We start from the raw sequence: 72,089 nt of genomic DNA on the forward strand, positions 1-72,089 counted from the left end.
AAAAAGCATCAGCGATTAGGCCGCAGTAAAGCATCAATTTTTCATGAATTTAGTCGATTTTTACATATGATCTGATTTTTTTCAATAACTGCTCTCAATAGGTAACCCTACAACGATAAAAGAGAGGCAAAAACTGTTCCGAATCATAACAAGCCATGATAACAAATTTATCAAACTTGTATACAAGTGCGAAAAAACAGAATCGGATAGGCAGCCCCACAGAAAAATGGTGATTCTCGCTTTGTTTTCGCTCCTTTCGTGTTGGTTACTGCACAGCTGTGTAGAACAAGTTAAAATGCATCATCAGAGCCAATGCTCCCCGCATTTGGAGCTTTCTAAAAGAAATTTATCATGGGGTATAGCCTCTCGAATCAGTTCTCTATCATGACAGCTTGCAAAAAAAGTTTCTCGCGGTATGCTACATATCGTATATGTATACAGAGATGTTAAGTGAGAGACTTGTTCTTTCTCTTTAGGATTCAATTCCTGGATAAATATATGTACAGTGAGTAAATATATGTACAGTGGATGAATATATGTACAGGAGATCGGAACAGTTCCTCTATAAACTGAAATTGTTAATTTAGAAAACATAAAACCATAAAGCCACCTATTCCTTTACGTTCGATTTGTTTGGCAATATTTTGTCAAATGTCTCGAATGTCTCATTGACCCTACCGTTGAAACTGTCATCTCCGACTTGGTAATGCCATGCCATAACCCAGTGCTGCTCAGCATTTTGGGCGTTTTTTCCTTGATTTGCTTCTCACACAATAAAAAGAAGCTTTGACCATACAATTTAGCACTTGGTCGAAAGCTTTGAAATCAAGCTCTATTTGGAATAAGGGCGAATGTTGCAAGAGAGAATTCTCTTCGTCGACTTCCCCTCTTTTGAATAAAAGTGACAAGCAGCGGATTTCTTCGTGGTTTATCACCTCAGAACGATAGAAGACAATGCGAACTTGCATTCTGAGGTGATAAACTGCAAAGAAATCCCCTGCTTGTCACTATTATTCAAAAGAGGGAAAGTCGACGTAGAGAATTCTCTTGCAACATTCGCCCTTTTACCAGATAGAGCTTGAAATGTATCTATCTGCTGAGGGTAATAAAACGGATGTTAGTGTTAAATTCACTCGATACAAAACGATCAAAGCAAAACAAAAGTGCGGCCCGCGGGCTTAGCTTTCCAGCTGAAAATGATTTGAATTTTATATTAATAATTGTTTATTGTCTTATGGAAAAAGCGAGCAATGGGTAATGTTTTATAATAACCGCGAGTAGACGTAGGATCTGTATAAACGTAACGTATTTACATTTAACTTCTAACTTTTATATCTATGGAGTTTGATTATAGGTATTTATATTGGAAACGACAACTTCCATGCTGTGTAGAATTATTAGCATTTTGTTTATTCAGAACCTCTGGAAATAAAACTAATATCTAAATACATAATTAGAATTGCTTTGTTTCTAACTATTAAGCCCTTATTTACTCAAGCAAATGTAGGGCATTTATATATATATATATATATATATATATATATATATATATATATATATATATATATATAATATTTTATTAATGATAGTATTTGAAGTTTAAAAATTCTATTTATAATATTTTCAGACTTGGGCAAAATGTGCTATTTTAGGGGAACTGCCCCGTTTTCCAAACAAAGAAATACACACCAATTTCGTTGCTTCTTTTTGCTAACATGCGTGCTTACTGCTGAATAAAATTCACATCAATGAGAAACAAGTCAATGAACTAAAATAGAGGAGGTACTGCTAATACACAGAGAAACAGACGTCTCACTTAGAACAAAATGCACTAAAAATCATCGTCACGTTAACATGGTCGCCCAATGCTAAAATCACTGTGTGTGGCCAAGCGGCAACCAGATGGCGGTAGTGCGCAAACGTCAAACACAAGCAAAATCGATGCAAGCGCCATCGGTGGCCGATTGACCACCTACAAAAAATTGAATCAACCGTTTAAAAGCTGAACGATAGATCATGTGTTGAGTGAGACGTCTGTTTCTCTGTGGCTAATACTTCAACGAAAAATTATTCAATGTTTTGATTCCAAACTCTACGTAACGTTTAATAAGTCTACGTCAAGTTTAATAATACAATTTCTCAGAAAATGCAAAACAAAGAATAAGATACAGTTTATTCAAATATTCTATTGGAAATTATTTGTTTGTGAACTTTTTTAAAACATTTACAAGTAATACAGCAAAATTTTATAAATGGATTAACACTATTACTGATTGTGCATTTTTAATTGCTAATGCCTTCTGCAAACAAATGAAAGTAATTATATTAATCAAATTTTTATTTTCATCAGTGTAGTTGGTTTTGTTTGCTGGGAAATCAGAACTGTTATAGTAACCATGTCCATGTCTTAATGTACGTGTCGTTTAGTACCAAGCACAACTTATATTATATGGTCAGTCATATGACATGACTCCCCAGGTAACCATTAAGCACTTTAATAAGCCTTATATAAACCATATAACAACATTTCAGTGCCTATAAGCTGTATATATGATTTTTAAGTGCTAATTAGCCGTATAAACTTCAAGCATGAAAAGAAGCCGTATATCGGTATATAACGCTTTGATATAAGCCCTGTGGATTCAAGCCGAATAAGGGAATTATTATTACCAATTTAGAGCTACTATCTATGACGTTTTGGTAGAATCAATAACAATCACACCTAGAATTTTATAACCTGTCTCTTTTACTCGCATTAAAAACATTTGTTTTTGTAATCAGTCGTGTATGCTTTTCAATATTATTACAATGATAAATAATAATCTGCAGCCAAGTCTGCATCATATTACATGAAAAATGCCAGAAAAATGTTTCATGAGCTGTGAATTTATTCTACAGCAATATTTATTAATCTTCACCTGAAAGATATTTTCTAAATGGGTTTCCTACACACTTAAAATAAATCACCGAATTCGGTAAAATTTTACCGAAATCTCAACAGCAGAACTGTTCGGTAAATAATTTAACTGATTTTCGGTGATTTTGACAGTTGGGCAATGGAAAAAAATACAAAAAATCTGTAAAATAAATTACCGAACAGTTCTGCTGTTGAGATTTCGGTAAAATTTACCAAATACGGTGAAATGAGTTAAGTGTGTTGATAATTAGGCAGATGAAAACCTGCTTTTTATCCCTTCCAATCATACATCCATGCAGATCCGTGTTGGATCAGATGGTAAAGTAAGCGACAAACCTAAACAAAAATCATCAAACACAGCTCCAAGCGTTCAAGCCCGGAGTTAAATTTAATTAGCAAAAATTTGAATCCCCAATAGGAATAAAAGAGAAAGAACGCATTAGAATGTAAACAAGTATTTTCCATTTCATTTTTTTCTTCGTTCCGTTTTAACTCGTCTAAAAAATTTGACATTTCGGCATAGGCGTGGAAAAATTGGTAGGGGCAAGCACTAAATCAGCCAAACAATTCGCCAAAAGCGGCTTTTGAGCAGCACTAAAGAATATTGTAAGTCTTATTAGCACTGTTGACAGGATTTTAGTGCGACTATAGAGCCGAAATAAAGTCGATTTTAACGGCTTAATGGTTACTTGGGTCGTACCCATCCCGGGATCATGTGGATTATGAAACCAATCACCTGGATGAGCAGACCAAATCTCTCTAATTGTATTCTTCTTCATCCACCACCGCCGCCCTCGCTGCCTCAGCCATCATCGGCCGCTAGCCGTGAACTCCGAGCTATGCGATGGGCGATTACATCCATCGCAACCGACACCACTGCATCCGACCATCATCAAGCACAGAATGAAAAAAAAAATGCGCCCACTTCTTTCATGCATATTCGCGGACCCACCGGCAGTTCTACCGCTGGTGATTGCATGCTGTCGCTGTGTAGGTAAACACAGCAAACGAACGAACGAAACGAAAAAATGCGCGATCAAAAAGCACGTCAAAACGCGCTGCTGTCACAAATTGTAATGACTCGCACACGGCAGACACTGCTTCTTTTATACACAAAGAAAATCTTCCGATAGAATCGAAGGCCCGTGACATACCGCATTCTGATGTCCGTGTTAGGAATACACGAGATTGGTTACATATTAAATTTTTACTGGATTTGACAATAATTGAAATTTTCAATAGCTTATCGTTAATAATCTTGAAATAGGCAAATTGCTGGAGAGTGTCCGAGTCTATTGATATATAAATCTTAAAAATCCATCGAAAGATAAAGGCGCTAGTAACGTTCAAAATCTTCCTTGCAGCGTAAAGCTCTCGATTTCCAAAAATCTAAATGACACCAAGTATAGTAAAGAAAGACGTAAGTCCTACGTCAAAAAATAACGTCCACTGGTTGTACGAAGCCCCATATAGAAGTGGTCATGTAAGGGACGATTCAAATATGACGTCCACTACTTTTTGAGATTTCTAGACCCCCCTCCCCCCTCTGTCACGCTTTTTTGTATACTTAGTATATGTATTTTCACAAAATCTTAAACCCCCCCCCCCTAAAACCTGTGACATCATTGTTGAACGACCCCTAATAATTATTATTTTTTAAATTCTTTATTAAAGAGGCTTGTGGCCCTAGTTTGGCTCACCTCTGTCATACTTATTTCCATTTATAGGCATTTAGGGCATAGGTACTGATAAGGCAAACAAATAACTTTCATTGATTCCAAATTCCAGTCATTTTAAGTTGAAAAGGAAAAATTTAAAATTGATTGGCTCGTCAGGAATTGAGATTTAATGTAAGGCAATAGTGAACGTAATTCTTTCTGTATGCATCCGACTGTTGTAAGAAACGTAGTTGTTACTATTTCTTCAGAAGCATTTTTTTCAAGGTGAATACAATACTTAACCCTTTCAGGTCCTTTATTTTCCCAAGTGGTATTACACAGTACATTTGATATATTCTACTTGTTTTCGTGATAAATGATGGAGAAATGACAGAACAAGTTGAATTTTTGTGTGTGTCATGTGCAAGGAATGTAAAATAACAACATTGCCAATGACAATAACACTATCCTCTCTTGTAAATGTTGGGACAAACTCAACTCGCAATAAGCGTTTGTCGCAAACTGCAACAGAATAGGACAATGATCACCTGCCGTGCATTTTGAGAAGAAGTCGTTTTTCGATGGTGTTTTTGGTTAAATAAGTATCAGTTATCAATGTTTAGACGTAAACTTAACCATCTGTTGACATGATTTGTGTTTTACTTCGGAAATATAAGTTTATCGCAGTTTGAAAAGTTCACAACAATTACCTCTCCATGTTTGTTGCAAATAAAATGGAACGCAATAATGTCTTTATCCTCTGCAGATGAGGACAAAGAGTTATCGCTATTCTCTTTTGTTGCTTGTTTTTTGCCTTTTTCAGCGACAATTCATTCCTTGGTCATGGGTTATCTAAACTGCAAAACTACCGTTTTTTGTTATTCAAAGCTCCAATATGTATTCAACCATACCCAATACATCTTTTAGGGAATCAATAAATATGATTAGATTGTTTAGGGATGCTCTAAGTCATCTGAGTTATCCTTTAATACAGAACGTCCGATCTACAACAGTGATACTAGCTTTTTTTCGTCATTCAAAGCTTCGATTTGTATTTAACCATATCCAACCATAACCATATCCTGGAATATCAACAGAAATCATAAGATAGCTTTTGTATATCCTGGGTCATCCAAACTGTCATTGAGTTTAGAACTTGAATTTTACAGCCATGAATTTAGTTTTTTCGTCACTCGAAGATAAAATATATAGTCAACCATTACTTCATTAGTTCTCCAAAAGATCTACTGATACGATAGGATAGCTCTGGGATGGGTCATCTGGATTGTTCTTAAGTTCAGAACAGGTGATCTATAGGTACGACACCAGCTTTTTCTTGTCAGCTTGATTTTCCGGTAGCTTTATACGGCCATGAAACATGGACGTTAAAGGAGGCTGATCGGAGAGCTTTCAGAGTGTTTGAGCGTAAGGTTCTGCAAACAATACTCGGCGGTAAACAGGAGAACGGTATCTGGCGGCGTCGCATGAATCACGAGTTCTACCACGACACGGCAGACTACGGTGGGCTAGACACGTTGTTCGTACGCCGGCAGAACGTTAAGCGAAGATAATATTTAGTAGAGAACCCGGAAAAGGCCGTAGGCATCGAGGAAGGCCGCGTACACGATGGCTTTTTGCTGTTGAAGTGGACTTGAGGGCGCTCAACGTTCAGGGTGACTGTAAGCGATTGGCCCAGGATCGAGTCCATTGGAGAAGCATACTTCATTCGGCGTAGGTTCATCGAAAAGCTGTAGCCCATCAAGTATCAAGTAAGTAAATATTCATATCCCTTCTCTTTGATATGCGATCTTACTGCGAGACATGTCCTGTCGTGGTGGTATCACATGTTGACTATTTTTGGTTAGTGCCACGTCACATATCATCTGTCATTGACGCACTGATTTTACGGATGTGATCAAACGCGTCTTGGAGCCTTAAATGGTAATGCATTCAGTAGGGCCACTTTCACCAGTGAAAATTATGTGAGATCTCTAATTTACTACAATACTTTTCTGATACGTTCCCTGATGATGATGAGTTATAAATCTAGCTAGGTAAGAATATACCAGTAGAAATTGCGATCAAGTTTATCGACATTAATAGGGAATCGACTGATAGATTCACTGAGTAGAAGTTTTATCAAGACTAGAAACGTAGCGTTTGTTTTATTTTGTTATGTTATTAAAAATATCAAAAAATTATAATGATGTTATGAAAATCAACTTACATTGGCCTCCTTCTCGATCATTTTTTACTTAATGGATAGGGAATTGGCGTGATGAAGCTTTACTTTGGCAAAATGAGTCTTTTAGCTGACTATGGCCCAAACCACGTTATACTATACCTGCTTGTAATAAGGTTTTAAGTATAATCACAGATAACAGATATTTATGCTAGAGCAAATTTTATCGAAAATCCTGTGTAAACTTTTGAATTGATATACGTTGGCCCACTACTGCCATCTACTCAACTGATTGCGGCAGTACATACAAACGCAGCGGATTAACAACCGTCGAACGCAGCCAATGTATTTGACAGCTGCATTCGGGCTGCGTTTTCAATAACAATGATCCTTGCGCCATCTCCAATCGATTGCAAAACGCGGTCCAAATTTAAAATACATTTGAATTAACGGTTGCGGATGTTTACACACGTATCGGATGCCAGCCTCAATATCTGTTATCTGTGGTATAATAGACAACTTAGGGACCATTTCTTCACCGTCGCTTAACTCTTAAGCGGTGCTTACTTACCAAATACCCTCAGAACAAATTCCTATGGACTTGTTTTGCAAAATCATGATGTTTAATACGTCGCAAGCCAGGTTTCAGTAATGATAAAAAAGTGGCCACTTCCCCCAGGGAACCAACATTCCAGGGCGTTCCGGATTGTGTCCAGATGGACCAAATTACCAGGTGGACTTGATTTGCAAAATCATGAAGTTTGATAGGTCGCAAGACAGGTTTCGGAAATGATAAAAAATTGACCACTTCCCCCAGGGATCCAGCATTCCAGAGCTTTTCGGAATGTGACCAGATGGTCCAAATACCCTCAAAACACATTCCTATGCACTTGTTTTGCAAAATCATGAAATTTGATACGCCGCAAGCCAGGTTTCAATATTGATCAAAATTTGGTCACCAGCATTCCAAGGCATCCCGGAATGTGACCAGATGGACCAAATACCCTCAGAACACATTTCTATGAACTTGTTTTGCAAAATCATGAAGTTTGACACGGCGAAAGACGTGTTTCCGGCTTGATCAGACAGTGGCCAATTCTCCGGACCGGGAGGTTATCCCAATATCTCCGGAACCATGTCCATTTTTAAAACGATGACTAATGTCCCTTGAACTATATGAATTTTGTGATCGACTGCAGAAAACAAAACCAAATTCCGATACAAGACTGCTGAGAACCATCATTTTGAAAATTTAGTTTTACTTGAAATTGTACGTAAGTGTTAAAATATAATGCGATATTTTAGTACAACATACGTTTCCATTGGAAGCTTACCCTGGGAAGCTTACCAGACTGATCAAAGCAACGGTGGATGGTGTGCAAAACTGTGTGAAGATTTCGGGCGAACACTCCAGTTCGTTCGAATCGCGCCGGGGACTAAGACAAGGTGATGGACTTTCGTGTCTGTTGTTTAACATTGCGCTAGAATGTGTCATGCGGAGAGCCGGGTGTAACAGCCGGAGTACGACTTTCAACAGATCCAGTCAATTTATTTGTTTCGCGGATGACATGGACATTGTCGGCCGAACATTTGCAAAGGTGGCAGAACTGTACACCCGCCTGAAACGTGAAGCAACAAAAGTTGGACTGGTGGTGAATGCATCAAAGACAAAGTACACGCTTGTGGGCGGAACAGAGCGCGACAGGGCCCAAGATGAATACACCACTAGGTGTTCCAATCTGCCAAATTCACGATTCAGCCATCTTGGACATTAGTATGGGAGAGCCAGCCGGTTTGTTTTCGTTTTGCACTGAAAATGAATTTTTCACCCCCGCCGTCTTCTCTTCCACAAACTTGGCAGATTGGAGCACCTACTACTGTATTCATCTTGACAGGGCCTGCCTGGGAAACAGTGTTACGATAGACGGGATACCTTCGAGGTGGTCGAGGAATTCCTCTACCTCGGATCCTACGAGACGAGCCAGCCTCGGGCTGAAAGTCTCGATAATAAAGACAGAAAAAAATACCTCGGATCCTTGCTAACGGCTGATAACAATGTCAGTCGTGAAATACGAAGGCGCATCATCTGTGGAAGTCGGGCCTACTACGGGCTCCAGAAGAAACTGCGGTCAAAAAAGATTCGCCACCGCACCAAATGTGTCATGTTCATTTCATTTATTTAGTTAACATCTAAACAGATAACACTGAATCAACAATTTGACGCCACAATGCACGGTTCGAGGCCGCATTTCTCCATCCTCGGATACGCCCCACGCTCGCCAAGTCGTTCTGCACCTGGTCTGCCCATCTCGCTCGTTGCGCTCCACGCCGTCTCGTACCTGCCGGATCGGAAGCGAACACCATCTTTGCAGGGTTGCTGTCCGGCATTCTTGCAACATGTCCTGCCCATCGTACCCTTCCGGCTTTAGCTACCTTCTGGATACTAGGTTCGCCGTAGAGTTGGGCGAGCTCATGGTTCATTCTTCGCCGCCACACACCGTCTTCTTGCACACCGCCAAAGATGGTCCTAAGCACCCGTCTCTTGAATACTCCGAGTGCTTGCAAGTCCTCCTCGAGCATTGTCCATGTTTCATGTCCGTAGAGGACAACCGGTCTTATTAACGTCTTGTACATGACACATTTGGTGCGGTGGCGAATCTTTTTCGACCGCAGTTTCTTCTGGAGCCCGTAGTAGGCCCGACTTCCACAGATGATGCGCCTTCGTATTTCACGACTAACGTTGTTGTCAGCCGTTAGCAAGGATCCGAGGTAGACGAATTCCTCGACCACCTCGAAGGTATCCCCGTCTATCGTAACACTGCTTCCCAGGCGGGCCCTGTCGCGCTCGGTTCCGCCCACAAGCATGTACTTTGTCTTTGACGCATTCACCACCAGTCCAACTTTTGTTGCTTCACGTTTCAGGCGGGTGTACAGTTCTGCCACCTTTGCAAATGTTCGGCCGACAATGTCCATGTCATCCGCGAAGCAAATAAATTGACTGGATCTGTTGAAAATCGTACCCCGGCTGTTACACCCGGCTCTCCGCATGACACCTTCTAGCGCAATGTTGAACAACAGGCACGAAAGTCCATCACCTTGTCTTAGTCCCCGGCGCGATTCGAACGAACTGGAGTGTTCGCCCGAAATCTTCACACAGTTTTGCACACCATCCACCGTTGCTTTGATCAGTCTGGTTAGCTTCCCAGAGAAGCTGTTCTCGTCCGTATTTTTTCCATAACTCTACGCAGTCTATACTGTCGTATGCCGCCTTGAAATCATCGAACAGATGGTGCGTTGGGACCTGGTATTCACGGCATTTTTGAAGGATTTGCCGTACAGTAAAGATCTGGTCCGTTGTCGAGCGGCCGTCAACGAAGCCGGCTTGATAACTTCCCACAAACTCGTTCACTAATGGTGACAGACGACGGAAGATGATCTGGGATATCACTTTGTAGGCGGCATTAAGGATGGTGATGGCTCGAAAGTTCTCACACTCCAGTTTGTCGCCTTTCTTGTAGATGGGGCATATAACCCCTTCCTTCCACTCCTCCGGTAGCTGTTCGGTTTCCCAGATTCTGACTATCAGTTTGTGCAGGCAAGTGGCCAGCTTTTCCGGGCCCATCTTGATGAGCTCAGCTCCGATACCATCCTTACCAGCGGCTTTGTTGGTCTTTAGCTGTTGAATGGCATCCTTAACTTCCCTCAAGGTGGGGGCTGGTTGGCTTCCATCGTCCGCTGAACTGACGTAGTCATCTCCTCCGCTGCCTTGACTTTCACTGCCTGTACTCTCAGCGCCATTCAGATGTTCCTCGTAGTGCTGCTTCCACCTTCCACCGAACACCATGTGTCATGTACAAGACGCTAATAGGACCGGTTGTCCTCTACGGACATGAAACATGGACAATGCTCGAGGAGGACTTGCAAGCACTCGGAGTATTCGAGAGACGGGTGCTTAGGGCCATCTTTGGCGGTGTGCAAGAAGACGGTGTGTGGCGGCGAAGAATGAACCGTGAGCTCGACCAGCTCTCCAGAAGGTAGCAAAAGCCGGAAGGGTACGATGGGCAGGAAGGGTAATGCCGGACAGCAACCCTGCAAAGATGGTGTTCGCTTCCGATCCGGCACGTACGAGACGACGTGGAGCGCAGCGAGCGAGATGGGCAGACCAGGTGCAGAACGACTTGGCGAACGTGGGGCGTATTCGAGGATGGAGAGATGCGGCCTCGAAGCATCAAATTGTTGATTCAGTGTTATCTGTTTAGATGTAGACTAATTAAAAAAAACGTTTCCATTAGAGTTTTCTACTCCATCATCAACATATAACGAAACTGACTCTTGTTAATGATGATTAACTTAATACCAAATCATCGAAGTGACTTGTCTACCTTGTGGGCGGGGATTCGAACGTCGATTTTACGAGTCTGATACTCTGAAAGCACTCCCACGTGGACCAAAGCCGTCGATACGTAGGAGAAGGCTTCTGCTACTTGTTCAGATGGTGTTGGTTCGCGTTGGACTACTGTCAGATTCGTCCAATTGACGTTTGAATCTTTGCTTTCAGGAGCGGATGTGTCGTTTTGAAAATTTGATACTAAACTAATATTTTTAAAAAAAGTTTTTGTTTGATGGGAATTGGGAATATGGACATCCAAAGAAAATAACTTTTCTCAATATTCATATCGATATACTTTATGAGGTTGGATCGGATCTGGGCGGATCGCTATTCAGCTACTCAGACACAATCGGCTTTCCATCTCTCTCTCGTATGCTTCGTGTAAGTGCCCTCTTTGGATCATCATACAGCAATGCATTCCGTTAATTTTTTTAGTTCAATCAAAGTTAATTGCCTATTTCAGGGGATTAAACCACCCGACTTGGACATAAAATTACAATGTTGTGAAAACTCATATGTGAATATGTACATTATGTGGAAGATATTGAATTGAAAAATGTGTTGGAGGTAACCACTTTCCCTTCGATGGACTCGAACCCACGACCCTCAGTACGCTAGGCCAACTGCTTAACCAACTAAGCTACGAAGGACCTCCGTAGGCCTTCGCAACCTAGCGGCTACTGAATGAGCTCGAGATTCCCATTCGAAGGGATCGAAGGGAAAGTGGTTACCTCCAATACATTGTTAAAATCAATATCTTCCACATAATTCACATATGAGTTTTCACAACATTGTAATTTTTTTTAATAAACATTATTAACGTGATTTTTCAACGGTTAAGAATTCAATACTAATATTGCGTTAATGAGAACGAGATTTCTACTTGTAAAACTTTTGAAATTCCGATGCCATTTTTTCGTTGCACAACTTCTTATTAATTGAAATTCCATTTTCGATCGCATAAATTTATTGTTTTTTTTTAAATTCCATATTTGTGTACGTTTATAATATTAGTGTGAAGCAAATGAATATTCGTTTGGCGACTTTTTTATGAGGTTAATACCATACCAAGGTAAATACTTAAAATAACAAATGCAAAATAAATTCCAGTGTTCCAGGGGTCTCTAAATACGTACGTATGTATGCATAGATTCATTCGAGCAGAGGGGTAGTAATTCAACCCCAAATGTGCGTTTTAAAATTGATTCAAGCTGGGCCGCATAGTACGGTATTGTTCCTCCGAGAAAAAAATGTATCACCCTTCAAAAAGCTTCTCGAAATAATCCGACGGTTTCAAATTAATTCCTGATGAATGGAATTAAAATTGCCTCAATTGAGTGCAAAGATTAAAATCACCGTTTCGCGTGATGTGTGTTTTTATGTTAACTGAAGGGCGTATTTTTTCACATAGTTTATACACATATAAATTGTTTCCAATTTAGAATTTGTGCCAAAGCTGTTTTAGTTGTTAGATTTTCTGACTTCGAAATTTAAAAATGATGACGATTTGTTTAAGAAAATTTAAAATCTATCAAACATTTCCGTATTGATTGACTGTGGTTCCCCTACGCATCGTATTAATTCAAGCGACAGTGTTTATTCAGGTGATGCTCTTTTTATGATATCGAATACATTAGGGGAGAGGCGAAATCATCGCACAAGCTGCGTTTCTCCTACCAGCGAACATCCTGAAATGTAATTGCTTACCAGTTAGTGAGCCACAGGAAATCCTGTTGGACACGCGTGAATATTAACTCTTCCTTGTACTATAACGTTTACCGAAAGGATTTTCACCTAATTCGAACAAATGATGATTGCGGCGCATTTTCGGTAAAGAAAATTTATTTACAATATTTCAACATATAAATGAGATTAAAGAAACGACTAGAACTGTTACACGCACATCGATTAATTTCTATGATAAATGGACCATTTACTATTATCCATTATCTTGCTGCCTCCTAAAACTCGGGGTGACGGCTTTCCTAAACTAACCCATTGGAGTATGACGACGGGCCAGCTGCGATGTTCCGTTGGTTGCTTCGTGGATCCTCCGGTCGCCAGATCCGTGCGAAATAGCGACCATTAGCGTGTCGATCACCTTTCCGATGCCACGAGAGGGAGTGAACCTGGCCGCTGCCACCTGCGGAAAGGGAAAGATAAAAATTATTATTTGCTTTGCTGCGAGCTTCCTGCCCCTTCGTATTGTGTTGTTATAATGCACGATGGGTAGATGGGTAGGCTACATATGGGTGTCATCGTCACTCGTCAGAGTCCCTTCCTATTAAGTGTTTCCTATCGAGAGCAAATTAATGCTCGAACACTCGTGTTTGCATCGAGTGTTTACAAATCCAATTTAAGTGATGTTCTAATACGGCCAGCATTAGCGAAAATTATTTACACAGACAGCAGCGGGAGAGCAACCGTCGCTTTCCCACAGTGTAGGCAGCATGCACGTGGAGGTGGTGTAAGCTAGAAGGATCCTTCCCAAGTATGTATTGTAGATCCAGTTGAAAACCGAACTGAGCTCTCGCGACAATCGCATTTTCTCCCATTTCCGGATGTCGCAACTGCATCGCGAATAGTGCGCATCTATGCCATAGCCGTGCGCCATCATGCGCACCACTCGTGATGCAGTTGCGACATTTAGAAATGGAAGAAAATGCGATTGTCGCGAGAGCTCAGTTCGGTTTTCAACTGGATCTACAATATCATCATCTAGGGTAGAAAGTATCATTGCGAGGCGTGCTTTTGTGATAATCCATGAGAATACTAATAAGATATTTTAAATTGGGTTTTTAAGGTAATCCAGAATCCAGAGCGTCCCGTTGGATAAACGTACAACTCGTGATAGAAAAAAACATATACCTATTTATAAAATTTTTGGGACTTGCGAGTTACTCCAAGCTGGAAGAGACAGGCAATGAAATATATAAAATGCGTATTTTTATTGAGAAGAGTTAATCTAATTTGAATTATTCTGAATAAGTAAGTTTATAAACTATAAACTTTATTTCCGTGTTTTTTTTATTTTAGTTAGAGGGAATGACGGCTTTGGCAGGTTTTGTTCTATTATTATCAGGGGTTTTTTTTATGACTGATTATGCTCAAATTTGGCCTAAACATTCTTTGCAAAGAATATTGTGGCCAAATTTCATAAAATTCGGTCGGCAAAACCCCCCTGCCAATAATAGAACAAAACCTGCCAAAGCCGTCTTTTCCCCTACATAAAAATTGAAAAGAGCTGCATTAGATGAATGGAAAATTACTCAATATTTTTATATAATTTATTTATGAAAACTGTGAACACTTTAAAAGTATATTTATTTAAAGATATGTATGTAGCCAGAGTTGCGCGCCGCCGCGGCGTGGCCACCGACGATTTTTAGGCGCCGCCGCCGCTGCAATTTTTTGATCGCGCCGCCGGTGAATTTTAGGGGAGCCGGAGAAATATTTTGGTTTTAGGGGTTCATATTCCTCCCTCGATTTCTTAGAAGAAAAATTCCGTTCAAACCCTTATACATATGTACGTTTGAAAAATTTCGGCTGCGCCGCTGAAATAACATGTATACCAAACCTCTTTTAAATAAAAATAGTTAAAGCGTTCAAAAAATGAGTTCTATGGAAAAGTTGACCTTAAATGAGAAGGCATCCATAAAGTACGTCACGCGCTTAGGAAGAGGGGGTATTAGAGAAGCGTGGCGATGCATATAAAAAATTAGAAAATTTATCCAAAAAGCATGACGTGGGGGGGAGGGGGTTGAAAATTGCCATTTTTTGCTTGACGTACTTTATGGATCTTCCCTAAGTCAAAGAATCGACTGATGAAATAAAAACGACACACAAGGAACGGTCAATTGAATTCCTGTTCCATTCCAAGCCACTCAAGATTTTTTTTCGGATTGGAGTACAGGTCTTCACGTCAATACGCATAACGAAAGATCTATTTGCTTCTTTCAGAAATGAACATGCGGGACATTACCGACTCACCGCTTAGTACTCATCATTAAGCACTTCCACAGTTGTGAACTTCGAGGTTTCTAACCCAAGTTACCATTTTTGCATTCGTGTATGAGGCTAACACGATAATACTTTCCTGCCAAGGAGTTGAGAAAACTTCCAACCACAGATTCCTAGACCAGACCGGAAATCGAACGCAGCCACTTTCAGCTTGGTCTTGCTTTGTAGCTACGCACCTTACCGCATGGCTAAGGAAGACCTTGCAGACCTTAAGGCCTAAGCTCCAGGGAATTCTTGGATGAACTGAAACGGAAACATTTTTGAACGCTCATCCAATTCAATAAAAAAAAAAACACAATCAGCAAAACGATTTAGCTAGCAGCTTTGAAAGATGTCAATACCTATACTCCCTCCCTTTATTAAGGAGACTTTAAGCCCGAGGCTGGCTCGTCTCCTCGAAAAAAGCTTAGAAAACGAAAAGATTGTGAGCCATTGTATTTGAACGACGGAAGTCACAATGTCGAGTAGAGTCATAACTCTTAGTTGTATGATCGAACTTAATACAGGAGTTCCCCCCTCTCCCACCACCAAATTTTCTCGCTACGCCACTGACCGATTCCCGGAATGTATCTTTTCTAAAGATATCTGATTTTATTACTGATGACAGATATTTTGATGTAATGTGCCATCAGATGGTGCGATACGGTGAACAGCATTGCATTTTTGGCAATGACAAAACTAACATTGAACCATTTCACACAGGTAGCAGAGCTAGAAATATCAGCAAACACCAGAAAAACAACCAGAAAATCCTCTTGGTACCATTTTTAAGAAACCCCTTTCTGAAAAATTTGTTCTCTAGTATATATTTTCCTCTTCTTCGAAACAAGCTGTGCAATGCAAATCTGTAATCCTGTAATCCTGTAATTAGCTGTAATCCTGTCTGAACAAATAAAATGTACTACTGAGTGGGAAAAACTGAAGTGCACTTGCCACACAGCCGCTAATTCTTTTTTCTTATGTTACTGTACTTTTACATGACGATTGAAAATTAAATCAATATTGATTGAAAATTCGACGTATATCTATTTATTTTTAAAGCAACAGTTGAAAAATAAACTGTACTGTTAAAACATGTGAAATAAAATTTAAAATTACGTGTTTTTCAATGCTCTAATTATGTGCATTAAAATACACTCAATTTTCAATCGAATTCAAGTTTCAATTAATTCATTACTACAGCAATTATGAAATCTACTTAATTTTCAATCAAATTCCTAATTCAATCAATTTATTATTACATCTTTTCTAATTTACATATCGTGTAAATTTAATTAATTTTTGCTCTGTTCTTTCGAATATTGTTTGGTGCTACGCCGACAATATTAGTTCGACAAAGACCAGCACGGCTTCTACCTGGAGCGGTATGTATCCACGAATTTGTTGCAGTTTACTTCCTCCTGCTTGCGAAGCAGACAGGTTGATGCTGCATACATGGAATTGAAGGCGCACAGTTGTCCTCGGAATTCTTGCCAAACTGGAGAGACTTGAAGCATCCTCAAGGAGCGTGGTTGGATAGATCCTACTTGCAAAACCGTTTAGACAGCGCAAACATAGCATGCTCGCAATCCTAGCTGATTCCCAATAACTCTGGAGTCCAGTAAAGCTGCAACCTTGGGCCTCTTCTATTTTCCATTTTCTATAATGACGCCGACGTTCTTGCTTTCTCGATGCCGTTACTCTTTCGCAGACGACATGAAAATAGTCAAAATAGTGGAATGTTTCTTTGACGGCTATTATTTACAAAACATCTTTGTCGAACAATCGATGTTGTACTTGCTTAGACTAAGTATTAAAAATGCAACATTATCTTGTTTAATCGCTTAAGGTGGTTATACAACAAAGCCACAAATCGGCCATCTTGGAAACCACGTGCTTTTTCTAGTGATTTTTCAAGAGCACGAATTGAAAGAACCACAACGCTCATGGGGATGAAACAGCAGTAGATCGTTTGCTTACTTATGCTAAACAATCGACTTCAATTTCAGCATTGTACGAAAATTATTACGCTAGATATGAACTTTTGATAACAGGAGTAGAAACCCGTGTGGTGAATATAAAATTCACCACATGGCTAAATTGTATAATCACCTTAAATCAGCAATTCACATTCGATTACGTCCTCAACGGGCAGAGTTAAGGGCCCTAGTGCTATCTTGAACAGTGCCTTCACATTTCGTGTTTACTTTAATGATATCGTGACCAGATTTAATCGTCAAAATAACTGATGAGTCCAGGAATCCGATGTGACTCAGGTCTCTCTATTGCTCCCTTGTGAGATCTTCATCAGAATCGAATGCTGTTGCGTGGTGTTCTTTTCAAGCCAGTTGAATTGGTCGCATAAAAGCTGTTCACGGGCAGTATGCTCTACGTTTTACTGGTTGGCGTCACCAATGGTTACCGTGCGAGGAACGCTGTCGTCTTTTAAGAATCGAAACACTTGATGTGAGAAGAATAATCGCCCAAGAATGCAGAAAAATCGCTCACAGGTGACAACGATTGGCCTGTATTGCTGACCCAAATTCAAATAGGGTAAACTGGGGTAATATGCACCCCCGGGGCAAAACGACCTTTTGAATTTTTTAGCTATGTGCCAGGAATATTTTCAAGGATAATTACTACTGATTTGGTAGTTCGAGATCCGAACTACATGCTCTGTAGTAAATACTATCGAAAAACTGCCGAAAATGTACTCAAAAATGCCAAAGTGTCGGTTTGCCCCGGGGGTGCATATTACCCAAGTTTCCTCTATAAACTCGAGAAAGACCGCTTCGTTACCGTAACTTCATTTCCCAAAAGTCGAGGAGCAGAAATTATGCCTTGAACGACCCCTCCGTATCATCTGCTAAAAATTAAATGTTTTCATATTTCGACTACAATATTTCTTCTGACATGTTTCGACAACGACTACTAGAAGTTTTCCGTAGTGCCGGACGATTGCCAATTAGATTCAGAATAGAATAAGTAGTATTCGTTGCCAGCAGCGAGAATAATCTGGGCGAATTGTGCACCCAGAGAAAACAGTGGATCACCGATGAGACCTGAAGGAAGATAGAGGAGCGAAGAGAAGCGATAGGACGAACAAAAACAAGAGGTGCCAAAGTCTTAGCCCGTGAACGATACTCGGCTCTGGAGAAGGAAGTGAAACACTCATGTCGACGGAACAAGCGAGCGTGGGCGGACTCTGTGGCCGACGAAGCAGAGAGCCGCAGCAACCTGAGACATCCGCCTCCTCTACGACGTCTTACGACGCTTAAGTGGGGCGAAAATGAATGCAACGATGCCTGTGAAAGACTCGGATGGTTAGTTATTGACTGACCCACCTGACCAGCTAAAACGCTGGTTCGGTGTCTTTAATGGTACAACGGAAAAGCATGAAGAAGGAGCCGCCGAATGGCTGGTTCTAGCGCTAAACCTGAAATGTTTCCATTTGTAGAGTCGTCGGGGAATCCAAAGATCCTGGAAGCTTCAATGGACCATTCTATATTCATACTTCACTTCCTGGGGCCTCATTGCGCATCACCTTTCGACAGCTCTTTCGTATGACTTGTTGCATGGTTTGCTCGTTTCGAGTCGAGGTGCGCAATGCCACCCCTGATTGAATACCATGATAAATAACCGTCGAATGATCGGTTTTGGCGGTTAAACTGAAATGTCCCCTTCTGCAATAAAATCGCAATGAAAGATCTGTCAAAAAGCTTGATTTAAATGTGGCCGGACCCCTTTTACAACTATCCGATTATGAATAAACTTGATTCTAACTTATTTTGAAGCGTTATAACATAAGCCACATCACGCCGCCAATGTTAAATATGTGTGCATGTCTCGTGTGCACACACATACGCACGGACGGACAGACATTTGCTCAACTCACCTAAATTCACCAAGAAAAGTCAGATGCGTTTATTGTTACAATACAAGTTTTTTTAGAATCTGGATTTTTTAAGATCTTTGGGAAATCGTCTGCCACCTGATCGATCCACTTTGCTTGCTGCGCACCTCGCCTTTTTGTGCCCGTCAGAGCAGTTTCACCGGTTTACTGTCCGACACTTTGGGTACGTGACCGGCCCACCGCAGTCGTCAAATTTTTGCGGTGTGAACGTTGGATGGTTCTCCCAACAGCTTATGCAACTCATGGTTAATTCGCCTCCTCCACGTACCGTCCGCCATCTGCACCCCACCATAGATGGTACGCAGCACTTTCCTTTCGAAATCTCCCAGTGCGGGTTGGTCCTTCACGAGTATCGTCCAGGTCTCGTGTCCATAGAGAACTACCGGTCTAATAAGCGTTTTGTAGATTGTCAGTTTGATACGGCGGCGAACTCTATTCGACCGGAGCGTTTTGCGGAGTCCAAAGTACGTACGATTTCCTGCCATGATGCGTCTCAGAATTTCTCAACTCTTATCGTTATTGGAGGTCACCAGTGCGCCCAAGTACATGAATTCTTCAACCACCTCGATTTCGTCACCACCGATAGAAACTGGTGGGTGGTGGGTGGCTCACATTGACCTCTCTTCAGCCTCTTCCTGTGATGTACTTCGTCTTCGACGTGTTGAAGACTAGTCCAATCCGTTTAGCTTCGCTTTTCATGTAGGCTTCCTCTATCCTCTCAAAGCTACGTGCCATGATATCAATGTCGTCGGCGAAACCAAATAGCTGGATGGACTTCGTGAAAATCGCACCACTTGTATCAATCCCTGCTCTTCGTATTACTCCCTCCAAAGGGATGTTGAATAAGACACGAAAGGCCATCATCTTGCCGTAACGCTCTGCGTGTTTCGAAGGGACTCGAGAATGGCCCTGAAACTTGCATTATTACAGCATGATATAATTTTTTTTCTATGAAATTTCATCGTGATTTGATTACATGCATTGGAAATGCTATGGATAGTAAAAATAGATGATTTTTTACAGTTTTGTAAAAAAATAAATACGAGAGTGTCCATTATAGGAATGTTTTGAGGGGTCCATAATATGGAAGAAGAACTTCCCGAAACGGAACATGAAAATCAAATGAAGTGTCGGCTATACGGAAGCATTTTCCTATTATGGACCCCCAGAGGGTCTGCTATAGGGAAAAATTCAGTCAAACTTTGAAATGTAAATCTCAACGAATAACGTCGTGTATTTGAGCGTTTAATGTATGCATCGTGAAAGGGAGATGCAGAACTTGATATTAGATATCACGTGAAATTATTATGTTGAAAACTTCTACTTCTTATGGCAGGAAGAGCAAAACTCCGCTATTGGGCATTTCACCCTATGACAAGGTGACATTAAAAGTGACATTGCAAAGAAGATTAATGTCCCTTCCCTCCTTGTTGATTTCACTTCCAGGGGTATTTGTCTCATATGGCGCTATGCCCTTTAAAAACATTCGAGTTACTATTGATTAACAAAAACTTGTTTTTGTTTTAAACTATTAATTCATGTCACATAACTTTTGTCCTATTTAAATTATTCCTCAACCTTAAGTTTCCGACCGGTGAATTATTCCATGAGTAATATTTCGAATACGATTCAATATTACTACCCTGGATCTGGTTTTTTATTCATAGATTTTAAAAATAAATTTAAATTTTTAACTTTACCGCTTATTAATTTAATTCATAGATTTATATATCTAAAGAAGCCATCAAGGTACATGTTTCAAGGTAGGTAATTCGTTTGGCAATAATTCAATAAACGCAACAATCAACACCAGTTATCATTTTGCACGTTTTTAAGAGCCATTTTGAATTTTCTTCTTTAGTGCCAAATGAACCAGCTATTTACCGCAAACAACTTCATTCGTTACCCGCAAATTAAAGAGATGCCGAACATGCGCACAAGAATTTCAAAAATTTGGCCCAACCTCCTCGGAGGAAAGAGACTTTGCCGGCTCACATTGCAAGCGCGCCTTTCATGTTGTTGGGGTGGAAGAATGTCTCGCCCACCCACCTTTGCAAGTCTATTCAGAGGGTGTTATCTGTGTTGGATACTCACTTCTCGATAGACAGTAGGGTACGGTGGAGATATCGATCGAGGCGTGGGAACCGCCGTATCGATCTGCAGGTGCTCTGGATTTAAATGCATCTCTCTGTTTGAATAAGTTCAAGGATATCAAACGGGAATGTGATTGATGACGGTAGAAATGCGAGTGGATAGGTGTTTCAGAATCATATATTTTCGACATTCTGTACAAGCATACGCACTCCAAGCACTGAGCGTCGATAATGTCCCAAGCACCAGCTGCAATGAAACAGCCCGAACTGGATACAAACATTTGCTATAATTTGAACCATATTGAGCCAACCAGAAAACACGCCGTCACTGTAATCGACGTGGCAGTATACCATTAAACCATTCATTCGCACATTTTGATGGAAGGGATAGATGAACTGAATCAGTCACGGTTTACGCTTAATTTAGCAGCTCTATTCAACAATCATTATTCTAGTGATCCATATGGACTAGAACAGAGGATTGCATGTTTTTAGAATGACGGATCCTTTTTGAATATGAAACACCATCGAATCTACTGTCTGTCGGTTGGAGTCCCCTCCTTTTCTATGAATAAGACAATTGAAGCACACGCAATATCAGTCCATGTAGGTAATAATGTATCTCTAGTTTTAAAACAATAGAAAAATACTAAAAAGATGAATATCCTTAAGATTTTTTCAATTTTTAATTAGGTTCATCAGTTTAGACGCAATGATTGATATTCAAAACGTAAATGTGAAATAAGTTCCATCATTCAAATTGCATGAAGGCTCCTGATGTAGAAAACCTCTCTGGATTAATACGAAAGCGATCAATTCATCTTCCACGCTATGAAAGTGTGTCTCACCAGCACCAACGGCTGCTTCTGCCACAAGGAGGGTCGGTACTTTCCGTGATGATTCGTTCGTCACGGTTCTCAATTCGGTTCACTTCATAGCGATTTCGTAAACAACGGAACCATAAAAGTGACAGATATTCCCTTATTCCAACAATTTTCGAACCCATCCCGTGCGTTTGTGGATCTTTACTCACCTCGTACGATAAACTTTTTCGGAGGTTCCTTCACGGGTGGCCGTTTCACTGTGCCCGGTTCATTGCCGTTTTTATCCTTTCGTAGCATTTCCCCCAGAAAGGATATGTAGCTGATGGCAAGCTTCAGCGTGTCCACTTTGCTGAGACGCTTCTCGTATGGAAGGGTTGGAATGTGCGTTCGTAGGCCCTCGAAGGCTTCGTTTATGCTTTGCATGCGACGGCGCTCGCGGAGGTTCGCTGCCTGTCGTTGTTGTGCCTGTTGGGAGGCGCACTTTGGGCGACGATACTTGGACGATCGTGTGGAATAAATTCTGTAGATGGCAAACAAATCAGAGAAAATGATAATTAAGTGATAACTTCAGACACAATGACATCAATGACGACGACGAAGATTGCTGACATAAATTCTGTTTAGAAAATTATTTTGAGCTTTTTAGTGGAATGTCTTCACTTGTCAAAAGACGAGTTTGTACCTTCCCATTTAATTCCACCACTTGATTGTACCTTGACATATACGTATTTCGACATCAACAGACGACCTTACTGTTGAGGTCGAAATACGTATCTATCAAGGTACAATCAAGTGGTGGAATTAAATGGGAAGGTACAAACTCGTCTTATGACAAGTGATAAATTCTGTTGTTTGTTGGTTCAGTACTGATGTCTCGATGTTGCGTTATATAAATTCGACTCATACGATGTGTCTGGAAGCAGTGCCTCTGACAGATTGTTTCGCGAAATCTTATCTCCGGATCATCATCCATTGTACCGTTCTCAATTCATTGGTCATTGAACATTTTGAGAAACTGTTCAAAAGTATCCTTTAAACTCATTGCATGAGTTTTTACCACTGGTAAATACATGGGGTCTCCAGTTGCGATTACCAATCCGGAGTTGGCGAGTTCGATTTCCTAACACCTTCTTTATCTTCACCAACCGTCAAGCTCACCAAGTTCCATGGAGGCCGAACAAAAAATCCGGTTAAGTCCTCAGCATTTCTTCTAAGGGGTCGTACACTAATTGAGTAAGCATTTTTTCTGTGTGTTTCGAACCGCCTTCCCCCATTTATTATTTATCATCAGACTAAGGCCGGAGTGGCCTGTGCTGCACATAAAAGACTTCTCCATTCAGCTCGGTTCATGGCTGCCATGATATCAATGTCGTCGGCGAAACCAAATAACTGGACGGACTTCGTGAAAATCGTACCACTCGTGTCAATCCCTGCCCTTCGTATTACTCCCTCCAAAGCGATGTTGAATAGCAGACACGAAAGGCCATCACCTTGCCGTAACCCTCTACGGGCTTCGAAGGGACTCGAGAATGCCCCTGAAACTCGAACTACGCACATCACCCGATCCATCGTCGCCTTGATCAACCGTATCAGTTTATCCGGAAATCCGTTTTCGTGCATTAGCTGCCATAGCTGGTCCCGATGGATTGTATCATATGCGGCTTTGAAGTCGATAAATAGATGATGTGTGGGCACGTTGTATTCGCGGCATTTCTGCAATACCTGACGTATGGCGAACACCTGGTCTGTGGTAGAGCGTTCACCCATAAATCCCGCCTGGTACTGCCCCACGAACTCTCTTGCAATTGGTGTTAGTCGACGGCATAAAATTTGGGAGAGTACCTTGTAGGCGGCGTTCAGCAATGTGATTGCGCGGTAGTTGCTACAATCCAGCTTATCGCCCTGTTTGTGGATGGGACACACGACACCTTCCATCCACTCCTGCGGCAGAACCTCATCCTCCCAAACCTTGGTAATCACCCAGTGCAGCGCTCTAGCCAGTGCTTCACCACCGTGTTTAAACAGCTCTCCTGGTAGTTGGTCAACTCCAGGGGCTTTGTTGTTTTTCAGCCGGCCGATCTCCTCCTGGATTTCCTGGAGATTCGGAGCCGGAAGTCGCATGTCCTGCGCGCGTGCTCCTAGGTTCATTACCATACCGCCACCGTTGTCTGCCATATCGCCATTCAGGTGCTCTTCGTAGTGCTGCCGCCACCTTTGGATCACCTCACACTCGTTCGTAAGAAGGTTCCCGTTTATGTCCTTACACATATCGGGCTGTGGCACGTGGCCCTTACGTGAACGGTTCAACTTCTCATAGAACTTTCGTGCGTTATTAGCGCGGTACAGTTCCTCCGTCTCTTCACGGTCTCGATCTTCCTGCTGGCGCTTTTTCCTCCGGAAAATCGAGTTTTGTCTGTTTCGCGCCCGTTTGTATCGTGCCTCGTTCGCCCTCGTGCGGTGTTGCAGCAATCTCGCCCATGCTGCATTCTTCTCCTCAACTAACTGCTCACATTCGCCGTCATACCAGTCGTTCCTCTGATCCGGTGCCACCGTGCCTAGTGCAGCGGTTGCGGTGCTTCCAATGGCGGATCGAATATCTCTCCAGCCATCTTCAAGAGATGCTGCGCCTAGCTGCTCTTCCGTTGGGAGTGCCACTTCCAGCTGCTGCGCATATTCTTGGGCTAGTCTACCGTCTTGTAGTCGCCCAATGTTAAGCCGCGGCGTCCGACTTCGACGCGTGTTGTACACCGTCGAGAGTTTTGAGCGCAGGCATACTGCAACGAGGTAGTGGTCGGATTCAATATTCGCACTGCGGTAAGTGCGGACGTTCGTGATGTCGGAGAAGAATTTACCGTCGATTATAACGTGGTCGATTTGGTTTTCCGTTACTTGATTAGGTGATTTCCATGTGGCCTTGTGGATATTCTTACGGGGGAAGAAAGTGCTTCGGACTACCATTCCGCGGGAGGCTGCAAAGTTTATGCATCGTTGGCCGTTGTCGTTCGATACGGTATGCAGACTATCCCGTCCGATGACCGGCTTATACATTTCCTCCCTTCCTACCTGAGCGTTCATGTCACCGATGACGATTTTGACGTCCCGCAGTGGGCATCCGTCGTATGTCTGCTCCAGATGCGCATAGAACGCTTCTTTCTCGTCGTCGGATCTCCCTTCGTGTGGGCAGTGCACGTTGATGATGCTATAGTTGAAGAAACGGCCTTTTATCCTCAGCTTACACATCCTTGCGTTGATTGGCTGCCACCCAATCACGCGTTGGCGCATCTTTCCCAGCACTATGAAGCCGGTTCCCAGCTCGTTGGTGGTGCCACAGCTTTGGTAGAAGGTAGCCGCTCGATGCCCGCTTTTCCACACTTTCTGTCCTGTCCAGCAGATTTCCTGCAGCGCTACGACATCGAAGTTGCGGGGATGTAATTCATCGTAGATTATCCTGTCGCAACCTGCGAAGCCTAGCGACTTGCAGTTCCATGTTCCAAGCTTCTAATCGTGATCCTTTATTCGTCGCCTAGGTCGTTGCCGATTGTATCGAGTCGTATTATCTTCTATGTCGTTCGTAATAGTTGTTTTTAAAGGCGGCTTATTGGGCCTGCGCAAACCTCCTGTCTCGTCGGAGGGCCGTCGTGTCAGGGCTGTTTAGCGTCCCACCTAACACCAGGACTTGGGCTTGTGCGCTTTGAGCGGCACACGGTCGCTTTGGCGGAGCCTACTTGCGGATACATGCAGCTTTTTATAGAGGTTTAACAGGGCCCACTGTCAAACCCCACCACATCCTAGGCAGGCGCCACAACTCGCAGATGGCCTGGGGAGGGATCGTCAAGCCCTTGGACATAGTCCCTGCTGCCTTCCCCCATGTAAGATTTTTTTCCATATAAATTATTTTTTGTCCATATGGAGCGTAAAAAAATGACAGACCCCCTTCCCCGCGTAAGTGCTTACGTAATAAGTGTACGACCCCTAAACGAGATATGTAATGCTTTGAGTACTCTATCGAAACGGTTATTCACAATCACCATGGCTTGGGTATCATCTTATTGCTTAATTTCTGGAAATAAACTTTTCGCCAGTTTAATAAATTTCTGAAATTCCTGACGGCGCTTAGGAATTTCTTAGGAAATTCCAATAGGAAATGCTTCGGGAATCCATTAGCCATTTTTTCGAAAATCCTCTTAGATTCAAAAATTTCTTCAAATTTCCAGGGATTCTTTTTGGAATACATCCAACACGTGCTATAAGACGTATTTGGTATTATTCCATTTAATTCCACCACGTTGTAAACTTCCCGAGTAACACACTCATATACAACCAAATTGAGTCATACAGGAGTTACTGCAACCAAGTCACTCAAAATTGTACTGCTAGGGTTTATAGAAAAGGAAAGGAGGGGCCCTCCTTAGCCGTGCGGTAAGTCGCGCGGCTACAAAGCAAAACCAGGGTGGCTGGGTTCGATTCCCGGTGCAATTTTCGGATTGGAAATTGTCTCGACTTCCTTGGGCATAAAAGTATCATCGTGTTAGCCTCATGATATACAAATGCAAAAATGGTAACCTTGCAGTTAATAAATGTGGAAGTGCTTAATGAACACTAAGCTGTCCCAGTGTGGGGATGTAATGCCAATAAGAAGAAGGGTTTATAGATACGTATTTCAATATCAACTGCAATTCTCGTACTTGATTCGACTTACTCGTACTTGATTCGACCTACTCGTACTTGACTCGACAAGATACGCCTTATAATTAAATATAATAGTACCGTCAACTGGGGGGAAGATGATCATTTTTAAGACAAAACATGCAATAACAATGTGTGTTTACATTTTAAATCGAAACAAATATTTTCAAAACATGTACTGCTTCACGTTGCAATAATCAACAACTTTAGTTTTCTGTAATGCGTTCGCATTTATTAAAATAAATTGAATTATCACACATTTTTTGAATAATCTAGTTTGGGGTGAAGTTGATCAAGACAGCTCTACTAAAACCATTATGACCTGGTAGTCAAAATACACTAGGTTATTTGTATGAATGTTGAATTTACTACGTAAATAAGTCTAAGAAGTCCATATTTGAAACGAAAATAGAGTCATTTATGACTATCTCTCTCTTGCTTCCACAAAATACATTTTCATGATTATAATCGAAAAACTCGGATTTCTACCTAGCGGTAACATTACTTGAACGGAGAATATTGTTGACTACCGTTTCATAAAAAAATTTGGCACTTTTGACTGACACATCAAATGATCATCTTCACCTCAATGATCATCTTCCCCCCAGTTGACGGTACCGTTTTGACTCAAATCCCGAACATGACTTATATTCCGAACACAAGCGTTTTAGCACCCTAAAACTAAGAATTTCATCAGTTTTTCGAACGGAGAACCAAAATTGCAAAAGAATTCAAGATCCTATGAAGAAAACTACGCGAATAAGGTTCTAATGACCGTTTAAACGCGACTGTTCGGAATATGAGTCATGTTCAGAATTTGAGTCGGTACTAAACTCGTATTATGACAAGTGAAGATATTCTACTAAGAGGGCTAAAAAAAATCCCAAATGCTTATCTGTCTGCATCTTTTAACTTCCGCGCTTCATGTACGTAAAATGCCACGGGTAGAAACAGAGTTTTATCATTTCTTTTTCGTCTGCATTCATTCATTTATTTAGTCTACATCTAAATAGCTAACACTGAATCAACAATTTGACGCCACAATACACGGTTCGAGGCCGCATATCTCCATCCTCGGAAATGCGCACGCTCGCTAAGTCGTTTTGCACCTGGTCTGCCCATCTCGCTCGCTGCGCTCCACGCCGTCTCGTATCTGCCGGATAGGAAGCGAACACCATCTTTGCAGGGTTGCTGTCCGGCATACTTGCAACATGTCCTGCCCATCGTACCCTTCCGGCTTTAGCCACCTTCTGGATACTGGGTTCGTCGTTAAGTTGGGCGAACTCGTGGTTCATTCTTCGCCGCCACACACCGTCTTCTTGCACACCGCCAAAGATGGTCCTAAGCATCCGTCTCTCGAATACTCCGAGTGCTTGCAAGTCTTCCTCGAGCATTGTCCATGTTTCATGTCCGTAGAGGACAACCGGTCTTAAAAGCGTCTTGTACATGACACATTTGATGCGGTGGCGAATCTTTTTTGACCGCAGTTTCTTCTGGAGCTCGTAGTAGGCCCGAATTCCACAGATGATGCGCCTTCGTATTTCACGACTAACATTGTTATCAGCCGTTAGCAAGGATCCGAGGTAGACGAATTCCTCGACCACCTCAAAGGTATTCCCGTCTATCGTAACACTGCTTCCCAGGCGGGCCCTGTCGCGCTCGGTCCCGCCCACAAGCATGTACTTTGTCTTTGACGCATTCACCACCACCTTTTGTTGCTTCCCGTTTCAGGCGGGTGTACAGTTCTGCCACCTTTGCAAATGTTCGACCGACAATGTTCATGTCATCCGTGAAACAAATAAATTGACTGGATCTGTTGAAAATCGTACCCCGGCTGTTACACCAGGCTCTTCGCATGACACCTTCTAGCGCAATGTTGAACAACAGACACGAAAATCCATCACCTTGTCTTAGTCCCCGGCGCGATTCGAACGAACTGGAGTGTTCGCCCGAAATCTTCACACAGTTTTGCACACCATCCACCGTTGCTTTGATCAGTCTGGTAAGCTTTCCAGCGAAGCTGTTCTCGTCTCGTTTCCATAGCTCTACGCGGTCTATACTGTCGTATGCCGCCTTGAAATCAACGAACAGATGATGCGTTGGGACCTGGTATTCACGGCATTTTTGAAGGATTTGCCATACAGTAAAGATCGGGTCCGTTGTCGAGCGGCCGTCAACGAAGCCGGCTTGATAACTTCCCACGAACTCATTCACTAATGGTGACAGACGACGGAAGATGATCTGAGATATCACTTTGTAGGCGGCATTAAGGATAGTGATCGCTCGAAAGTTCTCACACTCTAGCTTGTCGCCTTTCTTATAGATGGGGCATATCACCCCTTTCCTCCACTCCTCCTCCTAGCTGTTCAGTTTCCCAGATTCTGACTATCCGTTTGTGCAGGCAAGTGGCTAGCTTTTCCGGGCCCATCTTGATGAGCTCAGCTCCGATACCATCCTTACCAGCTGCTTTATTGGTCTTTAGCTGTTGGATGTCATCCTTAACTTACCTCAAAGAGGGGGCTGGTTGGCTTCCATCGTCCATTGAACTGACGTAGTCATCTCCTCCTCCTCCTCCTGCTTCCACCTTTCGATCACCACCCGTTCGTTCGTCAAGATGCTCCCATCCTTATCCTGGCACATTTCGGCTCGCGGCACGAAGCCATTGCGGGATGCGTTGAGCTTCTGGTAGAACTTGCGTGTTTCTTGAGAACGGCACAGCTGTTCCATCTCTTCGCACTCCGCTTCTTCCAGGCGGCGTTTCTTCTCCTGAAAAAGGCGGGTCTGCTGTCTCCGCTTCCGTCTATAACGTTCCACGTTCTGCCGGGTACCTTGCTGCAGCGCGACCGCCCGCGCTGCGCCCTTCTCCTCCAGGATCTGTCTGCACTCTTCGTCGAACCAATCGTTCCGTCGACTTCGACCCATATACCCGACGTTGTTCTCCGCTGCGTCGTTAATGGCTGCTTTGACTGTATTCCAGCAGTCCTCAAGAGGGGCCCCATCGAGCTCACCCTCTTCCGGCAACGCTGCCTCGAGATGCTGCGCGTATGCAGTGGCGACATCAGGTTGCTTCAGTCGCTCTAGGTCGTACCGCGGCGGTCGTCGGTACCGAACATTGTTGATGACGGATAGTTTTTGGCGCAGTTTCACCATCACCAGATAGTGGTCAGAGTCGATGTTAGCGCCACGATATGTCCTGACGTCGATAATGTCGGAGAAGTTTTCTGTCTGCAGTGGTGATCTCCAGGAGGCTGTGTTAGAAATAGGTGCTGCGAATGGCCATATTCTTGGAGGCGGCGAAATCAATTAGTCGTACGCCGTTTTCGTTCGTCAGCCGGTGAGCGCTGGACTTTCCAATAGTCGGTCTAAACTCCTCCTCTTGACCAACCTGAGCGTTCAAATCTCTTATGATGATTTTGACGTCGTGGCTTGGGCAGCAGTCGTACTCACGTTCCAGCTGCGCATAGAATGCGTCCTTATCATCATCAGTGCTTCCGGAGTGTGGGCTATGGACGTTGATTATGCTAAAGTTGAAGAACCGGCCTTTGATCCTCAACCTGCGCATTCTCTCGTTGATCAGCCACCACCCGATCACGTGCCTTTGCATATCGCCCATCACTATGAAAGCTGTTCCCAGCTCGTGTGTGTTGCCGCAGCTCTAGTAGATGGTATGATTACTAACTAAACCCTAAACCTTCGCATCATTGATCCCTACCAACAAACCTCCTGCAGCGCTACGATGCCGAATCCACGGTCCTTGAGCACATCGACGAGTATGCGTGTGCTCCCGATGAAGTTGAGAGATTTGCAGTTTCACGAACCGAGTTTCCAATCGCTAGTCCTCTTTCGTCGCGGTTGTCTTCGCCAATAGTTCCGGTCCGTACTCTCTTGTTGATTGTTCGTTGCTTATGTTTTTTCAAAGGCTGGCTTGCAGGGCCTGACACCAAACCCCCTAAATTTCCGGAGGACCATTCCTCCTTATTCCCGGTGGACCATGGTGCACAGTTTCCCTTGCTGGCACTCAGACGATGTCGCCCCTAACCAGTGGTGGAAATACTCGCTTCACGAGTAAGAAAAGAGTGTAATTGGGCCTATCAAAAATGCCATACTCGCGCGAACCTACTGTCTGCATTTTTCTGGCGCTTGCTTTGTTCGCGAGTACGGGCAGAGCAAAAACAAAAAGCAGGGCTGTATTTTGTTCGGGAGTAAAAACACGGTCGCGAGTTTTTGTGATTATTTCGAATACAATGGATAGATTTGACTTGACATAAACACAATAACAGTAAACAATTGTGTTCTTGCTCGAACATAGTGAGAAATAAGTTCCGAGGTTGTTTTATGACTTTTAGCAAATTAACCTGAATGACTCGCGAAGCTTCACGAACATTTTTCGGGGTTCGTTTTTTTGTTTTCTTTGCGAGTAGTAGCTAGGCAAGAAAAGGGCAAAACAAATGTTCGCGAGTCTTTTGCATTGCCTACTTCTTGTTTTGTGAGTAAGGTTCGCAGATTTCCACCACTGCCCCTAACATGGAGATCAGACGATGTTGTGAGCCGATATTGACATAGAGACAGACGCTCAGTAAGATTTGAACCTCCGGAGAGGAGCAAACCCCCTTTCCCTGTCAGCATACGACCATAGTTCCCACCGGGGTTGGTTACCCGATCTTCCCTAAGGTTGCTCGTATCCTGGCCAGCACCACGGGGAGGTAGGGATAGGAGTAGCTGGGTAAGAGGCTAAGGACCGCGAGATGGGGTCTATTTTATTCCTTCAGGTACGCGAAGTACCAATGGTATGCTTTACCCAGCATTTGCCGTGCCATAATGGCAGGACATAAGATGATTACGAAATCCATAGAAAACCCTATTCGCCGCCGCAATATGTTATTTATTTCTTTTTTTGTCACATGCAAGCATTCCAAGGTTAACAAATTCTTCAACAACTTTAAACGCAACCCCATCAAGCACTACCTCGGCACCAACACCATTCGGTCTACCTCTATCTCTATCCACAACCGTGTACGTTGTGTCAGAGTTAATAATTAAGCCTATCCTCGCCGTCTCCCTCGCCAGTGGAACAAAAGCTTCCATTACTGCCCTGTGATTGAGTCCAATGAGGTCGATGTCGTCCGTAAAGCCCAGGTGCATTTCGACGATTTCGTGTAATATAGGCACAACTTCTTCTAATTATAAGTTTCGTGTATTATGAGGCTAACACGATGATACATTAATGCCCAGGGAAGTCGAGAAAATTTCCAAACCCAAAATTTCCTAGACCGGACTGGGAATTGAACCCTTTAGCATATTTACATTTACAAGTTAGTTAATATAACTAAATTCCTTCTTCCATGTCCATAACAAATTTATGGAACTGCTGTTCTGTTACATGAAGCAACGCCAACCGATGGAAATTTGCAGAAAATTCCTGAAGAACTGAATCCTTTATGTAGTACCAGTCTTCGAATCCAAAATAGTTCGCAGTACTACTTGACCGACGCCCCGGTGATGTGAGAGATAGAGGATGACAAACACCTATTGGCCATGCTTGGAAGTGTTCACACAAATATACACACTAACTTTTTCTATTTCGAGCTCGGCAAAATTGGGCACCGCTGGAGCTCAGTAAATTTCAAAACTGAACTTCGGCAGAAAATTTTGTTTATCACTGATTTTCAGCAAAATATTTGCTGTATCTCGGCAACTGAAACGTCACTTTCACTGAGATCTCGGCAAAAATGATGTTTGCTGAAACTCGGCGGTGCCCACCTCGGGAAAATAAACAAAAAATGCTGAGATCTCGGTGAAAAAAATTAAGTGTGTAGGGAATGGATAATGAAGGGCGCCGATCCGTCCAATTTATTTATTCCTAAGAGCCCAATTGATTTTCAGATGATTGCCAGTTGTACTCGGTTGTTGAATTAAAGAATACCCCAACAAACAATTTAAGCTGAATAAGCTAGTTGTTTTAGCTGAAGAAGACTATTTTTGGTTGAATATGCTCTCAATCAGCTGTAATTCCATGGATGGTAATAGATCGGAGCATATCCACACTAGCTTGGTGTAAGCAGACCGAGCGTGTTTATTAATCCTCATGGGCACCACGTATAAATCTATTCTAAGTCGTCTGGAATATTGGCGTCCACTACCCGGAGTCTCGTGCGTCAACCATTTCGAGTGTTTCTAGCGGAGATCTGATTTATCTTTATTTTGCAATAGATTTTATAGCGGATATATGCTTCTTCCGGTAGATGATTGACCCAGCGCATTGGTGATTTATGGTGACTCTAAAATTGTGAACAGTGAGAAAATTCCTTAAGTGGCGAGATGGACATTAGAAGTCCAGACGTGATCGCAGCTTGTACTTGGTAGTCGATGCCTTCATCAAGAGTGTGAGCTAAAGACTGTTCCAGAAGTTATAATATTTGGTCTAACTAGGGAGCAATATAAAGCTTTCAAACAGTGCACATTTGTGAAGTTTTTAGTAACTCGAAATAGAAATCCAAGATTTTTAGACGCTTTTGAAGAAACATACGCTATTTGGTCCTTGAATGAGAGCTGACAGTCAAGCATTACTCCTAAGTCTTTCACGGTTTTGTCCTTCCGTGAGGTTGTGTCAAAGATTTTGTAATCGAAGTTAATAATTGGTTGCTTGCGAGCAAAACTGATAACAGAGCACTTAGAGGCATTCAAAACCATCCGATTTGCAACACACCATTCGGCAAACGCATTGAGCTGAGATTGCAGGTACAAAGCATTAGTTTCAGTACGAATTACATGATAGAATCTGCTTACGAAACTTTGAAGCTTTTTATAGAGAAATTCACTTCGTTTAAATATAAAAGTAAAAGATATGGCCCGAGATGGCTTCCTTGAGGAGCACCTGATGTAGCATTGGAAGATGTAGAAATATTGTTTCCTATTTTGACAAACATTTTGCGACCAACTAGAAAGGAATTGAGCCAATTTAAGATGTTTTCATGAAACACAAGTCGCTGCAGTTTGAACACCGCAATCTGATGATTGATTTTATCAAAGACAGCTGATAGATCAGTGTTATACAGCGTCAACTTGAAGTCGATTATGTAGGGAACGAGCTATAAACGAAACGTACGATACGAGGTTTGTGATGGTAGACCTTTTAGGGATGAATCCATGTTGAATTTCAGTTATAAAAGTAATACAGCTGTGAGTTAAGAATGCGAGGACAATAATCTCGAGTAGTTTCGCCATTGCGCAGAGAGAAGCGAAACTCCGGAGCGTAAAGATGTGTGAAAATAGCGGACAATGGTAGAGATAGAGCAGTTGAGCACTTCTTTAAAATTAAGGACGAAATTCCACCTGCTCCGGGATTTGACGAGCGTTTTAGTTTCGTACAAGCATTCAATACAGTCTCAGAATCAATGGGAGGGTGAGTTCCAACAGTAGATAAGGTTGGCACATTTAGTGTTGCAGCAGATACTTGTCGTTCATTAAGAGTCTCGTTTATTTTCCGCCAAAATTTAGAAAATAAAATCAACATTAATTTTTGAACTCACAGCAAGCCACCAATAAAGCACTTAGAACAAATATAATAGCAAAACAAATGGCTCGTACCTATACTGCCGTTCTACGCATAGTTGTCCCATGTATATAGGAAATCCCAGCAAACATGGGACAAATATGCGTATGACGGCAGTATAATTGTGTGATAAGTAATCTTATTTTTTGGTTAGTCCATATTTTTTGTTTCAAAATTTTGATTTTTATTGATAACCCAGATAATTGCACTAGCGGTGATGATGCCTTTCTCGAAACAATCGTCGCACATCGTCTCATTGTAAGGGATTTCAACTATAATTAATTATTGGCAGTGGCTGATTTTCTACCCGCCGCAGCCACATCCAGGCGCTATAGTATATGCACAAAATAGCCAGCAAGAGTTAATCGCCAGAAATTTGTATGGCGAAAGACATCTAACGCTGGTTTTCTCAAAATTAGGAACTTTTCATGAAAAACTATTTGGTATCAGTTATGAGGGCTGGTGTCCGCTACTACGCCTACCAAATATTTTTTCGATTAAAGTGCTTAATTTGGAGAAATCGAACCTTAGATGCCTTTCGCCATACTGATTTCAGAAAGTTAACTCCTAGTGTGCCGCTGTAAGCACGCTCAAAGCAGTCGATTCATTGCCTACCTTAACTCGTTTACAGACGCTTGCTTTATAGATAAATAATTTAAACGTTTGATGATCAAAGTAACCCCAAATTGAAAAATTTGAAAACTCGACTAAAAAGATTTAAAAAACAACTTTTAAATTATCAGATAATCAAGAACAACAGCCTTATATGTTCTACTTGTAGTAGTACTCGTTTTAAAAATATGAAAGAAACCATGATTTTATTTACGCAGGAAATATTTACAACACAATAAACAAATAATCTATGTTCCCCCGAATAACGATGCATCCAATTAATAAATGAGATTTATTTTTAGGGAACACTCTGTTCAAAAGTTACATGAGCATGAGCATGAGCATGATTGACCGCCCACGGTTGCTACTCCGTTATTGCCAGGTCAGCTGTAATTACACAGAGAACCAACAGATGAAGTTTGGGACTAACAACATCTTCAATGTGTAAAAACTGGTGACCCAAAAATAAGCAATACCAGCGCCGGCCGTGTCCGAATGCAGGTCAATTAAGGAATAGGTAGGAAATTGTTGACGTGATACTCGCTTTGATAGAAGCCGACGAGTCATCTGCACTTCCACGAGAAATCACTGGGATGTTGGATATATGGAGAAGGAAGTGTGGCAGGGTTCGTTTTGGTAAACGGTCTGCCGTGTATAGCGTGTAGTTTGATTTAAAACAAAAACAATCGAACAAATGCTAATTATTTTAATCATCGACCGCAATGCACAACTGGACGCGAACTAAATTTTCACTTTCTGATTAATTTACTCACCCGCACAAAGCAGAACAAAATCTCGGTGATCGGCCGATCGTTTTGCTTTCCGCACAAAGCAAAACTAAATTTCGACGACCGGCCGATGCTCTGCTTACTGGAGAAACACGACTGGACAAGAAACAAATTTTCACTTTCTGATTAATTTACTCACCCGCACAATGCAGAACAAAATCTCGGTGACCGGCCGATCGTTTTGCTTTCCGCACAAAGCAAAACTACATTTCGACGACCGACCGATGCTCTGCTTACTGGAAAAACACGACTGCACAAGAAATCACTTTTCACTTTTCAATAATACATAACAAATCATTGATGACAAATGTCACTTTTCATATGTAGGTGTACAAAAATTTATCTACTAAATTTTTTGGGTATATAAGTATAACTCCGTTTTTTCATAACTCGAGAACTGAATAATGATTATAATTATTTTTAACAAACACGTGTAGTAATCATTCATTTTTTTTGTAGACAGGCATTATATCTACAATCTAATATCTGAAATCCTACTGATAATTGAGACATTAAGTTGGGCCAAAACGCCACAAAGCACTTTACCGATTATTGAGTTATCTTATAAAAAGGTATTGATTTCACCTTAACAAAATAATAATAATAAAAAAGTTTGATCTTGTATGTAGTTGTATGCAGCTCGCCACCATCCTGGATTGATTCTTGCTCTTGCGTAAACTAATGTGCTTGAAATATATGCTTTAACCTATAAGGCTCAAATGATCAATTGTCTGGATCACATTATCAATCAGTGTTTCAGGAATTTGAGATAATTTTATGTATTACACACCAAAATTTGGCCTCAATTTGGATAAACATTATTACAAAATTTATTTTGTTGCCACAGATCCAGAGTTTGGTTTGAGATTCAAAAAATAGTAATCTAAACATTTCAATTTGCTGAAGTTCCCTAACAGGTTTCAACATTGTCACTAAAAATAAACTTAAAAATTATTGCTCGTTGCATCAATTTTTAGACTCTGGCGCAACTTCGTTTTACTTCGAATTTTTAGCGTGCACACCAATACATTAAAACTATCTTCGTATTTGTTTTTTGTTGTTGTTATTTATCGAACACACATGTTTTTGTTTACTCAAATAAACAATAAACAGTGTCAATTCATTTGTGTGTGTGATACTTTTTGAGATTATCATTAAAGTTTCGAGCGAATAAATTGTTTACGATGTTTGATACTTCAGAGTTACTTTTCAAATGTCATGGGATAAATTTTTGATTTAAACGAGGATATACCTATATACGATATTTCAAATTGATTTGATCAGTCACACCACAAATTAACACTGCTCAGGATGCCCCGCCAGAATGTACCAAATAAAATTTTTCATCAGCTGGCAATTTCAGAAGTAGGAAAAGCAAGCACATTCTTATCCGTGGACTGCTTTGACCCAGGTATTTTTGAATCAATTCTTTGTTATACATATGGCACAATTGGACAATCCTCATAAGAATTAATATACTATGCACTACATAAAATGACATAGTGGAAGTGTACTCATCTCCATGTGCGCTCTAAACGTATTTACAAGACACCCATTATATAAGCTAATTACATCCCTGAACACTCTATTTCACTGCCGTTATATGCACTTGCTCCATGTTTGCAGGGATTTCCTATGTACATGGGACAATTATACGTATAACGGCAAATCAGGTCTCTTGATAGCTAAGCAATTAAGTGACACCGTTAGTTTTCATAATCATTCCATAATCTTATCTGTAATACATTCCTGTGATGTGTTTCTGATGTGTGTCTCCTTTCTTGCACTCAAATTAATAAAATTGAGAAACCTGGATTATTTTTGATAGTAGAATTAAAATTCGTGATGACAAACCGGTACACTTAAAAAACTATAACTGTGAGCATTCAATTACTACACCAGGTGGCTAAAAATAGTTCAGTAAGTCTATTTTGGGTACCTGGGCACTGTGGAATTGAAGGTAACGAAAAAGCAGATTGTTTAGCAAGACATTGATCATCAAAACCTTTCCTAGATTCAGAACCATTTTGTGGGGCCTCAAATGTACCCTCAAAATGGAACTAAAACCTGGGAAAAATGTGATTGATGAAATCTGGAAAAAAACAATAATAGCAAGGCAATCTAAAAGGTTTATATCACCCAACAAAACTGTTACTCAAAACTGCTCAGTCTATCTAAAAAGATTTAAATACCTTCTGCGGTTTAATAACAGGACACTGCCTGAGTAAATATTATTTGAAACAACTATGTAAAGTTCAAGATGATACCTGTCGTTTCTGTGAAAGGGACACGGAAGATTCGGAACATTTATTGTGTACCTGTGAAGCACTTTTCCAAAAAAGGCGCAAATTTTTCGATAAAGGACTAATACAACCATCAGATGTATGGATGACTTCTCCCAATAAGGCAATACATTTCATAAGATATGTTATACCTTATTGGGAAAATGCCTACAATCAGCAAGTGGAAGTCACTCAAATTCATAGTGATATGACACACTGACAAGGCACAAACATTAAAACGGGGCCTGCCACAATAGATCAACCAACTGGTCGCAGTGGAAAATGTACCCAACAAGGAACAAAAAATAACTGTGAGCAAATATTCGATACTACCGCGATCTATAGCAACTGTTAACAACTTTAAATGTGTACCTCTGATGGAAATATGAGTAAATAATTTGACATTACATATAAGACATTTTTGTTCAAAAAATCAAAATTGGACATACCTGGACCTCGAAGACCTTACCGACCGTCAAAAATACTTGAGCTTGAGCTTGAGCTTGATTGACTGCTCGTAGTTGCTACTCCATTATGACCAGATCAGCTGTTCTTGCACAGGGAACCAACAGATGTTTGCTTGGGACTAGCACACATCTTCAATGTACAAGTACTGGTGATCTCATTTGTTAGGTCATACTGGCGCCTGCCACGTCAGAATGCAAGTCAATGTAGGGAAGGGGAGGAAATGATGATGCAATCACTCGCCCACTGCAAGCCGAATATACCTCTGCACTTGCCACGAGTTCATGCGGAATTTGTTGGAATTTCTGGGTTAGGTTGGAGAGGCAGAGGTTCGTCTTGGTTAACGAGCTGCCAATGTGATAGATAGGAGAAGGTAACTGATGGAATTTCTAATTGGATGTAGGAAACGAGCTCTATAGTTCATTTCCAATTCTAGCAGATTACTGTTAGAATACTCAAGTTGAAGGTATAGGAATAAAAATGGAAACGGTATGAAAGTCCATTTCCAGTTCTAGCGATTGCTAGAACATGAGAAATATAGAGGAAGATACAAAGTTGGAGAATGGAACGGACCTGGGATTGAACCCATGACCTCCTGCGTATGAGGCAGAAGCAGTAGCCATATGACTACCAAGCCCGCTCCTTACCGACCGTCAAAAATACTATCGAAAAAACTCGGGTTCTGGTACATCCCTGCTATTCACCAGCCAGCTCTTTCCAAATCATTCGGTCCAATCCCTCGCTGATTGGGGACCACGGTATTTGAACTGTTGGTCATAGTATCCCCTCGAAATCGGCGACATGGTTTCTTAATAAATCTGTTCTGATGTTTCAAGTGGTCATTCAAGCCAAATTGAACTCTTCGATCGGGACTCGACAACTGGGATTCGGAAATTTCTTCAGGCTTCAAGTTTGAAATTTGTAAAAGGTAGAAGAAAACTGCTAAATGTGACGGGACATTTTTTTTGCATCCGCCTCCAATCACAGCGCACTACGATCTCTTCGGATCACTCTGTTCAAAAGTTACAGGCCAAAAAGTGAAGCAGTGTTGAATTCTAAACCTTTTTCTGTTACCGTAAGAGCCGTTATGGCCATCTTTTGCGTCCGAAAATCTGATTTGTTATTTCAAAACGTTGTCATTGTTTCATTTTTCTACATAATCAAAAAATCCTACGTACGATGACAGTAAATTCATCGGAGATTTTGGGGAAAATATTTATTTGTTCTAGTTCCAACCGTGCGGCCTCTACGAGGTCGGAGGTGCCATGCTGTATCTGGTGTAGCGGTCTAAGGGTTACCCAATGTAGATCAACAAATTAATTGCAAGTGTCCAAACATCAATCAAGTCCATATCATGTTTCGGTAATCAATTCTTGGCCTATGACATGGACAGATTCTAACGTTTTGCCTCATAAGGTTTGGTCCGAACGCACTTGAGTTACATTTAGAGTAATATGAGGTTCACCATTTCTGTTCTACATTGTAATCGTTGAAATACCACTCAGGCTTTTACTCTATTACTGTAACACTATATCGCTATTGATGGCCCACTACTTGTTGAATTAGAATTGCAATTAAACATTTTCAGCTAACAAAAACTTACTCTTTGATTTCGTCGTTATTTTCCTGGTCGCTATTAAATCCGCAAAACGAATCACTGTCGGTGGTATTTTCATCGTCGGCAAGGAAGTAGTCCGAACTATTTGAAGTTGTAGAATCTACGTAAGCCGTCTGCAGCAGACTGGGATGATGATGATGATGTTGCGAGTGCATAGCCGGGCCATCGAAAAGATGCCGGCTCATAACGGCCTCGAAATCGAACGTATCCATTGAGAACATTTTCGCCAGATCAATTACTAAATGCACTACACTAACACTAAGACTACACTATTTTAATTTAAGCTTATCACAATTGATGACTAGAAGTTGGTTTATTTCAAATTGAAAATTCCGTACGGATATTTTCACATGATTGCACGTGTCGTTCAATAGACGATGTTTACTGTTGATTGGAGCTGCACGTGACTTTTGCAAACAACGATGTAATCACCCAATTGGCCATTTTCACAGTACCCGACGGGGACCACAATCGGCGTCGATTTCCCACGAGAGCCACGTGCGGTCTATTAGGTGGTGGCGCTTACCACTTTTGTCGTCACCGATAGGCTGTCGCCGGTGCCTCAGTTGTTAACGTGTTGATAGTGGAACAGTCGGAACAGGACTAATTGTTGTCGGAAGGGGTGTCGGGTTCATCGTTGCTTCAGTGGCATTCGAATGAAAGTAGGGGAGGTTCATGCAAAACCGCGAGAGAGATGGTGAAGAGGGAAGTTCAAGAGAAATGAACACGTCCAGGCGGAGTGTATTTTGATTTGCAACGTGTTATCCTTATTTGAAAATGTGGATATTACCGCATTTCGCGCTAATTGTATTCGGGCTGGCAGCATACTTCCAAGGAACTTTTTCGACATATTTTGAAGAGAGTCACTTTTTTAGTGATTTTTTTCAAATGGATACCCGAGTAGAAGGACATATGTTGTTATGTTATACTACATTCCATCTATTCTTTCTATAACTTGGTGCAGCATGTTGTTTTCTGTGAAAAAAATACACTGGGTGAAACGAAATACATTCAAACTTCGTTACAATTTTATCTCAATAAATAAAATTTTCTTTTTCAATGGTTCTACATTCCAACTGGAACTGGCCTGCTTTTCAACTTAGTGTTCTATTTGGTCGGGGTTCAGCCAAATCGCACCAAGCGCCAACGAAAAATTACCCAATTTTCAGCTCAAACTTTCGTTTAGCAGATTTAATTGATCACAAATCGTATCGGATATCCCTCAATCCCATATCCGAGGACATCCTACTGCAAATGTGCGCTTGAATTAATATGAAACGATTTTCGTTGTCTTTGTACGAACAAAATATCACTAGTCAGTTAACACGTACGTCCCCAACCTCCATTTTACCACAAAACTCAAAATTCAAAACCACGCAGCTCAGCCAATTTCTAACGGATTTTCAAGCAATCTTCTGGAATCGATCACAAAATTCCTATAGTTTTAGGAACCGAGGTCAATTTTTGTGCAATGGCCATGGTTCCGGATATATTCCAGGGAGTACTGGGGTTACCTCCATCCTGGAAAACATGGTCACTGGCAGATCGGCTTCGAAATCCATCGTGCGACATGTCAAACTTCATGATTTTGCAAAACAAGTACACTGGAGTACATTTCGGCGATTTTCGATCGAATTGGCCGTCCTCCGGGTACTTCCAGGGCCTGGTTCCCTTGGGGAAGTGGCCAATTTTCGTTCAATCTTGGAACCCATCTTGCGACATATTAAACTTCATGATTTTGCAAAACAAGTACACTGGAGGACATTTCGGCGATTTTCGATAGAATTAGCCATCCTCTGGGTACTTCCAGGGCCTGGTTCCCTTGGGGAAATGGCCAATTTTCGTTCAATCTTGGAACCCATCTTGCGACATGTCAAACTTCATGATTTTGCAAAACAAGTACACTGGAGTCCATTTCGGTGATTTTCGATCGAATTGGCCACCCTCCGGGTACTTCCAGGTAGGCCTGTGCGCTGATCGAGATTTTACCAGCAGTGGTGTGATAGATCATTTTCAGGCAGCGGCGGCGGCGTCACGCCGTTGGTGATCAGCGGTGGCGTGAACCAGTTTCAAGCGCCAAAATTTCTTCCAAAGTTCGTCAAGGAATTCTTCCAGAAGTTCCTCCACTAGATTTTTTAAAAGATCATCATTCCTTTGGACATTCCTCCGTAAGTGCCTCTGGGAAGTTCCTCCAGAAACTCCTCCCGGATTTCGCCTGGAAGTTCCTCCAGGAATTCCTCCGGAGGTTTCTCCAGGAATTCCATGGAAGTTCCTCCAGAAATTTCTCCGGAAGTTCCTGTTACTTTGTGATTGTACAGCACTTTTTCATAGAAGAAGAAACATTTTTGAGAAGGGTTTTATTGAACCCTCGGATGTTTGGATAACTTCTCCCAACAAGATAATAAACTTCATTCGTTTAATTATACCTTACTGGGATAATAATCATAGTCAGTAAGTTCAAATCACTCTTCAATAGTGTTTTAGACTATCTGACTTCTACTATACATTAAAAAGGGGCCCGCCACAATAGATCAAATATCTGGTCGCAGTGGATATTGTACCCGACAGGAAAAAAAAAAAACTTCCGGAGGAATTCCTGGAGGAACTTCCGGAGTAATTCCTGGAGTAATTCTTGGAGAAGCTTCCTGAAGGAACTTCCGGAGGAATTCTTGGAAGAACTTCCGGGGGAATTCCTGGAGGAACTTCCGGAGGAATTCCTAGAGGAACTTCCGGAGGAATTTCTAGAGGAACTTCCGGAGGAATTCCTGGAGTAATTCTTGGAGAAGCTTCCTGAAGGAACTTCCAGACGATATCCGGGAGGAGTATCTTGAAGAATTTCCCTGAGGCACTTATAGAGAAATATATGGAGGAATGTCCAAAGGAATTTCTTGATCTTTTAAAAAAAACTCGTGGAGGAACTTATGGAAGAATTTCTGGAGGAACTTCTGAATAAATTTTGGCGCTTGAAACTGGTTCACGCCGATCCACGCCGCTGCCAATTACCAACGGCGTGACGCCGCTGGCTGAAAATGATCTATCACGCCATCGCCGGTTAAATTTCAATCAGCGCACAGGTCTACCTGGAAGGTCCCGGAAGGTGGCCAATTCGATCGAAAATCACCGAAATGGACTCCAGTGTACTTGTTTTGCAAAATTATGAAGTTTGACATGCCGCAAGGTGGATTCCAAGAGTAAACGAAAATTGGCCATTTCCCCAAGGGAACCAGGCCCTGCTTCCTTCGGGTACTTCCCGGAGGGTGGTCAATTCGATCGAAAATCGCCGAAACGTACTCCAGTGTACTTGTTTTGCAAAATCATGAAGTTTGACATGTCGCAAGATGGGTTCCAAGATTGAACGAGAATTGGCCACTTCCCCAAGGGAACCAGGCCCTGGAAGTACCCGGAGGGTGGCCAATTCGATCGAAAATCGTCGAAATGTACTCCAGTGTACTTGTTTTGCAAAATCATGAAGTTTGACATGTCGCAAGATGGGTTCCAAGATTGAACGAGAATTGGCCACTTCCCCAAGGGAACCAGGCCCTGGAAGTACCCGGAGGGTGGCCAATTCGATCGAAAATCGTCGAAATGTACTCCAGTGTACTTGTTTTGCAAAATCATGAAGTTTGACATGTCGCAAGATGGGTTCCAAGATTGAATGAAAACTGGCCACTTCCCCAAGGGAATCAGGCCCTGCAAGTACCCGGAGGGTGGCCAATTCGATCGAAAATCGCCGAAATGTACTCCAGTGTACTTGTTTTGCAAAATAATGAAGTTTGATGTGTCGCAAGATGGGTTCCAAGAGCGAATGAAAATTGGCCACTTCCCCAAGGGAACCAGGCCCTGGAAGTACCCGGAGGGTGGCCAATTCGATCGAAAATCGCCTAAATGTACTCCAGTGTACTTGTTTTGCAAAATAATGAAGTTTGATATGTCGCAAGATGGGTTCCAAGAGCTAATGAAAATTGGCCACTTCCCCAAGGGAACCAGGCCCTGGAAGTACCCGGAGGGTGGCCAATCCGACCGAAAATCGCGTGGTTTTGAATTTTGAGTTTTGTCGTAAAATGGGGGTTGGGGACGTACGTGTTAAAAAGCCGCTCGGTGCGTTTTGGCTGAACCCCGACCATTTGTAATTTATCAATCATTAATTGAAAACTTTTCTATGCCCGCCATTGCATGAGTATGTATCTTGTGTAGCAAATACATTGAATACACTATGCCCAGGGTAGTCGAAAATGTTTCCCACTCGAAATCATCCTTGATCGGACCGAGAATCGAGTTCGCCATCTCCTGATTGACACTTCTAAACCTTTGCTCGCAAAGCTAACTGGAGATATATTTTGTTATAAATTTTAGAATAAAAATAACTAATTTACAGAACATAATTATGTTTTTTCTTAACAATTTTAAGAATTAAACCGTGTTTGTACAACACAGTTTCTAGTAGTTTCTTACAATTTCTCATCAATATTGACACTAAATCCATTGCGTATGATCATAACACTTATTTATCAAGCTTTAAACAGGTGTCAACACTTAAAATACTTCATACGAAGTAAATTATTATTAAATATATTATTATATTAAAGGCAGTTTAAATTCACATGATGCCGCTCCGAAAATCGTCAAATAAATGTCGAGCCCTCGTTATAACTTATTTAACATGGCTTTATTTGATCAGTGTTGGCTTTAGACTAGAACTCTTAATGAACCCCAACATATACCAAACGTCAATGTAATTTGATTTTTATGTCACGCTTGTATCGATTCATTATTTTTTACCTAGGTAAAGTTTTGCATTTTCCGAGGTTTTCTAACCTTCGCAACATATTTGCTACCACTTCTAGACGACAAAAGACAAACATTCCTATACACTTCCAATGAAAATTCGACTGATCTAATTTTTAATTTTTCAAAACAAGGCACCCTGAAAATGGTCAATTCATGCAAAGCCATTTTTTTACCCAATGAAATATAACTAAGTATTTTCTAACTTTGACGCAAAATATTGAGGAAAAATACATCACGTTTAATAAATGGATATTATCTTTAGAATGCATCTAAATATATATTTGCGTACGGCCGAGTTGCCGAATAATATGCAATTAAATGTCGAAAGATGTTTTTAGAAATAGAATTAGGGAAATAAAATTAATTAATGTTAAAACTTCAGTCTGTACACAAATGTCGAAAACGGTGTGAATAAATAAAAAAAAAAAAAAACACAACAGTTCTCATCCTTTTGGTGGCTTTCATTCAATTTTTTTATTCTCTGCTAAAAATGTTGAATTTGTTTGTACAAAATTTTGGAGCTTTTTGATCTCAATTAAAAAAAAACGGGATAAATTGCTCTTATTTTTTAGATTACGACGGGACAATACAATAAGGCCTGAAAAACGGTAATACGCGCAGCAGCTGGAAGTGGCACTTCCAACGGAAGAGCAGCTAGGCGCAGCGTCTCTTGAAGATGGCTGGAGAGATATACGATCCGCCATTGGTAGCACCGCAACCGCTGCACTTGGCACGGTGCCCCCGGATCAGAGAAACGACTGGTATGACGGCGAATGTGAGCAGTTAGTGGAAGAGAAGAATGCAGCATGGGCGAGATTGCTGCAACACCGCACGAGGGCGAACGAGGCATGATATAAACAGGCGCGGAACAGACAAAACTCGATTTTCCGGAGGAAAAAGCGCCAGCAGGAAGATCGAGACCGTGAAGAAACGGAGCAACTGTACCGCGCTAATAACACACGAAAGTTCTATGAGAAGTTAAACCGTTCACGTAAGGGCCACGTGCCACAGCCTGATATGTGTAAGGACATAAACGGGAACCTTCTTACGAACGAGCGTGAGGTGATCCAAAGGTGGCGGCAGCACTACGAAGAACACCTGAATGGCGATGTGGCAGACGAAGATGGCGGTATGGTGATGGACCTGGGAGAACGCGCGCAGGACATAATTCTACCGGCTCCGGATCTCCATGAAATCCAGGAGGAGATTGGCCGGCTGAAGAACAATAAAGCGCCTACCAGGAGAGCTTTTTAAACACGGTGGTGAGGCACTGGCTAGAGCGCTGCACTGGGTCATTACCAAGATTTGGGAGGAGGAAGTTTTGCCGCAGGAGTGGATGGAAGGTGTCGTGTGTCCCATCTACAAAAAGGGCGATAAGCTGGATTGTAGCAACTACCGCGCAATCACATTGCTGAACGCCGCCTACAAGGTACTCTCCCAAATTTTATGCCGTCGACTAGCACCAACTGCAAGGGAGTTCGTGGGGCAGTACCAGGCGGGTTTTATGGGCGAACGCTCCACCACGGACCAGGTGTTCGCCATTCGCCAAGTACTGCAGAAATGCCGCGAATACAACGTGCCCACACATCATCTATTCATCGACTTCAAAGCCGCATATGATACAATCGATCGGGACCAGCTATGGCAGCTAATGCACGAACACGGTTTTCCGGATAAACTGACACGGTTGATCAAAGCGACGATGGATCGGGTGATGTGCGTAGTTCGAGTTTCAGGGGCATTCTCGAGTCCCTTCGAAACCCGCAGAGGGTTACGGCAAGGTGATGGTCTTTCGTGTTTGCTATTCAACATCGCTTTGGAAGGGGTAATACGAAGAGCAGGGATTAACACGAGTGGTACGATTTTCAATAAGTCCGTCCAGCTATTTGGTTTCGCCGACGACATAGATATTATGGCACGTAACTTTGAGAAGATGGAGGAAGCCTACATCAGACTGAAGAGGGAAGCTAAGCGGATCGGACTAGTCATCAACACGTCCAAGACGAAGTACATGATAGGAAGAGGTTCAAGAGAAGACAATGTGAGCCACCCACCGCGAGTTTGCATCGGTGGTGACGAAATCGAGGTGGTAGAAGAATTTGTGTACTTGGGCTCACTGGTGACTGCCGAAAATGACACCAGCAGAGAAATTCGGAGACGCATAGTGGCTGGAAATCGTACGTACTTTGGACTCCGCAAGACGCTCGATCGAATAGAGTTCGCCGCCATACCAAACTGACAATCTACAAAACGCTTATTAGACCGGTAGTCCTCTACGGACACGAGACCTGGACGATGCTCGTGGAGGACCAACGCGCACTTGGAGTTTTCGAAAGGAAAGTGCTGCGTACCATCTATGGTGGGGTGCAGATGGCGGACGGTACGTGGAGGAGGCGAATGAACCACGAATTGCATCAGCTGTTGGGATAACCATCCATCGTTCACACCGCGAAAATCGGACGACTGCGATGGGCCGGGCACGTAGCCAGAATGTCGGACAGTAACCCGGTGAAAATGGTTCTCGACAACGATCCGACGGGCACAAGAAGGCGAGGTGCGCAGCGGGCAAGGTGGATCGATCAGGTGGAAGATGACTTGCGGACCCTCCGTAGACTGCGTGGTTGGCGACGTGTAGCCATGGACCGAGCCGAATGGAGAAGACTCTTATATACCGCACAGGCCACTTCGGCCTTAGTCTGATTAAATAATAATAATGAAAAACGGTACTGTTACTGTTACGGTACTGTACTTTTCGTATAAAATTGCCGGTCAAGATTCTGATCTACAACCAGGAAATCGGAAATTAATTGAAAACACAAGCGAGAGTCGCAAACGAGTTAAAACTCTTCAAAATATTCCATTAGAAGATTTACCAACTCCTCAATCGGACGTCGCTGCCCACGTAAGAAGCACATCATCGACGCCATCGGATATTGCTACTACATCTACATACTATTCTGATGGAACATTCACACTAGATCTCTCGGTTTCCTTAACACAACATGTAACCGACTCCCAAACCTTAGTCACAGGATTCACTCCAATATCTTCATTTGATCGCCCTACGTCTGGCATTCATATATACTGTGTCAGCGCCCAACTCATTTGTCACAGGTAAATACCAAGAACGTATATGTCCTGCCGAAGCAGGTTATGGTACTACACAACTGATAAGTTTTCCATCGAATCCCAGACCCGACGCTCAACCCGTAACAAAGGCTGATCCCGCTGATGTCTTGAACAATATATTGTTCTATAGAGCTGTTCCGTCAAGCATCATTTCCAACTATGCGGCTCAATAAGCATTTATACCTCAACCATCAACGCGAAATTCAATGTAGCCTGAAATCAGATCCTCAAAAATTTTGGAAATACGTTAACGAGCTACGGAAAGATTCAAGCTTCCCCTTCACGGTAACCAAGAATAAAACCGAAGCCTCATCAATCGAAGATGTGGTTGATCTTTTCCGCGATCAATTCAATGGAGTATTTGTAAAGTTTTTGACGTAGGACTTACGTCTTTCTTTACTATACTGGGTGTCATTTAGATTTTTGGAAATCGAGAGCGTTTCGCTGGAAGGGAAGATTTTGAACGTTTCTAGCGCCTTTATCTTTCGATGGATTTTTGAGATTTATATATCAATCGACTCGGACACTCTCCACCATTTTGCCTATTTTATTGAAACCTAAGATTATTAACGATAAGCTATTGAAATTTTCAATTCTTGTCAAAGACAGTAAAAATTCCATATGTAACCAATCCCGTGCATTTCTAACACGGACATCAGAATGCGGTTTGTCACGGGCTTTCGGGTCAAGCGGAAGATTTTTTTTTGTGTATAAAAGAAGCAGTGCCTGCCGTGTGCGAGTCATTACAGTTTGTGACAGCAGCGCGCACTGACGTGCTTTTTGCTCGCGCATTTTTCGTTTTGTTCGTTCGTTCGCTGTTAACCTACACAGCAGCATGCAGTCACCAGCGGTAGAACTGCCGGTGGGTCTGCGAATATGCATGCAAGAAGTGGGCGCATTTTTTGTCATTCTGTGTTTAATGATGGTCGGATGCAGTGGTGTCGGTTGCGATGGATGCAATCGCCCATCGCATCGCTCGGAGTTCACGGCTAAAGACTGATGAGTGATGATGGGTGAGGCAGCGATGGTAGCGGTGGTGGATGAAGAAGAATAACATTAGAGAGATTTGGTCTGCTCATCCAGGTGATTGGTTTCATAATCCACATGATCCCGGGATGGGTACGAGTCATGTCATATGACTGACCATATGTTAAGTTGTACTTGGTACTAAACGACACGTACATTAAAGCATGGTTATACTACACTAGATTTTGTTTTTACACGATTTACATTTTCTCAATTTTCCGCTCATCCTTAATTTTTAACGTAGATCAAATATCATGTGATTTTTCTTCGATTTATTCTGGATTTTTTGAAACATGTTGCGAAGAGTTTGGTGGTAAATTGAAGTCACACGATCAAAAATACGAGCGAAAAAAAATCGTGTAAAAACAAAATCCTGTGTATAACAGTTCTGATTCACCAGCAAAAAATAATCAACTACACTGATGAAAATAAAAATTTGATTAAAATAATTACTTTCATTTATTTGCAGAAGGCATTAGCAATTAAAGATGCACAATCAGCAATAGTGGTCATATCCATTTTAGATTGGAAAATTTCGCTGTATTACATGTAAATGTTTTAAAAAAGTCCGCAAAAAATAATTTCCAGAAGAATATTTAAATAAACTATCTTATTCTTTGTTTTTCATTTTCTGAGAAATTGTATTATTAAACTTGTCGTAGACTCGGAGTTTGGAATCGAAACATTAAATAATTTTTCGTTGATGTATTAGGAGTACCACCTCTATTTTAGTAGGGTTACTGCTCCTTGACTTGTTTCTTATTGTTGTGATTTTTTCATCAGTTAGCACGCATGTTAGCAAAAAGAAGCAACGAAATTGGTGCTGCATTTCTTTGTTTGGAAAACGGGACAGTTCCCTTAAAATAGCACATTTTGCCCAAGTTTGAAAATTCTATAAATAGAATTTTTAAACTTCAAAATACTATCATCAATAAGAAATCTTTTTTTTTGTCTTTATTAGCGAAACTTTCAGTCCAATAAGAAATCTATTAATGCCCTACATTTGCTTGAGTAAATACGGGCTTATTAGTTAGAAACAAAGCAATTCTAATTAATATGTATTTAATCATTAGTTTTATTTCTAGAAGTTTTGAATAAACAAATTGCTAATAATTCTACACAGCATGGAATTTGTCGTTTCTAATATCAATACTATAATCAAACTCCATAGATTCAAAAGTTAGAAGTTAAATGTAAATACGTTACGTTTATACAAGTCCTACGTCTACTCGCGGTTATGCTGAAAACATTACCCATTGCTCGTTTTTTTTGTCTCGAAAATCATCGATTGCTTATTTATCAGCCAATTTGTTTGACCTGGAGCGGCTCTCAATTTCTGCTTAAGAAAATTCAGCGAATGATGACCAACTAGATATTTATGTAAATGCATCAGATTCGGTAATAACTCCAATCCATATTAAACCGATAGATATATTCAATGTGATTCTGAATATTGATGTCTTATATTGTGCGAAAAATTAAATAATGATGAAATGAAATTTTATTCAAAGTTTGATTGAATTTGGGAATGGGGGGAATCAAAGGTTGTCGTCAATTGGTTTTTACATTCATTTAATTTTAAACGCGTCTGTCATATCAAACGTGTGAAATTCAACGATCCTAATTGAATTTTAAAGTGATGTAAATTTGACAGCTAACTTAATTTTAGATGTATTTCGATGCTCCAGATATGTGCATCAAAATAAACGTAAATTTACACAGAAATTCTAACTGTGTACCTCAACGATGCACACTTCGCATTAAGCTGTCACAGATTATCTTTCGCTGACGACTTCAAGCTGTAATATACCGTAAACCAGGATTGTGACACTACCTTTCTACAAAATCAGCTCAACATCTTCACCAAATGGTGTGAAATTAATAGAATGGTTCTAAATTCTGCCAAATGCTCGGTGATAACATTTTCGCGAAAGCATAATCCAATTTGTCATGAATAAAGCCTGTCCACGTTAAAATTCGGACACTGAGACAATGTCCAATTGATTTGTAGCCATTTATCACCTTTGAAAATAATGAAAACATGCTGGAAGAATCACATAAAGCGGAGAGATTGAGCTGTCATGTAAATTGATCTTCTCAGTGATTTGCGAAAATTTTAAAAAATCACAGTGGATGATAGGTGTCCGAAATTTAACGTGGACAGGCTTTACACTTTACTAGGAGTCGCTCTTCAACGTGCCAGCGTAATTAAGGACCTTGGCGTCATTTTAGACTCTTATATTGTTCGCTTTATATTGTTCGCTGGTACGTTCTATCCTCGAGTATGGATCATCCGTTTGGGCCCCTTTCTACCAGAATGGAATTCTACGAATATAGGCAGTGCAGAAAAAGTTCGTTCGGTTTGCATTGAGGCATCTGCCTTGGAAAGATCCTCCAAATCTTCCTAGATATGAAGATAGGTGCACGGTGTAAAACAAATGGATTATTGTCGGAGTTTCAAGTACCTCTGATTTTTTTTTCACAGAAAGTTAGACCAGGTCATTAGAAATGAGGCATGGGGTGTTTTAAAATATTTCATCGGCGATTTAAAAAAAAGATTTTTATTGTTTTCTTCTCCAATATTTGGTATAAAAAGTCAATTGATAACTCAGCAATGGCTGAATTTTAGTAATTAACATAATTGGAAATATACACATTCGTAATATTTTTTACAGAGAACCAATTTTTGAAACGGATCAAAAATGTTGAAAAATCATTTATTTCTGTATTTTAAGCGTTTTAGAAGTATTTTATGGGTATTTTTTTATTTTTTGCATGAATCATAATCTTTTTCCAGCAATCATCATCTATTTCCAGCCTTTATCCAGTTCTCTACTAAATGTTGTATTTGCATTTTTTTTTCTCGTTCAACGTTCGTACTAGCTAGCCAGCCCATTGCTAGTCTGCCATATTTTATATTTTCCTCGTGATACACTGTCTCAAAGTTTCTGTTTCTTTGTTTTCCTTGAAAACCACAAAAGCTTCTCATAAATTATGAGTCTTAATTTACATGTTTCATGTCTGAAAATGGCTACCGGATGCCCTAAAGTTTTATATAGAGAGAATTTTGATACAGTATGTGTGTTACGGAAGCTACGCTGCTGCTAAACGCTCGACAGTCTCATATTTGATGCGTTCCATATCTGTGGGGGTTATTTATGCTTTTATGGGCAGTAAACTGGCTACTTACGTCTTCGAAGACCATTTTTACAGCTGCGTTAGGTCTTTCAAACTTACGGGAAACATCCTAAGTAAAAATTATGGCTTCATAATGTTCTTGAAGTTTTATTCTTCAAGTGTGCTGTGAAACCACTATAAATACAACGATATTACCAGGGATCATTGTGCTACTTCACAAGCATTCCAAGGTAAACAATTTCCTCAACACCTCCAATCACATCTTCTACATATCCTCTTATTCTATTCCCAACCATAACAAGCTACTTCCTATTGGTAAAGTGAATGGTTATGTTTATTCTTATCGTTTCAATTTTCAGTAAGACCTCTGCGATCGTTTCAAATGAGCTCAGTTTCGTCTGCAAAAAAAAATACAAATACAACACAAAAACACAACACAAATACAACAAATAAAAATGCAAATCCAACATTTGGTAGAGAACTGGATAAAGGCTGGAAATAGATGATAATTGCTGGAAAAAGATTATGATTCATGCAAAAAAATAAAAAAAATACCCATAAAATACTTCTAAAACGTTTAAAATACAGAAATAAATGAAAAATTGGTTTTCTGTAAAAAATATTACGAATGTGTATATTTCCAATTATGAGGGTTAATTACTAAGATTCATCCATTGCTGAGTTATCAATTGACTTTTTATACCAAATATTGGAGAAGAAAACAATAAAAATCACTTTTTTCAAAAAAATCGCCGATGAAATATTTTAAAACACCCCATGCCTCATTTCTAATGATCTGGTCTAACTTTCTGTGAAAAAAAATCAGAGGTACAAGAAAGTCCGATAATAATCCATTTTTTTACACCGTGAGGTGCAGGACTGATTGAACTGGATCTCTTGAGAATTCGTCGTGATGCTTCCAAGGCAACATTTATCTCCGATCTTCTTACCTTCCACATTGACTGTCCTGGCATACTTATGGGCCAAACACAATTGGTACGTGTGCGTGCGTTTTGACAGTTTTTCCATGGGAAAACTGTCAAAACGCACGCAAACGTATCAATTGTGTTTAGCCCATTAGACTGCTGAACATGCGTATCAGAAGCAGACATCATGCACGCGTACAAAAAAGGATGAGATTGAGCAACGACTGCTACGCGCACATAAAAATTAGCGCACGCGAGTCTCACGAAGCTTGTGTACCTCACATTAACATTGGTGAGTCGCATTGAGATATCTCAATGCGATCAGCTCATGCGCTGTTTGCCATGGCAAACCTTTGCAAACAACAACGAAGGTGCGTAAAACAGCTTGGGCGGGAAATTTTCATTCAATAAAATCGTCACCTAAGTAACCCCAGCTATGCATTCTTAGCGCATGAGATGAGTCTCATGAGACGTACATTGAGACACGCTCACTCAGTTATTTTATGCGCGCGCTAGCTTCTCTCGTTGCACTGAATCGGTGCTACGTGAGCTTTTGTAGCTCATGGCACACTGTCTCATCCATGTATACACGAGAATTAAGAGACTCTGATCAGAAGCAGTAATCTTCGCACCAACACATTTCTACATGTTCCAGTAACCAGGACCAACTACGGATATAACGCGCCACTAATTAGTATGTGTCGTCTATTTAATAATTGTTTTTGTGCATTTGATTTTAGCCTGTCTAGGACTACTATAAGAAAATATATTTTAAGATTTTTAACATGTTAGCATCAGTGTTTGTTTAACTAATGTCTGTAGGGTTGAAATGTATACCTGTTGACAGTGTTGCATTTTGAACTGAACGCGAGCTAAGAACAGCATGTGCGTTCTTAAAAACAGAACCTGATCACAGCAATCTTAGATCATCGTTCAAAATTTCCATTTGGCTCTTGAACTCCGCGTTCTGATCTAAAATTTGAACGCGTTCAAAATTATGCCAAAGTAAAGTACCTAGATTAGGAAAAGTTAAAGTTATATATAAATCATAGGCTATTTTTTCAAGACTGCGCATTATATCGCACGGCAGAAGATTGATGTTATCGAGCTGTTCACTATATCAGTAATGACGGCTAGCAAGTTTTATTTTTTAAATTATCAATAAAACTATAGTTCGAAATTTCCGGATAACAAGATAGTGCAACGATGAGACTGTTCCTGAAAGGGAAAAACGGCATAAAATACTCTCAAACGTAACGCATATCAGCAAGCGAGCAAGCCAACTTGGAAAGCCGAATAAAGTGAAAAGTCTGTATTGAGATTTTCTATGTCATTTTTTGGCTGTCAGCAATACGGTTGAAGCAGTTGATCAAATATGCGATGATGAATTGAATTCAATTATGTTCAATTTGTCAAACAAATTCATCGAAATGTCTAGCAGCCAAAGCAGCAGCAATGAATTTCTATAACGTGGCAAATTGATTGAGGACTTCAAATTGTAGCTGTCAGTAAAATAACTATTTGAGTAGTACCTTCTCCTCTATGTATAAGTCACTAACAATTCAATCGAACACTTAAAATAGTTTCAATAAATAGAAAACCATGTAAAAAACGGGAATTCAAAAATGGAAATTGAGTGGCCACTCTGAACAAGATAGAGCTTTCTTTATGTTTGAGTGGAGCAAATTTGCGATTTATTTAGTATTTTGAAGACATATCCTTTCCTTGAATATGCATCATTATTATTCGGCTTCCATGCTCAAATTGTTGATTGTTAGGGTTTAACTGCTCATACAGTCACTCTCAAAATTGAGCGTACACCATGGATTAGATGAATATATTCGAAAATTCCAAAGGAAAATTAATTGTTGGCTCGGATGTTTTTAATGCATTTCAATATTCATCCCTTCCTTCAATGTATGCGTACATAAAATGGTTGAATTTTTTTCTCTAAAGTTCATTTATTGGAAAAAGATCTCAAAATACGCCTATTAGATGTTACAAAATTGAGCGTACAGCGATTTTTTTTCTATAAAATTTCTTATTACAAACACGATTAATGTATTTTAATATTGTTTTTTCATGATTATATTTATAATAATAAACATCCGCTACTTAAACATTCAATGTTTAGAAATAAAACCATGTTTTAATCAAAATGGCGAACAAGTAAGATGTATTAACAATGCTATTTAACAATTCAATGCTGCTGGGCAAAATAGATGCTTTAAGATATGGATTTCTCCGGCATCGTGTCTTATATATGATAGATTATTAAAATCGAGCGAGACATACGATAAATTTGGGAAAATTCAGTCGGTAAATGATGAAAACAGATGTAAACATACAGCGAAAACGACAAATGTTGGGAATGGCATATTTCAAATTAAGTATAACTTTATTTAAAAGTCAATGTATAGGTAGCTTATAAGCTCAGGACACTCATTAATAATAATATTAATAAAAGAGCAGAACACGGATACATTATAAGACGTCATTTTATATTTGAAGACTCAGTCACCGTAGGAACAAATTTGGTTGAATCATTTAAATTCATCAAAGTATCATTAAATAAGCTGTCGAACTTTTAAAAAAGTTTATTTTTTCTCTCCACATGGAAATCATCCAATTGTATCCCTTATGGTAACAGATCGTGGAGTTTAATCCAAATTTAATTATGAAATTACGATTTAAAGCTATCTTTTCAATATTCAATCAGAATTGCTCTACGGGGTTGAAAAGCTGTTTTTATGTTCGGTACCTTAACATGCACCTTGTACTTTTAGAATTTGACTGTTAATGATTGGATTCAATAATATTACTCTTAATGAAAGACCTGAGACAAAAATCAAGCTTTAAAACAAATTTCAGTTAAAGACATACTAAATTTGAATGATGTCATTCCTAACATTTGTCGTTTTCTCTGTATGTTTTCATCTGTTTTCATCATTTACCGACTGAATTTTCCCAAATTTATCGTATGTCTCGCTCGATTTCGCTTATCTATCATATATAAGATACGATGCCGGTGAAATCCATATCTCAAAGCATCTATTTTCCCTAGCAGCATTGAATTGTTAAATAGCAATGTTCTTACCTCTCACTTGTTCGCCATTTTGACCAAAACATGGTTTAATTTCAAAACATTGAATGTTTAAGTAGCGGATGTTTATTATTATAAATATAATCATGAAAAAACAATATTAAAATACATTAATCATGTTTATAATAAGAAATTTTATAAAAAAAATTCGCTGTACGCTCAATTTTGTAACATCTAATAGGCGTATTTTGAGATCATTTTCAAATAACTGAACTTTAGAGAAAAAATTTCAACCATTTTATGTACGCATACATTGAAGGAAGGGATGAATAATGAAATGCATTAAAAACAACCGAGCCAACAATTAAATTTCCTTTGGAATTTTCGAATATATTCATCTAATCCATGCTGTACGCTCAATTTTGAGAGTGACTGTAACTTGAATTTCGATCTGCAAATTTCCGCTTTTTGAACTATTCAATAAAAAATATGAATATAATTATTATGTTTACCAGAGAGGTACCTATTCGAAGTCCTCGTACTACTGAATACTCATTTATGCGGATTCAACTTAAAAAATTGAGTTTGCTTGCAAAAAGGCAGCCAGACAACACCACTCCAAGCAGGTGTTAACATTGATAAGCTGCTGAACGAATGACAGAGTTCATACTACGTTCGTGCAAAGCCTCCTTTGAGTTCAGTTTTTCGATCTGAACGCGTGATTTTCTCATAAGCTCACAGGCTCAGTTCATTTTTTGTGAACGCAAATTGAACGCGTTCAAATGCACCACTGCACAATGGGGAAAATGTTGCATGTTTCGGGCAAAATTCAATAACTCAAAAGGCCGCTGAACGAAAATTGTGACCAAGAACTTTTCTTAAACAAAATTTTCCCAGGAATCGAATGGGGGTAATTTCGGATGCGGCACGCAATTCCTCATAAGACTTTTTGGACGTTTTTCCCCAACTTCCCCCAGAACTTTAGTATTATGAACGGAATGCAGCCGTTATAAGCAGTTTACGGCATATTTATGATTGAATCTGAATGATTAGAATATTGTTGGGTAAGCGCAGTGTTATTTTATCTGGAGAGTATGTTAGTTTTAGGGGAATATGGGGTAAAATAGTCTTATATAATATATACATACAAATGGATTTCTGTCTGTCTGTCTGATCATTATAGACTCGTAAAATAATGAACCATTCGGCGCGAAAACTAGTATGTAGGGGATTTTGGAGTCGAGAAGGTTTTTATGATGTTTGGAGACCCCTCCCCCTTCTGAATAGGGGGGCTTCCACATAAATAAAAAAAATTACAGCATAACTCGAGGACTAATCAAGCAAATGCAACCAAAGTTGGCATGTCAAGGTTTTTGAAGTTAAGAAATGTTTCTGCGGTGATTCGTGATCCCTCCCCCTTCTGGAAGGGGGGGGGGGCTCTCATATAAATGAAACATAAATGTCAGCATAATTCCGAAACTAATCAAGCAAATGGAACCAAATTTGGCATGTGGTGGATATAATAGGCAAGAAATGCTTCCATGGTAGTTTGTGACCCCTCCCCTCCATGGAAGGAAGGGAGGAGGCTGCCATACAAATGAAATCGAAATTTCCATATAACTCAAAAACTAATCAAGCAAATGGAACCAAATTTGGTATGTGAAGTTTTTTGAAGTCAGGAAATGTTTCTTTGGTGGTTTGTGACCCCTCCCCCTGCTGGAAGGGGAGGCTCTCATACAAATGTTATTCATTGCAGCTAAAGACTAAGAAGATGCGATTGAACACTTGAATGCAGATTTGCATTATTTAAGTAGATGGTAGAAGTACAATCAGTTAAAATTGGATATTAGTAACTCAAAGTATATGATCATTTCGCGAAATCGTTCAATTGATAATGCCTCGGTGAAAAATGATGACAAGACACCGCGTACGAGAAATTAAATAGGGGAACGGTTTGCCACTTCATCTCATAGCTCCTATTTCCATCCCATAAAAAAACCAAGCAATGGAAAGAAATTTAGTTTGTTTATTATTTTTGTGATTTTTTTTCAGCAGTGAGCACGCATGTTGACAAAAAGAAGCGACGAATTTGGTCCCTTATTTCTTTGTTTAGCGATGAGATGGATATATGTACAGTGAGATGGAGATCGGAACAGTTCCACTATCTTGGCATGATCATTGATGATAAATTGAAATTGAACTAATCAATGTCATCAAGAACATAGCCAAGAAGTATGGACTTCTCTGTCGGCTGAAAAACAAATTAAATATTGCAAGTAAAATACAGTTGTTCAAATCAATCATCTCTCCTAACTTGGACTTTTGCTGTTCCATTCTGGTTTTAGCAAATCAGATACAAATATAGAGATTGCAGCGTATGCTAAATCTATCCAATAAACCAACTAAGGTGATCTATCCAATGTGTGATCTATCCAATAAACCAACTAATGAATAGTGTATGATATGATATCCCAGTTGGTTCATTGAGTTGGTTCCACTTCAATCATTATTCATACAAGCTACTACAGACCTTTTAGGTTCAACAAAACGTCTTGAAAACCCATAACGATTGAACTACACTCAAACCTCCATGAGTCGATATTGAAGAGATCATCGACTCATGGAAATATCGAGATGTGGAAGAGAAAATCCTTGGAGAGCTGTTTGAAGGAACCATCACAGTAACCTAGAAAATATTTTTTAATATGGCATAATTTGCTTCCATGAGTCGATATCGAGTCATAAAACATTGACTCATGGAAGTTTGATTGTACTTGATCATCCAAGTCCGCGTACGCAGAACAAATCGCAGGTTAACCTTATTGTCATTGTGCATCTTGACTCAAGATTATATTGGAGCACCTTGGACATTGGATCTCATGTTCTTGGAAATAAGGATCATATGCCTATTACACAGGATTGGGTAAATACCAATAATGAGGATATTGCGAAAGTCTTGATTGATCTGGAAGATACTATGAACTAAACTCAAGAGAATTTTAGGAGTATACCGACAATGAGGACATTGTAAAAGCCTTGATTAATCCGGTAGATATCGTTAGCTGAACTCCAGAACGTTTAGGAGTACCATGAGCATCTCGTATTCTAGAAAATAGAGTATGCGTGACGCGTATGTGCTTACTGAACTAGGTTAGTTGAATACCGACGATGAGAACATTGCAAAAGCCTTGAATGCTCTAAAAGATACCGTGGGCTGAACTCCAGATCGTTTTGGAGTACCTTGAGCATCCCTTATTCAAGAAAATTGAATTTGCATGATGCGTATATGCTTATAAAACCAGATTGGGCGAATACCGACGATGAGGACATTGGTAAAAGCCTCGATTGATCTGATAGATACCGTGAGCTGAACTCCCGAACGATTTGTAGTACATTGAGCATCTCGTATTCAAGAAAATTGATCACAAGCAAAACGAACAATCAAACAATGTGATTTAGGATTCACACACAGATTCATTTGCATGTTCTCAGAAGCGAAATCTTCCCAAGGTTTCGGATATCAGGATCTTCAGAGTATATTCAAACTTTACCCCTGATATTTTTCCTGCAAATCCAACAGTTTTGCTGTAGAAAGTGGTGACCTATCACTCTTCTGTGATTTTCCACAGCCAATTCATTTTTCACAGACGTTTACATGCTGAAATTGATCCCATTTGCTTGATTAGTTCTCGAGTTATGCGGAAACTCCTGTTTCATTTGTATGACGCCCCTTCTCCCGTTCCAGAGGTGGAAGGGGTCACCAACCACCACAGAAATATTTCTTGCCTTCAAAAACCCTTACATGCTAAATTTGGTTCAATTTGCACGATTAGTTTCCGAATTATGCAGAGATTTATGTTTCATTTGTATGGCAGCCCCCCCCCCTACAGAAGGGGGAGGAGTCACGAACCACCAAAGAAACATTTTCTGACTTCAAAAACCTTCACATACCAAATTTGGTTCCATTTGCTTGATTAGTTTTTGAGTTATGTGGAAATTTCGATTCCATTAGTATGAGAGCCCCCCCCCCTCCTTGCAGAGAGGGGAGGGGTTACGAACTACCACGGAAACATTTCTTGCCTATTATATCCACCACTTGCCAAATTTGGTTACATTTGCTTGATCAGTTTCGGAATTATGCTGACATTTATGTTTCATTTATATGAGACCCCCCCCTTCCAGAAGGGGGAGGGATCACGAATCACCACAGAAACATTTCTTGACTTCAAAAACCTTGACATGCCAACTTTGGTTGCATTTGCTTGATTAGTCCTCGAGTTATGCTGTAATTTTTCTTATTTATGTGGAAGCCCCCCTATTCAGAAGGGGGAGGGGTCTCCAAACATCATAAAAACCTTCTCGACTCCAAAAACCCCTACATACTAGTTTTCGCGCCGAATGGTTCAGTAGTTTCCGAGTCTATAATGATCAGAAAGACAGACAGAAATCCATTTGTATGTATATATTATATAAGACTATTTTACCCCATATTCCCCTAAAACTAACATACTCTCCAGATAAAATAACACTGCGCTTATCCAACAATATTCTAATCATTCAGATTCAATCATAAATATGCCGTAAACTGCTTATAACGGCTGCATTCCGTTCATAATACTAAAGTTCTGGGGGAAGTTGGGGAAAAACGTCCAAAAAGTCCTATTAGGAATGGCGTGCCGGTTCCGAAATTACCCCCATTCGATTCCTGGGAAAATTTTGTTTAAGAAAAGTTCTTGGTCACAATTTTCATTCAGCGGCCTTTTCAGTTATTGAATTTTGCCCGAAACATGCAACATTTTCCCCATTGTGCACTGCCTGTTGACGATAGAATTATGATCTATTTGAACTGTTTAGAAATTTAGATTTAAAAACCAGGCAACATTTCCATCATTAGTGTTTCTAATATGACAAGGAGCCCGCTACATTTTCATTTGGTGTCTTGAAAATGAAAATGCCTATGTTTTCGCTTGGGGTGAAAACTTATGGGGTAAAAATCAGCGAATTGATGAGCGGTGCATATTTAATGTTCTCAGCTAGCAACTAATCACGACTAGCAACTACGAAGTGTACATTTTATCAAGTTAATGCTAAGTCGAGTCTATTTACAAATTTATACATGTCACAAAAGGTCTAGAAAGGTATTTCACGATTCATTTTTATATATCCAAAGTCGAGTCGTATTCCCTATTGTTCGAGAACAAGTATATTATATAATTGCACAATCAGTTCTACACAACCACCCCGAATTTGCTTATTTCACTAGAGGGTTGATTCATCCCTTGTCCATATTCATATATCGTGTGAATCGGAAGCACATCAATTTTACTACCCACACACTGATGAGCGAATTTCTCAATTTATCAAAAACTATTGACAGGGAATCAGGTTTTACTCAAAACACAAACAATAATATCTTAATTTTCGTTTACCACATCAAAGATTTTTAATTTAATTTATGCAGCTGCATCGCTTTATTCTTCCCCTTACCGCATTGAATAGTGGTGCGGTATTATTGGCCATGGGGTAGGAGTGCGGAACGATGATGCGCAAGTGATGTTTCATGGTTGGCTAAATTAGCTGATCATTATCGTAATTCCTGCACGATTATCATCTTTTTCGTGTGCGCATTAGTCTATGGTTTCTAGTGCATTCACGAGATGGTCCAGAACACACAACGATAGGAAAAAGCATCAAATTTAAATTTTCTTTTGAATGTTTAAAACAGATCGAAACAATAAATCATGGAACATTGAACACTTACGCCTATCGCCGTTTATTTGCTTCACTACGTCCCAACAATACTCCAATCGATATCAACCTAGGGTCGAATAAAACACGCATCCACCCTCAACCGCTGTGACTGTCGCCTAACCTTTACCACACTCCGTCCCTCAAACACCCCGACAGACATTATCATTCGGAGCCGCCAGGTGTTTCACAGGAATGGTAAACAAATTTCGAGGCCCTTTCGCTTTTATGCGTTAAAATAACAAATTGACCCCTTTTAGGAAGGAACTTTGATACGCGGGATTTAACGAGGAAAAACGGCACTTCGGAAGGACATTTATGTTTGTTTCCGGAACACAAGTGTGCGGCGTGCCCCGGTTCTTCTTCGGTTGTATCCCGTGCCATCAGAATGACCGGAAGCATTTAAATGCCATATGACAGTTATGTAATTGGTGGTGGTGCTTCATAATTTATATGGTTCAGTTTTGTAATATGATTGCACTAACTGCTTTAACATTGCCTTGAAGGTGCATACCTAACGACTAGACTGGGAGAGTTTCATATGTCTGGTAAAAATAAATCTTTAACTGAAATTTCTTGACGTTGATACATACAAGCTGTTTCGATGATGCCTAATATCATTGTTGTTTCAAGTGTGAAGAAGAACAGAACAAGTATACTCTTTTGAAAGGTGCACTCAAGATCTGTATATGTATTCGCCTTGGGAATGCTATCAGCCGATTTCACGGAATGATGTGATTTCGATTGGTCGTCCTCGAGACAGGATTAAGCTTAACTCACTCCGCTACATTTAGGCTCCGCCCATCTCGGAAGAATATTTTCTCCATTCTCTCATTCATTACTCCATGAGGGAAGCATGTTCATTCGCATTGCATGAATCTTTCATGCATTGTTGGCTCTTCCCAACTCGAAACGCTTGAAGGACTAATCTCGCATATCCCTTCACTCCACGCTGAATGCTTGGCGGCAAAGCGTGAACACGTGGCCAGCTGTGTTTATCTACTCACTATCTCGAAAGGACCCAGTCTATCAAACAGCAATTTGTTTTTAGATGATGGTTTATTTGGGTTAGAGAAATAAAACGATAATCATGACTGTACCGTAAAATTAGAGGTTTGGGAGAAGTGGTTTACAAATGCATTAAGCTTGTTTTTTAATGTTGTTTTTAACCGATTTGTATTAACATTTTAGAGAAATTTGTGTTTTATATTATTTTTAGCCTAGTGGTATGCGCGGCTATTAAGCAAGACCATGATGAGGATGGCTGGGTTCGATTCCCGGTGCCGGTCTAGACAATTTTGGGTTTGGAAATTGTCTCGACTTCCCTGGGCATAAAAGTATCATCGTGTTAGCCTCATGATATACGAATGGATAAATGGTGAGACTTGGCTTAGAAACCTCGCGGTTAATATCTGTGGAAGTGCTGAATGAATACTAAGCAGCGAGGTGGCAATGTCCCAGTGGGGGATGTAATGCCAATATGAGGAAGAAGAAGAAGAAGATTATTTTTGGCAGGGAATTTGTTGAATCAAATAGGGTCGCCGTTGATACTTACTTATTTGATATTTGATGGGCTACAGCGCCTCGATGAACCTGCACCAAAAGGAGTATCCTCTACCATTGGACTTGTCCCTCAACCAATCGCTTCCAGTCGCCCTGAAAGTTTAGCTCCCTCAGGTCCTCTTCTACTGCAAAAAACCTTCATTTACAGGGTGGTTTAGGTTGCTTGTCAGTGTTTGAAAACTATAAGCTTTTTTTTAATGATCTCAAGCTACGTTTATATTTTTTTTCCTTTGGAAGAAAAATTAAGGAACACTCAATTAATGCTGGTGATTTTTTATGAGTTTGCTCTTGAGTCAACCAAAATAAGGGTTACTGTTCAGAAAGGAATCGAACCATGGGCATACATTTCGGAGGCAACACTTGATTACATACGGCGCGAATATATAGGGGGAGATCCCCCAGTGCCGGACACATAAGCCATTTAACAAAAAAACTCTACAGTTATCCGGATTATGTTTACTTGTATACCATACACACAAAATATGATGATTAATGATTCATTCAAACTATATTTGAGCATTTGAACTCGTTTTTCGACGATGTATTTTGATTATGAATTTTGGTGAAAATTTTCACGGTGCAGAAAAGTGTCCCAGAGTACCGGACACTACTGCATCATGTTCAAATATGACCAATTTCCTATTACATGAGTAAAGACATCATTTAGCATAGTAATATTTTTCACTTGCTTCATGTTGTAGATATAAACACCTGTTAGTAGAGCTTATTTAATTCTCCAGCTCAATTTCTTACATCCTATACTCAAAACTCCCTCCATTTTCAATGAAATCTTCAATTTTTGTTTCTGCTTATTTTTGTGGCTTTCTGATACTTCAGCAAGAAAAAACAATAGAATTGAAGTAAGTTTAACAAAACAGGTGCAAAGAATGGCTATTTGATCACATGCAAAAACTCACTGTCCGGACCCGGAGATACAGAAATTGATTATGCACCATAGATACAGTTATCAAACAAAACATGATCGCTATTTGATATATGACTAATATTGACCATCTCGACATATTCAGAATGCATTCAATTGATTTTAATATTTTTGATTCAAACCTTCTAAAATAAGGCGAAACATGAAAATGTTTAACATTTTTGTTCAATTTCAAATTTTGAAAAAAGTTTACGACATGAAGATCTGATATTCCAAGCAGGTAAAGGATTTTTCAATAGCTTTCTTTTGTACTACATGCAGGTGAAGGATTTTTCAATAGCTTTCTTTTGTACTACATTAGATGATGGAGGGATATGTACAAGTGTTGTTTTTAGAAGTGTCCGGTATTGGGAGGTGTCCGCTGGGGCATTCCCCTTACTTTGCCAGAAAAAGACGATTTTATTCCCGAAATTGCTAGCCACTTTATTAGCACGTGTAATTCACTGTAGCTATTAAAACTAAACTTAACCTAATTCATACTAAGGGTATAAGGAGCTAATCGTTGCAATAGAAGATTGCAACTTAACTTAACAACTTAATATATTTGTTACATTTGTCTTGAAGGCCTTCAATGTGATTTTTAAAAGTTAATTTTTGGTCTAGCAGAGGTCCTAAATATTTTGCTTCGCTAGACCAATTAATTGGAACCCCATTCATAGTGACAATATGTCTGCTAAAAGGTTTCAAATAAGAAGCTCTCGGCTTATGTGGGAAAATTATAAGCTGAGTTTTGGAAGCATTCGGGAAATTTTCCGTTTTTGCAAGTAAGTGCAGAACATATCCAGCTCTTACAGGTAATCTATCAAATTTCGTATTCTGATAGTTTACCTGCAGTGAGCGATCTGATAAATAATTTTGGATCAGCTTAATAATGTACAGAGGAAAACTAAAATTCATCGATTTTACAATCAAACCGTCATGCCAAACACTGTCAAATGCTTTCTCTATATCAAGAAGAGCAACTCCAGTCGAATATCCTTCAGATTTGTTGAGTCGAATTAAATTCGTAACTCATAACTAATGAGTGGTTGAATGCTCATGGCGAATACCAAATTACTCATCAGCAAACATCGAATTGTCATTAATATGAACGATGGTTCTATTTAAAATAATCATTTCAAACAGTTTGCTTATTGAAAAAGCCTCAGCTGGATTTTTGTCCCGCTTCAAAATTGGAACAACTTTGGCGTTTTTCCATTTAGGTATGCCAATTGGAAACATTTGTTAAATAAATTAACCAAAAAGGATAAAGAGCTCTCAGAAAGTTAATTTCAAGAAAAAGTTACTTTATCTTGGGTTGCCACATTAAACTCCCGATTTGAGTGAAAAGTACCTAATATTAGGTACTTTTTTCTATCCGTGTAGTACACTTGTTTCACATAGGTTACTGCAACTCATATGTGACAAAATCTAGTCACAATCAAGTTGCTGCAACCATTTTCGTCTTACTTGTGTTGCTCTGGAACCATCTATTGTGATAAATACAACGTACAACTACTGTTGATAGAAATACATCCACACTGCGAGGGTTCTCACCTTGAATCTCACCTTGACGAAGCCGTGCTACTGCCATCTCGAGGCTATCGACGTGTGCGTGAAATCACTGTATTTCGACATGGTAAAGATAGGAATTATTTTTGTAAATGCTTTTAAAATGTCTTTAACGGAGTAATACTGAAAACTTTTTAATACGTACGGTTAGAATTTTGATAAGCAGCTTATCAGCACATGTTTTAGAACTAATCGAAATTATTCAACTCTCGTGTTGCCAATTTAAAAGTAAATCAAATTTCTAACCAGAAAAATGTTGTGTGTGTTTTAACGTTTTAATTAGCATTTTGAAATTGACGTCCTATATGCCTTGCCGGGTGAAATAAAAAAGCATCACCCAGCTCCCATTTTGTTTTCGCGCTGCCGTCAAAGCCAATACATACAGAGATGATGTTTCAGTTTGTGTTAGAAATACTAGAATAAGAGATCGATGAAGACGCCATCTTGTTTCCAAAAAGCGCCAGCAGGAAGATCGAGACCGTGCCATAGCCTGATATGTGTAAGGACATAAACGAGAACCTTCTTACGAACGAGCGTGAGGTGATTCAAAGGTGGCGGCAGCACTACGAAGAGCACCTGAATGGCGATGTGGCAGACGAAGATGGCGGTATGGTGATGGACCTGGGAGAACGCGCGCAGAACATAATTTTACCGGCTCCGGATCTCCAGGAAATCCAGGAGGAGATTGGCCGGCTGAAGAACAACAAAGCCCCTGGGGTTGACCAACTACCAGGAGAGCTATTTAAACACGGTGGTAAGGCACTGGCTAGAGCGCTGCACTCAGGGTTGGTTCGCTCTGAGGAGTATTCAAGAGAAGGTGTAAAAACTTCTTTTTTCTCGATCTGTTATCCGAGTGTATTGTGCAGAATACACTTTATCTTTGTATGAAAGAGCGTGCGTAGTATCCACTCTTCGTCGCACAAGTCCACAAGTGTAAAGAGTACAGGAAAATGGTAATCTGCTGTTTACCAAAATGCATACATTTAGGCTATATTCTAAATCTTCCATTTAAATACGCTGTTGTGAGCGTCTAAACATAGACCATTTTGTACACAATATCAAAACACACGTGACCGAAAATATTCTCACTCTTTATCGAGCATGTTTCTCTTGGCTTCAATCACACGTACGTGTGAACGCTCTCGAGTGTGAATCAACACACTTCTCTTTATTTGTAAAATCTCTACACATTTCAAGACGAAGTGTGATAAATGACCAACCCTGGCTGCACTGGGTCATTACCAAGATTTGGGAGGAGGAAGTTTTGCCGCAGGAGTGGATGGAAGGTGTCGTGTGTCCCATCTACAAAAAGGGCGATAAGCTGGATTGTAGCAACTACCGCGCAATCACATTGCTGAACGCCGCCTACAAGGTACTCTCCCAAATTTTATGCCGTCGACTAGCACCAATTGCAAGGGAGTTCGTGGGGCAGTACCAGGCGGGTTTTATGGGCGAACGCTCCACCACGGACCAGGTGTTCGCCATTCGCCAAGTAGGTACTGCAGAAATGCCGCGAAACCCGCAGAGGGTTACGGCAAGGTGATGGTCTTTCGTGTCTGCTATTCAACATCGCTTTGGAAGGGGTAATACGAAGAGCAGAGATTAACACGAGTGGTACAATTTTCAATAAGTCCGTCCAGCTATTTGGCTTCGCCAACGGCATAGATATTATGGCACGTAAATTTGAGAAGATGGAGGAAGCCTACATCAGACTGAAGAGGGAAGCTAAGCGGATCGGACTAGTCATCAACACGACGAAGACGAAGTACATGATAAGAAGAGGTTCAAGCAGGCCTGGTAGCGAGTCACTTTTTAGTGACTTGGTCACTATTTTGAGTCTAGTCACTAAAAAGTCACTATTTGCATCCAAAAGTCACTAAAGTCACTATTTTTCGGAAAATGGTCACTAAAGTCACTATTTTCGCATTGCCTATAAAAAAGTTTAAAATAAAAATCATTTGTACCTATTATTATTATCTGTCAAATCAAATGTAAATCTGGTAGCAATATATTATTTTGGAAAATATGCAACAAAGAAGTTCCAAGTGTGTTGTGAAAATCGTGGGGTTATTTCCGATTTATGTCAACTATGACCTTTTTCTTCACGAATGGAATTTGTTAAAATGCTGGCTGGCCTCGAGTATAGAGTACAGTATTGAGAAGTATTGGAAGCAGAACCACGGATGTAAAGGGTTACCGCCGCCGGGGGTGACAATGGGTCAAATGGTGGTGAGAATGGGTCACTGTTCCACTGTCACTACATAGAAAAAAAAAATATATCTGAGGATAAGAAACTGAATTATAAGAGACCTTTTTGAACGATTTTGTTATCTGACCTCCACACTGTCGGTGAGAGCGCTGACCCCCAAGACCGATTGTCACCCCTGACGACGGTATTAGGAATAAAGCGATTGATTTGCACTCCGTATATATTGGCTCCATTTGATATTACAAACCATTATCCGGGGACTTTAATATTATCCGATGACTAACTTATATAGTCGAAGTAAATAAGCAAACTATATCTTTTCGGAAAATTTAGTAAGTAATAATCAAAGAATGAAGATTGAATGAACATAAGAAATATCATATACACATCACAGAGCAGAATTTACTTTTGAACATTGGCGAAGCCAGAGGTGCCACCACTCGTTGCAAGCACGCTGTAGTTCACAAAGGCAGCGTTCCTGCGCCAAAGGGTTCCTATCAAATAACAATATCTAACCCCGCCTGCGAAGAAAGAAGTACTTTGAGAGGGGCATATTAAGTCCTACCTATATCTGGACAGCAAACCCCAATATGGTAGTAAAGTTTATTGAAACGGTAATACCAGATTGGGGTACTTCGCATCAGGAGACAATAGCGGTAACCCCACATGGTAACTCGCTGATCTGAGTAGATGCAATACTAACAAGGGGTATACCACAATAGATCAACTTAATGGTCGCAGTGGTTAAAATCGAAAAAAAAAGAAACCCCGCCAGTAGTAAAAGGTTGTTAAATCCGTTTATGATAGTTAAATCCGCAATTAGGAATAATTAGGGGAACGGTACGGCACTTCATCTCATAGCTCCTATTTCCATCCCATCAAAAACACAGCAATGAAAAGGTATTTGATTTGTTATTTATTTTGTGATTTTTTTCAGCAGTGAACACGCATGTTAGCAAAAAGAAACGGCAAGATTGGTGCTGTGAGATGTGAGATGGAAAATGGAACAGTTCCCTTATATTCAAAAGTTTTTTTTAACTCGATATCATTTGGCCACCCATTCTTTTATTAACTTTAATACTAAAGTCTGTCATTTAGATTTTTTTTCTTCGTTGTTAAAGAAGCTCTCAGCTCTTGGATTTAGAAATTATGGTTAATTAAAATTTATGGATTTCTTATAAGAGACCATGGTTTTATTAGATTTTCAATTTTTTTTCTCTGAAAGCCACGTCGTGTCCAAAATCTCAAAAACTTAATTTAAATTTGTTATTAAATCATAGTTTAATGTGGTTTAATAACGGGTCAAATCGTTTTTTTTTTAATTTCCTAATTATTTTAATTACACTAAATTTTTTAAACAAATGGTCCAATCAAAGATTCATAAGCTTTGTGAGTGCAAATAGTTCACCGTCTAGGAATCAATTATTTCATATCATTGTTTGGCTGTAACAGAAAACTTCGAGCTCATATAAAACAACAATAATGTTGTATTATCAACATAATTTTGTGACACAACTTGTAATTCACAACGCGTTCCCGTGACGCCGGATAGATACCTTCTCGTGGTGTGTAACTTAATATGTGGTACCAATTGTCACATTCTTAGCTTCTGGCTGATACAACGAATAGCATCATCCCCGATATCCAACTCCGTGGTACTTATGAGAGTGTCACTGGTCTCTTGCTTGTTTTTGTCTTTTCTTAATTTCTGATAGCATTTTAAATTTAGTATTTAAAAAATAAAACACTAGTTTGCAATCTACGAATTATACCGTAACAATGCTAATGCAACTTGTAGTTCTATACCCAGTTTAAAACTTTATACAAAAGTCACTATTTGGTCACTTTTTCTGCAATTGAAAGTCACTATTTGGTCACTTTTTCGTCATCGTTGGCCACTAAAGTCACTATTTTGAACGTCATTCATCGCCACCAGCCCCCTGTTCAAGAGAAGACAATGTGAGCCACCCACCGCGAGTTTGCATCGCTGGTGACGAAATCGAGGTGGTAGAAGAATTTGTGTACTTGGGCTCACTGGTAACCGCCGAAAATGATACCAGCAGAGAAATTCGGAGACGCATAGTGGCTGGAAATCGTACATACTTTGGACTCCGCAAGACGCTCCGATCGAATAGAGTTCGCCGCCGTAAAAAACTGACAATCTACAAAACGCTCATTAGACCGGTAGTCCTCTACGGATACGATACCTGGACGATGCTCGTGGAGGACCAACGCGCACTAGGAGTTTCCGAAAGGAAAGTGTTGCGTACCATCTATGGTGGGATGCAGATGGCGGACGGTGCGTGGAGGAGGCGAATGAACCACGAGTTGCATCAGCTGTTGGGAGAACCATCCATCGTTCACACCGTTCACACCACATTTCGATGGAAATACAAATCTGAAAAATATTATTTTTCCATCCTCAACATGGTTTTAATCAACAATTTCAAGCTCTATCTGGTAACAGGGCGAATGTCGCAAGAGAGAATTCTCTTCGTCGACTTCCTCTCTTTCAAATAAAAGTAACAAGCAGAGGATTTCTTTGCAGTTTATTACCGTATAATGCAAGTTCGTATTGTTTTCTACCGTGCTGAGGTGATGAACCGCAAAGAAATCCGCTCTTTGTCACTTTTATTTAAAAGAGGGGAAGTCAACGAAGAGAATTCTCTCTTGCGACATTCGCCCTTATTCCAGATAGAGCTTGATTTAGTCATTTTTTTTCTGCAAAGTTTTTTCTCTTTCTAAAAGCAACATTTTTGACAGCTGCCGCAGCCAAATTACCTTTATGCGGATGGTTCAAAAGGTGGTTTCTAAATAATCCTAAAATAGTTTTATAGTGGTTATCGAGAGAGGGCCACTTAGCTGTATCTTACTCTTATAGTGGTCATCAAAAGGTTGTCATGTAATAGAGGGTTTAATTGATAGTTCTTTTAATTTGATCTCGAAAACCACTCCCAGAGTGGAATAAAACTTAAAATGTTACTTGGGCGGGGATCTATGGATAAATTGGTACTTACCTGTATACTTGAAACCTTACAATCGTAGTCACTAATCTTCCTTTATAAATAAAAGTTATTTAGCTGATTATACAAGCTTAGTTTATAAGGAAGATCCAAAAATATCAAACGGGCAAGATGAAAACTTGGTTTGTACTTTCTATTTAAACTCAAACTAAAAAAAACATGCGCAGAAAAAAATCGTTGGCTTTGATGCTAGATGCGGCCGATCGTTGGGCGCCTTTGCAGGTCCCTCGTCGACTGGTCGGCTATCAAGAGATTTCAAGGGAATAGAGCATTGGGATATATAGTTATCCTCGTACCTGTGTGGTGTTCTCGTTGGTACAGAGCCAGAGAGGCAGCGTTCTTCTGGTATTTCTGGCTTTCTGGTATGGATGTGGAGAGTTGATCGTTGTGTGATAGCACTGGCAGCAGGATAGTCCGTTCGATTGATGCGGAGATAGTAGCGGCGATCCGCGGACGAGGTAGGTCGAGAGTCGATGTGCTTTACTATTGCGAGAAGATTGAAAAATTCGAACCGGGGTCCGACGGTTGACTGTCGGAAAGCTTTTCCGCAAACGTCAAATCACTTGTTGCACGGTGAAAATTTTTGGTTTATTTTTTCGGTATGAATGTTGATTATTAAAATCAACGGGAATATGCAACTTTAAACGAGTGTTACATGCCGCTATATTTTTTAAACAAGTTTTATGATACTTTGAAGGCATTTTGTCATATATTTATGTGATTTTGAAACATTTTAGATTTCTTTAATATTCTTGATATCAAGAAATATCAACACTTTTCGTACAGTGCATGCCATTCTGAAGTTTCCGACACTCAGTCTGCTTCTTCTTCTTTGCTCCACAAAATTAGAATTTTTCTCTTTTCTCGCAATACATGTGTGGGCCAAACCCTAAAGTAGTATTTGTTCAACGAAAATTCTCTCTTTTGAGAGAGAAACTCTCAGCTGGGCTGCCGAAGATGGCCGAAGGCGACCGAATGTGACGTCACGTCTGGTATACTCAATACAATTTTCATAACAGACGT

The 72,089-nt window shown here is 40.4% G+C and overlaps 1 protein-coding gene across 1 annotated transcript; it reads right to left on the minus strand.

The window, feature by feature from the left end:
* Positions 1-12,961: 12,961 nt before the first annotated feature.
* On the minus strand, positions 12,962-40,563 carry LOC134219375 (pancreas transcription factor 1 subunit alpha). Its single transcript, XM_062698096.1, has 3 exons — positions 39,965-40,563; positions 22,186-22,496; positions 12,962-13,290 (listed from the first exon to the last, which is right to left on the minus strand). The coding sequence occupies exons 1-3, from the start codon at positions 40,198-40,200 to the stop codon at positions 13,133-13,135; spliced, it is 705 nt and encodes a 234-aa protein (XP_062554080.1). The 5' UTR covers positions 40,201-40,563; the 3' UTR covers positions 12,962-13,132.
* Between the last annotated feature and the right edge of the window lie 31,526 nt (positions 40,564-72,089).

The sequence above is a fragment of the Armigeres subalbatus genome, chromosome 3, assembly GCF_024139115.2.
Source record: "Armigeres subalbatus isolate Guangzhou_Male chromosome 3, GZ_Asu_2, whole genome shotgun sequence".
Taxonomy (NCBI): Eukaryota; Metazoa; Arthropoda; class Insecta; order Diptera; family Culicidae; genus Armigeres; species Armigeres subalbatus.

What these genes read in the sequence shown, in the direction of transcription:
- LOC134219375 (XM_062698096.1), bottom strand. Translation starts at nt 40,200, where the DNA reads ATGTTCTCAATGGATACGTTCGATTTCGAGGCCGTTATGAGCCGGCAT. An exon ending in AATAACGACGAAATCAAAGA is followed by an intron (nt 22,497 to 39,964) that starts GTAAGTTTTTGT and finishes TGCCATCTACAG; the next exon opens with AATTTATTCCACACGATCGT. An exon ending in GAAAAAGTTTATCGTACGAG is followed by an intron (nt 13,291 to 22,185) that starts GTGAGTAAAGAT and finishes CCCTTTCCGCAG; the next exon opens with GTGGCAGCGGCCAGGTTCAC.